At 38.1% G+C, this 72,089-nt stretch overlaps 1 protein-coding gene across 2 annotated transcripts; it reads right to left on the reverse strand.

The window, feature by feature from the left end:
- Positions 1-1,451: 1,451 nt before the first annotated feature.
- ADNP2 (ADNP homeobox 2) lies at positions 1,452-57,717 on the reverse strand. 2 transcript variants are annotated; one of them, XM_053714822.1, is made up of 4 exons: positions 57,286-57,717; positions 51,719-51,840; positions 35,489-35,578; positions 1,452-6,857 (listed from the first exon to the last, which is right to left on the reverse strand). In XM_053714822.1, the coding sequence occupies exons 2-4, from the start codon at positions 51,824-51,826 to the stop codon at positions 4,122-4,124; spliced, it is 2,934 nt and encodes a 977-aa protein (XP_053570797.1). In that variant the 5' UTR covers positions 51,827-51,840; positions 57,286-57,717; the 3' UTR covers positions 1,452-4,121. The 2 variants fall into 2 exon arrangements, with proteins under 2 accessions (XP_053570797.1, XP_053570798.1); XM_053714823.1 differs by lacking the exon at positions 35,489-35,578.
- Between the last annotated feature and the right edge of the window lie 14,372 nt (positions 57,718-72,089).

The raw sequence follows: 72,089 nt of genomic DNA on the forward strand, positions 1-72,089 counted from the left end.
GCTAAGTCTTGTAATGTAAAAGGGTTAGACGCACTAGAGGTACTAGGCGTCGCTTGCGCGGGCGTAACTGGTTGTGACACTTGGGGAGAGGCAGACGGGCTACCCTCATTACCTTCAGTCTGAGAATCATCTTGGGCCACATTCTTAAGTGCAACAATATGATCTTTAAAGTGTATAGACATATCAGTACAAGTGGGACACATTCTGAGAGGGGGTTCCACCATGGCTTCTAAACACATTGAACAAGGATTTTCCTTAGTGTCAGACATGTTTAACAGACTAGTAGAGTACACAAACAGGCTTGGAATCACTTTAATCAAATAAAAAACACAATTTGAAAAAAACGTTACTGTGCCTTTAAGAGATAAAAAGAGCACACAATTTTACAAAACGGTGAAAAATGTTCTTTTCACAGTATGTAGCTAAAGCCTTAATAAGATTGCACCCCAAGTTTCAAAACGATTAACCTCTTAATGCCCAAACCGGAGCAGTCTAAAGCCAACACCTGGTTAAATCACTACAGCACCTTGCCACAGCCTTGCTGTGGCCCTAAATTCCCTTAGGGATCAGATTTGGAGGAATATAGCTTCTTTTAGGCCCTCAAACATCAGCAGGACCCTCCATGTGAAACCGCATGAACTTCTCTGCAATTCTAACTGTGCATCTGAGGCAATTAGGCCCCTCCCATTCTACTCCGGAGCTGTGAGGCCTAGTAAATCACTCCTAAGTGACTAAAAAACAGCCATGTGGTAATAACCCCAGAAAACAAAACCCAAAAGGGCTTTCAAAGTGTCTTGCAAAACTATTTTTCCTTAGCCAAACAATCGATTGCCCTGAATAAGTGTCAACCAGTATATTAGCCCTATTATGTAAGCATTCAATTCCTTACTAAGTCTGAACATAGCTTACCCTCCCCTCATGGGGATATTGTCAGTCCTAGCATTATTTCAGTCTTGTCTAGAAATAAATGACTGAACATACCTTATTGAAGATAACCCTGCAAACTGTTCCCCCCCAACTGAAGTTTTCTGGTACTCCTCAATCCTGTGTGAGAACAGCAGTGGATTTTAGTTACAACATGCTAAAATCATTTTCCTCTCAGCAGAAATCTTCATCACTTTTCTGCTAGAGAGTAAATAGTACAAACCAGTACCATTTAAAATAAACTTTTGATTGAAGATAATAAAACTACAATTCTAACACCACATTCACTTTACACTCCAGAGAGAGACTCTAGTGCTTAGAGCCAGCAAAGAGAATGACTGGGGGTGGAGCTAGAGGGGGAGCTATATGGACAGCTTTGCTGTGTGCTCTCTTTGCTACTTCCTGTAGGGAATGAGAATATCCCACAAGTAAAGGATGAATCCGTGGACTGGATACACCTGGCAAGAGAAATATATATTGCAACATCTCTAATAAACCACAGTAGTATAAATAGAAAAAAAAAACAGTTCTTACACTGTTTAAACATTTATTTTAAAACAAATCCAAATAAGCAAAGATAACATACTTTTAACTAGACATTATACATTAAAGTAGAAATAAGGTAAGCCAAACTGGCACCATAAACAAGCCTTTCCTACAACTAGAAGTTCTTGATTTCCCAAATTTACTAATAAATTATATAATATTTACATGTATATAAAACTGTGTTCTGTACTGTTAAAAAAAAAAAAAAAAAAAAAAGCACAACTGCTTTAAAGTATGGAAACTGGAAATTAACATCCTTATTAAAACAATCATTTGTATCGTTCAATGTAACAGAACTTTAATTTTTATTTCACATAGAAAAAAAAATGTCTAGTGTGACTTCAGTTTAATTCCAATGCCACCAGAAATGTAAGAAATGGTCAAAGAAGATATTCATTATTAACAGTTGCTGCCATGAAAAACTGCACAACAGTGAAATATTCTGCACTGATCAAAGGACTGAAAAAATACTACATAAAAATACAGTAACAGGTTTAAATATACTGATTATTTAAATAGCAGTTGTGAAGCATAACTATAAATAGGAATTATAGTCCAATGTATAATCTGTGATTCGCTGTTCAATACCATTCCCCACCTTCATATATTAAAACAATGCCTACCCAATTTACTTAGGGTGTTATTTTGAAGCAGTTTATTTATATTTTTACCACATAAACACATTAACTCTATTTTAGTATTACATTTTCTCTTTATTAAACTGTTGGGCACAACTACAAAAGAATAGTAACTACTAACTATGCTATTTTAATTCATCCTGTTCCTGAAGCTCTTTTCAAATCAGTTTTAATAGCTTAAAGGTGCCAGATAATGAAGCTCCGCCTCTTCATAATGGGCCTCGACATCTTGAAACTCAAGTATTCTCACAGCCTGTGACAGATGCAGTGTGCATTTACATATCAATGATGTTGGCAACTTTGACAACTGTGCATGCTACAAAGCAGCTGCTGTGTTGCTATATATTGTTTAGTGCTTTATAAAATATTTTTTGTGTAACTGTAAAAAATGCAAACCTGTTAAGCTCACATGATGTATCATGCACGCTAACTCCAAGCACATTATACAGCTGTAAAAAGATTACTGATCTGTGAGTGTGCAAAGCTTCTGTCACAGGCTGTGAGAAAACCTGAGCTCCTAGCTGGCGGCGCCCAGTATGATGAGGCGGTGCTTCAATATCTGGCATATTCAAGCTATTAAAACAGGAAAACTGATTTGAAAAGAGCTGCAGAAACAAAATAAAATGCAATAACACAGTTAGTAGTTACTATTCTTTTGCAGTTATGCAGTTTATTGTCCCTTTAAGTCTTGTATCAACCAAATCTTTTTTTTATCCTTGCAGCATATATTAAAAATAAAATCAAGTTTTAGTTTTTGCAGCAGTGCTACTAAAAAGGACAATTAGCAAATCCAAAATACGTGCAGCAAATGCACAGATAAAATTACCTGCAACTGCCACTAAAATTTACAAGCCAACAACCTGTAGAGTAAATTTAAAAATATAGGTCAGGAAGCAAAGTGTGATAATTGAAAAAAAACTTAAATAGCATTTTTTCCATAGATATGTATTAAAAATTTTACAACTAAAGTTGACTGAAGTTAAGTTTTCGTTTCCTGTTATAAGCTATGTAATATTACCTTATTATTCCTTCCTGCACAGCTTATTTTTATGCTCAATACTGACCTATTGAACACGTGTAGAGCCAGCTACTTAGTAGCCAGACATCACTGGCGGTAGTATTAGTTATGCACAAATATATTGTGTACAGCACAGAAGGAAGAAATTGTGTGTTACATGTGTAGAAATATAGTGTAGGGTCATATAAATATAGCAGCAGCTGCCTTCCTGGCCCTGATAGCCCGACTCTAGTGGATTATTCCTGCACTGGGTACCTCGGCAACAAACAAGAGATTCTTCATAAGTCAGTAGCTCCTTGCAATGCTTTCTGACAAGTTAGTTTAGGTAGTTAACGCAAATCCTCAGGGAATAAATGTGAGGAGCCTATGAGCTGCCAACTCACTAAAGAAACATGTTTGTTGTGCAAAGTGATACTGTGTGGCAATAATAATCACTTAGACCAGGGGTATCAGGGGGGCGGCTGATGCTCTGTTTCTTGTGTCTATACTCTTTATTTCAGCTATTGCAAGAAAGAAAACTGCTGCCTTCTATGCTGTGTGCAATAAGCATAGCTAGTACGGTTACAGCCAGTAATGTCTAGTTTACACAACACAATATACTGTGCACAGCTAGTATTAATGGCTAGAGACAGTAGGAAAATATTGGGCTATGTGGGGAAGCATTATTACACAGCTCATAACAGGAAAAACACAGGCAAGTTCATTCTCAATTTAACAATGTTTGTAGCAAAAATGTTAATACATAGTTTGCCAAACGCTATTTAAGGCACACTTTACGTCTCCCTGTAAGTACCAATGGAAAATGTGAATGAATAATTTCCAAGAATATAAAAACATAAATTAAACCAAAGAAAGTTACATTTTCAACTTGTTTCACTTGAGAAAATAAGATAATTTATCCAGTTCTTCTTAGTTATATATTTTAACGAGAGTGCTGTATGCTGTAAATAAGTTTAGGATTTAAATACTAGATTAGTGAAACTAGTTCAATGAAATTAGTAATCTTCTTGCAAGTCCAAGTTGTGCTTTAGTTCTTTAAGTGCAGACATTTGGAAACCAAGCATTACACGAAATTTGTGGCTTTTAATAAACCTTAGGCACAAGTATCGTTTCATTCCAAAATGTGATGCAACATCACTTTTCCACATATCCAGCAACTTAGAGAGCAACTCTATTTCCTTCTTGCTTGGATATGGCTTTTTGTGGAAATATTCTGTTAAGAAAGCTTTTTTAGATTCGTAAGAAGCATCCAAATTCTTTGGAATCAAGGCAAGGATATGCAGTGAGTCTTCCTCAATAGGAACTTCTGAAGTGTCTGATTTAATCTCAACCTTCCTTCTTTTACAAGGTATAGATTCATTATTGTGTATACTTGTGTTTTGTAAGTTTGTATGCTGGGCTTTAGCTACTTCATCATTGGGACTCTGTGATTCTGAGGCAGAACATGTGAGCTTTGATTTTGAATTATCATGCATTGTCACATTACTTAACTGTCCTTTTACCCCATTTGCTTCTGGAAGAACCTCAACTCCAAGACTGCTATCTTTTGGTGCATTTCGGCAACGTTGTAGATGCACAGCAATAGCAGAAAGTGTCATACTACCTGTGTAAACACCACAGCAATGGATGCATTTAAAAGCTGGAGTCTTTAATATAGTATGCACAGTGGGCATGATATGGTGCCTCTCTTTTAAATGTGTTTCATACACTTCTGTCTTGGACAGAGCACAGTTGCAGAAAGGGCATTTGGATGTTTGTTTTCCACCTAAAACAATTGAATCTAGAGATTTCTGTTGTATTTTAATGTAAATGGGAGCAAATGTGTAAGGCTTTGATCCAGCCACTATAGCAAGGTTTATATCTTTGTCTCCCAATTCTTCTTTTGCAACTTTTAAGTAGTAGTCAAAGTGGGGAAACCGCACATTATCATTAGCATCATGTGCAATATCAATACCTTTCTTGATAAAATCAACATGCAACTTCTTTTTGTCTAGGTGCATAACTGACATGTGATAGACAAAGTGTCTTAGTTCATGAAAAACTGCTTTGCAGTACAAGCAGACCATACCATGCATCAGCAGGTGTTTCAACAACTCCTCTTCTGTTGCTAAACACCTACAAGACAAACATCTAATGCTTTTTTCTTTCATCACTTTCAGGAACGATGCCTGGGCAGCAAGAATAACTCTCTCTTTCATTTCACCACCAGTAGTGGGATTTGCAGATTCATTGCGATTTGAGTCTGCCTTTGTATGAGCAACTTCCATATGCACCTGATAGACATTTGAAGGGAACAACTCATTGCACACAGGGCATGTCTTCCATTGCTTGGCCTCTTTGCTGAGCGCATTCTGAGGAGATGCAGGAGTGTTGGCTATTTGCAAGCTTTTATCTGCCAAGGGCACAACAGTTGAAGATGGTAAAATCGCTTTAGTATTTAAAACCTGTACAGTATTTTCAGGCTTTGATGTCTGCACAGGCATTTTAGGTGAATTAGCAACAGGAACAGGGCACGGAGCCACAGGCAATGTTATAAGGGTGTATGTGGGTATCCCATTTACTTGCTTACCAGTTGGAATGAGCTGTCTTATTATTGGAGTTGAGAGAATAGTATTTTGATTTGCATTAAGATTATCAGGACTCAGTGGCTGGTTCATAGGAAAAATAGGTTGTACTGTTTGATTCATATTGATTATGTTGGGTTGAAGATGCAATGGCTGATTAAGAGTGCCTTGAGGTATAGAAATAAATTGTCCGTTAACATTGCAATTTTGAGGAAGCATAGCAGAATTAACAGACTGATTTACAGGAAATTTAGAGGACACAAAAACAGGCTGTTGAAGATTTTGTTGAAGGGCTATGTTCTGGTTTTGTGAGAGGGAAGCAGTTAAAAATCTGACTTGATTTGCTGGAACTAATATGGGAGGATTTTTTTTATTTAAACTTGTAGGAGAATTTGAAACCGCAGATACTTTTGGCAAAACTTTTTGGACAAAGTTAGTGGGCGTTCCAACAAAAGGGTTCAGAAGAGCACCATTTTTTGAATTATATGAATGCTCTTTATAATCTGGTGGCGGGTGAACTGTGGCAGTTACCGTGGGTGTAACAGGTGGTGTCCTTGAAGGCTCCTTAGGAGACTGACTAGGAACAGGCAATAACATTTTCCGTGGGCGTGTCCTTTTACCTTGGGTTTTGTTGAATTCTGAAATGTCCATTCTCAGCTTATGTTCCAGGTCTCTGTGTTTTTCCGATGTCAAAATATGGTACATTAATGTATCATGGCTATTAGCAATGTAGCTGCATTTTTTGCAAAAGTATTTATTCAATGGCTGAGATTTGAAAACAGGAGAATAAATTATTTCTTCTTCAGGTTTTTCTCCAAAGTAAGAATCAATCAATTCTACACAATGAGTGATCAAAACATGCTTTTTCATGCTGTAGTATAGAGTGTCTGTAAAGTTACATTTTAAGCATGAAAATGTAATATTTTTCAGGACAACTGGATTCTCTTTCACAGGTGGTTTCTGAGTATTGCGAACACTCGTGTGAAATATACGCATGTGTTTAAGCACAGTTTTTGACCGGGATGTAAAAGGGCAACTTGGACAGGCTGCCAGTAGCTCCAGATCCTTCTCATCTTCGTGGTAACGCTGCAGGTGATTTTTGAATGAAGAAAGCAGCTTGGTTGAGAATTTGCAGAGACTGCAACAAAATGGCTTTGTTCTATAATCCTATAAGAAAGGGGAAAAGAAAAAAAAAACATCTTGGTAAACAAATCCTTTCTAAACAAGTAAACAAAAAGCTAGCAACTATATTTTAATACAGATCTACCAAATAGACTAACCAAAACCCATTTTAATTGAATTAACTGAATGTAAGAACATATGATGCAACAATGGCATGTCTGTATATACTGACAATATTTAGAATTTGTGTGTAAGTTAGAACACTATAGCTGGATATTGTGTAGTTTGGTCTAATTAAAGGGGCAACTACAGTAGCATTTGCTCCTGTACACACAGCTCTCTTCAAAACCACTCTTATTTTAACCTATTACACAAGCTAACTTGTAAAACTACATCTTTATACTCTGTGCAGCCATATTGGTATGCAGGTATTGTTGCATTATGTGCCAGACTCAGTGATGTTGTTGCCTTTTTGACAGCTGTGCCTTACACAATAGAAAACAAAAGAGTTAAATAACTTTTAAAAACTTCAAGGGACAGTCAAGTCCAAAAAAAACTTTAAAATTACATGCCCTATTTAAAGTTTAAACAACTTTCCAATTTACTTTTATCACCAATTTTGCTTTGGTATCTTGGTATTCTTAGTTGAAAGCTAAATCTAGGAAGGCTCATATGATAATCTCTAAGCCCTTGAAGGCCACCTCTGATCCCATGCTTTTGTATTTGCTTTTCACAACAGGGGAGAGCTAGTTAAGGTAAACCATATAGATAACATTGTGATCACGCCCGTGGATTGAAATTCAATAGATAATAAATAAAATGTCATGTGATCAGGGGGCTGTCAGAAGATGCTTAGATACAAGTTAATCACAGAGGTAAAAAGTCTATTAATATAACTGTTGGCTGTGCAAAACTGGGGAATGAGTAATACATTTTTTTTTTTTTTTAAAGGGACAGTCAACACCAGAATTTTTGTTTTAAAACATAGATAATCCCTTTAACAAATAAAAAAAAAAACAAAAAACAAAAAAAAAAAAAACACACAAAACACTAAGAACATGAATATAGAGAAATAAAACTACTGCAAAAATGTAGACCCCCTTTGTATTATGCACACTGAGCTGAAGGGCATTATACAGCTTTTAAAAAACAAAATTTATGCTTACCTGATAAATTTCTCTTGTGGTGTATCCAGTCCACGGATTCATCCATTACTTGTGGGATATTCTCCTTCCCAACAGGAAGCTGCAAGAGGATCACCCACAGCAGAGCTGTCTATATAGCTCCTCCCCCAACTGCCATTCCCAGTCATTCGACCGAAGACAAGCAAGAGAAAGGAGAAACTATAGGGTGCAGTGGTGACTGTAGTTTAAAAATAAAAAACACCTGCCTTAAAATGACAGGGCGGGCCGTGGACTGGATACACCACAAGAGAAATAAATTTTTCAGGTAAGCATACATTTTGTTTTCTCTTGTAAGGTGTATGCAGTCCACGGACTCATCCATTACTTGTGGGATACCAATACCAAAGCTATAGGACACGGATGAAGGGAGGGAAAAGGCAGACGCTTAAACGGAAGGCACCACTGCCTGTAAGACCTTTCTCCCAAAAATAGCCTCAGAAGAAGCAAAAGTATCAAATTTATAGAATTTAGAAAAAGTATGAAGCGAAGACCAAGTCGCCGCCTTACAAATCTGTTCAACAGAAGCCTCATTTTTAAAAGCCCATGTGGAAGCCACCGCTCCAGTGGAATGAGCTGTAATTCTTTCAGGAGGCTGCTGGACAGCAGTCTCATAAGCTAAGCGGATTATACTTCTTAACCAAAAAGAAAGAAGTTGCTGAAGCCTTTTGGCCTCTCCTCTGTCCAGAGTAGACAACAAACAATGCAGATGTTTGACGAAAATCTTTATTAGCTTGTAAATAAAACTTTAAAGCACGAACCACTTCAAAATTGTGTAATAGACGTTCCTTCTTTGAAGAAGGATTAGGACACAGTGACGGAACAACAATCTCCTGATTGATATTCTTATTAGATACCACCTTAGGAAGAAACCCAGGTTTAGTACGCAAAACTACTTTATCTGCATGGAAGATCAGATAAGGGGAATCACACTTTAAGGCAGATAACTGAAACTCTTCAAGCCGAAGAGATAGCTACCAAAAACAGAACTTTCCAAGATAAAAGCTTGATATCTATGGAATGCAGAGGTTCAAACGGAACCCCTTGAAGAACTTTAAGAACCAAATTTAAACTCCATGGCGGAGCAACAGGTTAAAACACAGGCTTGACTCTAACTAAAGCCTGACAAAACGCCTGAACGTCTGGAACATCCGCCAGACGCATGTGCAAAAGAATAGACACAGCAGAAATCTGTCCCTTTAAGGAACTAGCTGACAATCCCTTCTCCAATCCTTCTTGGAGAAAAGATAATATCCTAGGAATCCTGACTTTACTCCATGAGTAACCCTTGGATTCACACCAATGAAGATATTTACACCTTATCTTAAGATAGATTTTCCTGGTGACAGGCTTTTGAGCCTGAATTAAGGCATCAATGACCGACTCGGAGAAACCACGTTTTGATAAAATCAAGCGTTTAATTTCTCTGCGTCTGACTGCTTGGAGATTGGATTTGGATGGTTGAAAGGACCCTGAAGTAGAAGGTCCTGCCTCAGCGGCAGAGTCCATGGTGGAAGGGATGACATGTCCACCAGATCTGCATACCAAGTCCTGCCTGGCCACGCAGGTGCTATCAAAATCACCGAAGCTCTCCGACTTGATCTTGGCAATCAGACGAGGGAGCAGAGGAAATGGTGGAAACACATAAGCCAGGTTGAAGGACCAAGGCGCTGTTAGAGCATCTATCAGCGTGCCTTGGGATCCCTGGACCTGGATCCGTAACAAGGAAGCTTGGCGTTCTGACGAGACGCCATGAGATCCAGTTCTGGTTTGCCCCAAAGTTGAATCAACTGTGCAAACACCTCCGGATGGAGTTCCCACTCCCCCGGATGAAAAGTCTGCCGATTTAGAAAATCCGCCTCCCAGTTCTCTACTCCTGGGATATGGATAGCTGATAGATGGCAAGAGTGAACCTCTGCCCATAGAATTATTTTTGAAACCTCCAACATTGCTAGGGAACTCCTTTTTACCCCTTGATGGTTGATGTAGGCTACAATCGTGATATTGTCCGACTGAAATCTGATGAACCTGACCGCAGCAAGCTGAGGCCAAGCCTGAAGAGCATTGAATATCGCTCTTAGTTGCAGAATGTTCATCGGAAGGAGTGCCTCCTCCTAAGCCTTCAGGGAGTTCCAGACTGCACCCAGCCCAGAAGGCTGGCATCTGTTGTTACTATTGTCCAATCTGGCCTGTGGAAGGTCATACCCTTGGACAGATGGACCTGAGATAGCCACCAGAGAAGAGAATCCCTGGTCTCTTGATCCAGATTTAGTAGAGGGGACAAATCTGTGTAATCCCCATTCCACTGACTGAGCGTGCAGAGTTGCAGCGGTCTGAGATGTAGGCGGGCAAACGGCACTATGTCCATTGCCGCTACCATTAAGGCGATTACTTCCATACACTGAGCCACTGAAGGGCGAGAAGTGGAATAAAGAACACGGCAGGAATTTAGAAGTTTTGACAACCTGGCCTCTGTCAGGTAAATCTTTATTTCTACAGAATCTATCAGAGTTCCTAGAAGGAAACTCTTGTGAGAGGGGATAGAGAACTCTTCTTCGTTCACTCTCCACCCATGAGACCTCAGGAATGCCAGAACAATGTCCGTATGGGACCTGGCGATTTGAAAATTCGACGCCTGTATCAGAATGTCGTCTAGGTAAGGGGCTACTGCTATACCCCGCGGTCTCAGTACCGCTAGGAGTGACCCTAGAACCTTCGTAAAGATTCTTGGTGCCGTAGCTAACCAAAAGGGAAGAGCCACAAACTGGTAATGCCTGTCTAGGAAGGCGAACCTGAGAAACCGATGATGATCTCTGTATCGGAATGTGAAGATAAGCATCCTTTAAGTCCACGGTAGTCATATATTGACCCTCCTGGATCATAGGAAGGATGGTTCGAATAGTCTCCATCTTGAAGGATGGGACCCTGAGAAATTTGTTTAGGATCTTGAGAGCTAAGATTGGTCTGAAAGTTCCCTCTTTCTTGGGAACTACTAACAGATTTGAATAGAAGCCTTGCCCCTGTTCCTCCTTTGGAACTGGGTGGATCACTCCCATAACTAGGAGGTCTTGAACACAATGTAAGAATGCCTCTCTCTTTATCTGGTTTGCAGATAATTGTGAGATGAAATCTCCCTTTTGGGGAAGAAGCTTTGAACTCCAGAAGATATCCCTGGGACACAATTTCCAACGCCCAGGGATCCTGGACATCTCTTGCCCAAGCCTGGGCGAAGAGAGAAAGTCTGCCCCCTACTAGATCCGTTTCCGCATCGGGGGCTGATCCGTCATGCTGTTTTAGAGGCAGCAGGTTTTTTGGCCTGCTTTCCTTTGTTCCAAGCCTGGTTAGGTCTCCAGACCGACTTGGACTGGGCAAAATTTCCCTCTTGTTTTGTATTAGAGGAAGTTGAAGCTGCGCCACTCTTGAAGTTTCGAAAGGAACGAAAATTAGTATGTTTGGTCCTTAATTTGTTGGACCTATCCTGAGGAAGGGCGTGACCTTTTCCTCCAGTAATATCAGAAATGATCTCCTTCAGTCCAGGCCCGAATAGGGTCTGCCCCTTGAAGGGAATGTTGAGAAGCTTAGACTTTGAAGTAACGTCAGCTGACCAGGATTTGAGCCATAGCGCCCTACGCGCCTGAATAGCAAAACCTGAGTTTTTAGCCGTTAGCTTGGTAAAATGAACAACGCGTCAGAAACAAATGAATTGGCTAGCTTAAGAGCTTTAAGCTTGTCAAGGATATCATCCAATGGGGTCTCTACCTGTAGAGCCTCTTCTAGAGACTCAAACCAGAAGGCCGCAGCAGCAGTGACAGGGGCAATGCATGCAAGGGGCTGGAGAATAAAACCTTGTTGAATACAAATTTTCTTAAGGTAACCCTCTAATTTTTTGTCCATTGGATCTAGAAAAGCACAACTGTCTGCTCCCTCCACCTTAGGGACCATTTGCCACAAGTCCCGTGTAGCTGTATCTATAGGAAACATCTTTTTAAAAACAGGAGGGGGAGAGAACGGTACACCTGGTCTTTCCCATTCCTTAGTAATAATTTCTGAAAACCTCTTCTTGGGTATTGGGAAAATATCAGTGTAAACAGGCACTGCATAGTATTTATCCAATTTACACAATTTCTCTGGGACTACAATGGCGTCACAGTCATCCAGAGTTGCTAAAACCTCCCTGAGCAACACGCGGAGGTGTTCAAGCTTAAATTTAAATGTAGACATATCAGAATCAGGTTGAAGTGTCTTCCCTGAGTCAGAAAACTCACCCACAGATAGAAGCTCTCCTGCTTCGGCTTCTGTACATTGTGAGGGTATATCAGAAATAGCTACTAAAGCGTCAGAGAGCTCTGTATTTGTTCTAGCCCCAGAGCTGTCTCGCTTTCCTTGTAACCCTGGCAGTTTGGACAATACCTCTGTAAGGGTATGATTCATAACTGCCGCCATGTCTTGTAAAGTATATGCAATGGGCGCGCTAGATGTACTTGGCGTCCCTTGTGCGGGAGTTATAGGCTCTGACACGTGGGGAGAGTTAGTCGGCATAACTTCCCCCTTGTCAATTTCCTCTGGTGATAAATCTTTTAAAGCTAGAATATGGTCTTTAAAATTTATAGTAAGTTCAGTGCATTTGGTACACATTCTAAGAGGGGGTTCCACAATGGCTTCTAAACATAATGAACAAGGAGTTTCCTCTATGTCAGACATGTTTAACAGACTAGTAATGAGACCAGCAAGCTTTGAAAACACTTTAATTAATGTCAAAAAGCAGAATATAAAAAACGGTACTGTGCCTTTAAGGGAAAAAAAACCAACACAAACTGCAAAACAGTGAAAAAACATAATTTATGTAAGAACTTACCTGATAAATTCAATTCTTTCATATTAGCAAGAGTCCATGAGCTAGTGACGTATGGGATATACATTCCTACCAGGAGGGGCAAAGTTTCCCAAACCTCAAAATGCCTATAAACACACCCCTCACCACACCCACAAATCAGTTTAACGCATAGCCAAGAAGTGGGGTGATAAGACAAAAGTGCGAAAGCATTAAAAAATAAGGAATTGGAATAATTGTGCTTTATACAAAAAAAATCATAACCACCACAAAAAAGGGTGGGCCTCATGGACTCTTGCCAATATGAAAGAAATGAATTTATCAGGTAAGTTCTTACATAAATTATGTTTTCTTTCATGTAATTAGCAAGAGTCCATGAGCTAGTGACGTATGGGATAATGAATACCCAAGATGTGGATCTTCCACGCAAGAGTCACTAGAGAGGGAGGGAAAAAATAAAGACAGCCAATTCGGCTGAAAATAATCCACACCCAAAATAAAGTTTAAATCTTATAATGAAAAAACTGAAAATATAAGCAGAAGAATCAAACTGAAACAGATGCCTGAAGTACTTTTCTACCAAAAACTGCTTCAGAAGAAAACACATCAAAATGGTAGAATTTAGTAAAAGTATGCAAAGAAGACCAAGTTGCTGCTTTGCAAATCTGATCAACCGAAGCTTCATTCTTAAACGCCCAGGAAGTAGAAACTGACCTAGAAGAATGAGCTGTAATCCTTTGAGGCGGAGTTTTACCCGACTCGACATAAGCATGATGAATCAAAGACTTTAACCAAGACGCCAAAGAAATGGCAGAGGCCTTCTGACCTTTCCTAGAACCGGAAAAGATAACAAATAGACAAGAAGTCTTTCAGAAATTTTTAGTAGCTTCAACATAATATTTCAAAGCTCTAACTACATCCAAAGAATGCAACGATCTTTCCTTAGAATTCTTAGGACACAATGAAGGAACCACAATTTCTCTACTAATGTTGTTAGAATTCACAACCTTAGGTAAAAATTTAAATGAAGTTCGCAACACCGCCTTATCCTGATGAAAAATCAGAAAAGGAGACTCACAAGAAAGAGCAGATAATTCAGAAAATCTTCTAGCAGAAGAGATGGCCAAAAGAAACAAACTTTCCAAGAAAGTAATTTAATGTCCAGCGAATGCATAGGTTCAAACGGAGGAGCTTGAAGAGCCCCCAGAACCAAATTCAAATTCCAAGGAGGAGAAATTGACTTAACAGGTTTAATACGAACCAAAGCTTGTACAAAACAATGAACATCAGGAAGACTAGCAATCTTTCTGTGAAAAAGAACAGAAAGAGCAGAGATTTGTCCTTTCAAGGAACTTGCAGACAAACCTTTATCCAAACCATCCTGAAGAAACTGAAAAATTCTAGGAATTCTAAAAGAATGCCAAGAAAAATGATGAGAAAGACACCAAGAAATGTAAATCTTCCAGACTCGATAATATATCTTCCTAGATACAGATTTACGAGCATGTAACATAGTATTAATCAGAGTCAGAGAAACCTCTATGACTGAGAATCAAGCGTTCAATCTCCATACCTTCAAATTTAAGGATTTGAGATCCTGATGGAAAAAAAGGACCTTGCGATAGAAGGTCTGGTCTTAACGGAAGAGTCCACGGTTAGCAAGTGGCCATCCGGACAAGATCCACATACCAAAACCTGTGAGGCCATGCTGGAGCCACCAGCAGAACAAACTAGCACTCCTTTAGAATCTTGGAATTACTCTTGGAAGAAGAACTAGAGGCGGAAAGATATAAGCAGGATGATACTTCCAAGGAAGTGACAATGCATCCACTGCCGCCGTCTGAGGATCCCTGGATCTGGACAGATACCTGGGAAGCTTCTTGTTTAGATGAGAAGCCATCAGATCTATTTCTGGAAGTCCCCACATTTGAACAATCTGAAGAAATACCTCTGGGTGAAGAGACCATTCGCCCGGATGTAACGTTTGGCGACTGAGATAATCCGCTACCCAATTGTCTATACCTGGGATATGAACCGCATAAATTAGACAGGAGCTGGATTCCGCCCATACCAGAATTCGAGATACTTCTTTCATAGCCAGAGGACTGAGTCCCTCCTTGATGATTGACATATGCCACAATTGTGACACTGTCCGTCTGAAAACAAATGAACGGCTCTCTCTTTAGAAGAGGCCATGACTGAAGAGCTCTGAAAATTGCACAGAGTTCCAAAATATTGATTGGTAATCTCACCTCCTGAGATTCCCAAACCTCTTGTGCTGTCAGAGACCCCCAAACAGCTCCCCAACCTGTCAGACTTGCATTTGTTGAAAACACAGTCCAGGTTGGAAGAACAAAAGCCCCCTGAACTAAACGATGGTGGTCTGTCCACCACGTCAGAGAGTGTCGTACAATCGGTTTTAAAGATATTAATTGAGATATCTTTGTATAATCCCTGCACCACTGGTTCAGCATACAGAGCTGAAGAGGTCGCATGTGAAAACGAGCAAAGGGGGCCGCGTCCAATGCAGCCGTCATAAGACCTAGAATTTCCATGCATAAGGCTACCGAAGGGAAAGATTGAGACTGAAGGTTTCGACAAGCTGAAACCAATTTCTGGACGTCTCTTGTCCGTCAGAGACAGGGTCAAGGACACTGAATCTATCAGGAAACCTAAAAAGGTTACCCTTGACTGAGGAATCAACAAACTTTTTGGTAAATTGATCCTCCAACCATGTTCTAGAAGAAACACTCATAAAAGACTGGAAAGGTTCTTTCTAGTGAAAATGAGCAAAGGGAATTGAATCCAATGCTGTGGCCATAAGACCTAAAACTTCTATGCATATATAGCAACTGAAGGAAATAGAGACTAAAAGGTACCGACAGACGGAACCCAATAGAATTATCCCTTGTCTGATAGAGACAAAGACAGTGACACAAACTATCTGGAAACCTAAAAAAAGGTGACCCTTGTGTGAGGAATCAAGAGCTTTCGAAAAAAAGATCCTCTAACTATGTCCTGAAGAGCAAGTGAATCATATGAGATTCCGCATCCTCAGAAAATAATCTGAATGAAAACAGAAAAATGAAAATATGCATTTATTGTATCTAATGAAAACAAATAATGCTATCAATGACCATAAAAAGGCAAAATAGTTTGAATAAAACTCCAAACCCGGTTCCTAAAAAAAGGAACTGGAAGAAATACCCCAGAAGATTCCAGGTCTGAGCAGCGCTTGAACCCCATGGGTGCCCAGCCATGCTTCAACAGTACCCAAAATATATAGGGCAGAAACACACTAAAAGAAAGTGTTAGCCTTACTGGAATAAAATCAAAGAAATTTGGACAAAATAGAACCAAATAAATTTCAAAGAAGTCTTAACCTGCCCCTTACCAGCCAAGCTGGAATACGGCACGTACATCGCAATATTAGGGAGCTGATTTCGAACCCCAATTATGAACATGTTACTTGGGAAAGAACTCAGGAATTAGTTCCTTAATAAGAACAACCAAACTAGTATAAGCTTAAAGTTTTAGTCTTAGAACTCAATCTTGAAGCCCAGAGTAACAGTTAAGAATTGAATCCAATTATAAAACAAATAATTGATTATCTTAGAACAAAAGAAATATGGATTTTTTTTTAATTTTTTTTTTTTAAAAAAATCACAAAATTCTTCTAGCTAAAATAGCTAAAGACATAGATTAACCCTCATTTGCGAAAATATTCATAAAATGAAGACACAAATGAAATTATTAGCATGTTAGTCCAGTTTAAAGGACCAGTCAATACAGTGGACTTGCATAATCAATAAATGCAAAACAAGACAAATGCAACAGCACCTAGTCTAGTAAATGTTGTCCCTTAATGCTAAAATAAATCATAATCTGATACTTGATCTTAAAGTAAACAGAAAAAAATGAAGCAATTGCAATATCCAAATAAATCACAGGACCAAGAAAAGTACCTGAAACTAAATAATTTTCCATAAATAAGATACAACTATCTAAAGGAAAATAAATACTATTTTGCTATAGAAACAATAGCATAATTAGTAGAAGTAGAGATAGCCCCAATAAATTGGAGAACCCTCCAAATTGAATTTAACTGCTGGCAAAGAATATAGTTTAAAACCTTTGAAGAAGGAATAAAAGAAAATTCTCAGCCTATTCCATTCCCTAGAATGGGGAATTGGAAAGAAAAAACATCTGAAAACACAGAAGAAATAAATAGGCAGAAATAGTGTCAGCTAGTCTTAAAGAACTAGTTACCTTAATATCCAAAATAATCAACACCTTTTCAACAAAGAACAAATGTACTTTAATAATAGAAAAATAATAAAAAAGTAGATTTGTTAGTGTCAATATCTGATGAAGAAAATTTCTGAAAGGGAAAAAAACATCATCAGAGAAGGATAAATCAGTATGTTGTTGGTCATTTGAAACTTCAATAATTAAAAAAGAAGTGAAAAAGACCTAAGAATTTTATTAGAAGGCACGAAGTCAGACAAAGCCTTTAAAATAGAATCAGAAAAATATTTCTTATAAATCTTCTAAATGTTTCTTGTACATAAGATGTAAAAATGGAAATATATAAAGCATAAATACTAATGGATTCTGCATGTAAAAGTATATCATAATAACTTATTACAAACCATAGCTAAAGATAAACATTTATAACATTTAAAATAAATGAACTTAGCTCTGGTAGAACTGAAACTCAGTTAAGCGTTTTTCCAGAAGTGGCTTCTGATTCAGGATCAATCTGAGACGTCTTGCAATATGTAATAGAAAAAACAACATATAAAGCAAAATTGATCAAATTCCTTAAATGACAGTTTCAGGAATGGGAAAAAAAATGCCAATGAACAAGCTTCTAGCAACCAGAAGCAATAAATAATGAGACTTAAATATTGTGGAGACAACAATGACGCTCGAATTTTTTAGCGCCAAAAAAGCCGCCCACATTATTTGGCGCCACATCCGGTAACTACGACATTTTTTGGCGCAAAAAAGTAAAAAAAAATGACGCAACTTCCGGCGACACGTATGACGCCGGAAATTACAAGAAAATTTTTGCGCCAAGAAAGTCCGCGCCAAGAATGACGCAATAAAATGAAGCATTTTCAGCCCCCGCGAGCCTAACAGCCCACAGGAAAAAGTCAAATTTTAAGGTAAGAAAAAATGATTTATTCATATGCATTATCCCAAATATGAAACTGACTGCCTGAAATAAGGAACGTTGAACATCCTGAATCAAGGCAAATAAATGTTTAAACACATATATTTAGAACTTTATATAAAAGTGCCCAACCATAGCTTAGAGTGTCACAGAAAATAAGACTAACTTACCCCAGGACACTCATCTACATGTAGTAGAAAGCCAAACGAGTACTGAAACGAGAATCAGTAGAGGTAATGGTATATAAGAGTATATCGTCGATCTGAAAAGGGAGGTAAGAGATGAATCTCTACGACCGATAACAGAGAACCTATGAAATAGACCCCGTAGAAGGAGATCATTGAATTCAAATAGGCAATACTCTCTTCACATCCCTCTGACATTCACTGCACGCTGAGAGGAAAACCGGGCTCCAACCTGTTGCAGAGCGCATATCAACGTAGAATCTAGCACAAAAACTTACTTCACCACCTCCACAGGAGGCAAAGTTTGTAAAACTGATTTGTGGGTGTGGTGAAAGGTGTATTTATAGGCATTTTGAGGTTTGGGAAACTTTGCCCCTCCTGGTAGGAATGTATATCCCATACGTCACTAGCTCATGGACTCTTGCTAATTACATGAAAGAAAAAAGCAGTTAACTCTACGAAATTTTTACAGTGTGTATAATAGACTAAAATAGCATTGCACCCACTTGCAAATGGATGATTAACCCCTCAGGCTCAAAAACGAAGCAGAAAAACTGTAAAACCGTTATAACAGTCACAAGCAAACTGCCACAGCTCTACTGTGGCTCCTACCTGCCCATAAAACGACTTTTGTAGGCACAAAAACCCTTTACAGAGGTCCAATATGTCAGGGGACTCCTTCAGGGAAGCTGGATGTCTCAGAATGTAAAAACTACTGCGCAATTAGAGTACGAAAATAGGCCCCTCCCACCATGCACTCAAAGTGAAAGGGCCATAAATAACTACTCCTAGGAGAAATCTAGTCAGCCATGTGGAAAACTAGGCTCCAAATAAAGATTTATCACCCTCAGTAAAAAACGTTTATATATCATGCAAACGTTTTACATACTAAGTAATAAGAGCAAGTAACATGAATATTACCCTTTATTGCAAGCATGATGCCAGTCGTTTGTTAAATCACTGTAATCAGGCTTACCTTAAATATATCAGGCACCGTCAGCATTTTCTAGACCTTATCTCTCTAGAAAAAAAATATACTGAACATACCTCAGAGTAGTTAATTCTGCAGGCCGTTCCCCCAGCTGAAGTTTTCCCATACTCTTCAGTTATGTGTGAGAACAGCAGTGGACCTTAGTTACAACCTGCTAAGATCATCAAAAACCTCAGGCAAAACTCTTCTTCTAATTTCTGTCTGAGGTAAAAACAGTACAACGCCGGTATCGTTTAAAAATAACAAACTTTTGATTGAAGGTAAACTACACTAATTCACCACATCTCTCTTGATACTTCCTTTCTTGTTGAGAGCTGCAAGATAATGACTGGGAGTGGCAGTTAGGGGAGGAGCTATATAGACAGCTCTGCTGTGGGTGATCCTCTTGCAGCTTCCTGTTGGGAAGGAGAATATCCCACAAGTAATAGATGAATCTGTGGACTGGATACACCTTACAAGAGAAAACACAATCTGTTTACACAACTTCTGTCACAGGGTAAGAGTACTTAAAGGGTCTAGTCAAAATTAAACTTTCATAATTTAAATAGGGCATGCAATTTTAAACAACTTTCCAATTCACTTTTATCATCAAATTTGGTTTGTTCTCTTGGTATTCTTAGTTAAAAGCTAAACCTAGGTAGGCTCATATGCTAATGTCTAAGCCCTTGAAGGACTCCTCTTATTTCAGTGGTTTTTACAGTTTTTCACAGCTAGAGGGTGTTAGTTTACGTGTGCCATATAGATAACATTGTGCTCACGACCATGCAGCTACTTATGAGAGGGTACTGATTGGCTAAAATGCAAGTGTCAAAAGAACTGAAATAAGGGGGCTGTCAGAAGAGGCTTAGATACAAAGTAATCACATAGGTAAAAAGATTAATATGTCTCTTTTTAAACAAAAAATTTCTGGTGTAGACTGTCCCTTTAAAATTCCAAGATTGCAGTGCGTGAAAATGCAGAACTTCACAAACCAACACCCCCAAGGCAATGTCATCGCAGAAAGTGCAGGACTCTTCAAACAGATCTTCACTGTGTTAAGTTATTTAACACAGTGCAGTTAGAGAGGAGAAAGTTAATTTTTTTTTAAAATCTTAAATACATCCGTCCGGTCTGTTAGATTTTGAGCTAGATTTATCAAAGTTGAGGCGGACAGGGGCGGGGCAAAATTACCCGCAGGTAATGAGCATTGCAGACGATTCCCACCCCCTGCCCATGCACAGCCACCCCCAATCCCACCCCCTGTACATGCACAGCCAATCACGCGCAGACAGGAGCTGTCAATCTCTGCGGTCGGACTCGACCGCGGAGATTGAATTTCGCCACCTTAGAGGTGGCGAAGAGGTTAGGGAAGCGGTGGTCTGGTGACTGCTGCTTGTTAAATTAGTGCGAGCAAGTTCTTGTAAGAACTTGCAGCCATAGGGCTTTGATAAAATGAGCTCTTAGTCTGCTTGGAGACCGGATGTTAACCTCTGCTCTGTATTTTGTTTACTTTAAATTGCCGACGTCTGCCTGTCAGAGCACATGGAGATCCTAGGAAGCTGCTCTCTAGCAGTGAGCACCAGCAGAATCTCAGGTCTTTCCTCCCCCTCTTCTGTCTGCTGCTTATCTTCAGCTCGGCAAGCTCAGTCCACTGCACGTAAAAAACTTTTTAACAGTGAGAGAGGGCTGAAATGGTATAACCCTTTCTGGCAATCATAAGGTTAAGTTGTCTCCAAATGTTAACTATGAGGGCAGTAGGTTATGTAGGAGGGAGTGTAGCTCCCTGTTTTACTGCATAATGGTCCTGTAATCACTGAAGTGTAACTTGCAGGAGTAAGTCTGTTCTTATTTGTATTCCTTATTTAAATGATCTGCTCTTTAAAACTAATCTTTTATCATTCATGTACATAATATTGCATTTAAATACAAAAATATATTTTTCAGTTTAATTAACAATGGTCTAGTTACTAGACCATTGTTAAAATGAAAAATATGTATTTAAATGCAATATTATGTACATGAATGAGATTATACATACATACATACTAGAGAGAAATGCACTCACAGGAACGAACAACCAACTCAATATCATTGTTAGCCTGTTCTATGGCGATTCACCACCTGGGTGCAACTTCTTTTAGCCCAGTAATGCTTTTCAGAGTAGAATTCTCCTGTAGTTTGATCAGTCTGACCCCGCCCATTACGGCCAGTCCAGCACCGAAATACCAGGCAACTTCTCTCTGAATAAGGAACACCGCAACCCCAGACGATCATTTCGGCCTTCATTGGGCCTCGTCAGTGAGGTGTAGCAGTATTCCTCTAAGCACACTGAGCAAGGGGTCCACGTCTGGGTTACCCTTTTTACATACATACTGTCCTCTGCAGTCTCTACTGCGCATGACATATATATATATATATATATATATATATATATATATATATATATATATATATATATATATATATATATATATATATATATATATATATATATATATATATATATATATATATATATATATACATATATATATATATATATACACACACACACACACATATATATATACACACACACACATACATATAGGTGGCCCTCGTTTTACAACGGTTCAATTTACACCGTTTCAGAATAACAACCTTTTTTTTACAGTCATGTGACTGCTATTGAAAAGCATTGAGAAGCAGTGCATTTATTAAAATAGCAGATAGATTCTCAGGTAGATTCTTCTTCAAATTCTGCCTGAGAAGGAAACACACTCCGGTGTCGTTTAAAATAACAAACTTTTGATTGAAGATATAAAAAAACTAAGTTTAATCACCACAGTCCTCTCACACATCCTATCTATTAGTTGGGTGCAAGAGAATGACTGGGTGTGACGTAGAGGGGAGGAGCTATATAGCAGCTCTGCTTGGGTGATCCTCTTGCACTTCCTGTTGGGGAGGAGTTAATATCCCATAAGTAATAATGACCCGTGGACTGACTACACTTAACAGGAGAAATTACTTTCTCCAACGGTGTGTCCGGTCCACGGCGTCATCCTTACTTGTGGGAATATCTCTTCCCCAACAGGAAATGGCAAAGAGTCCCAGCAAAGCTGGCCATATAGTCCCTCCTAGGCTCCGCCCACCCAAGTCATTCGACCGACGGACAGGAGGAAAAAATAGGAGAAACAATAGGGTGCCGTGGTGACTGTAGTTAGAGAAAATAATTAATCAGACCTGATTAAAAAACCAGGGCGGGCCGTGGACCGGACACACCGTTGGAGAAAGTAATTTATCAGGTAAGCATAAATTCTGTTTTCTCCAACATTGGTGTGTCCGGTCCACGGCGTCATCCTTACTTGTGGGAACCAATACCAAAGCTTTAGGACACGGATGAAGGGAGGGAGCAAATCAGGTTACCTAAACGGAAGGCACCACTGCTTGCAAAACCTCTCTCCCAAAAATAGCCCCCGAAGAAGCAAAAGTATCAAATTTGTAAAATTTGGCAAAAGTGTGCAGTGAAGACCAAGTCGCTGCCTTACATATCTGATCAACAGAAGCCTCGTTCTTGAAGGCCCATGTGGAAGCTACAGCCCTAGTGGAGTGAGCTGTGATTCTTTCAGGAGGCTGCCGTCCGGCAGTCTCATAAGCCAATCGGATGATGCTTTTAAGCCAAAAGGAAAGAGGTAGAAGTTGCTTTTTGACTTCTCCTTTTATCAGAATAGACGACAAACAGAGAAGAAGTTTGTCTGAACTCTTTTGTAGCTTCTAAGTAGAATTTTAGAGCACGGACTACATCTAAATTGTGTAACAAACGTTCCTTCTTTGAAACTGGATTCGGACACAAAGGAGGAACAACTATTTCCTGGTTAATTATCTTGTTAGAAACAACCTTTGGTAGAAAACCAGGCTTAGTACGCAAAACAACCTTATCTGAATGGTACACCAGATAGGGCGGAGTACACTGTAGAGCAGATAACTCAGAAACTCTTCTAGCAGAAGAAATAGCAACCAAAAACAAAACTTTCCAAGATAACAACTTAATATCTATGGAATGTAAAGGTTCAAACGGAACCCCTTGAAGAACTGTAAGAACTAGATTTAAACTCCAGGGAGGAGTCAAAGGTCTGTAAACAGGCTTGATCCTAACCAAAGCCTGAACAAATGCTTGAACATCTGGCACAACTGCCAGTCGTTTGTGTAGTAAGACAGATAAAGCAGAAATCTGTCCCTTTAGAGAACTCGCAGATAATCCTTTATCCAAACCTTCTTGTAGAAAGGAAAGAATCTTAGGAATTTATCCTATTCCATGGGAATCCCTTGGATTCACACCAGCAGATATATCTTTTCCATATTTTATGGTAAATCTTTCTAGTTACCGGTTTTCTGGCTTGAACCAGAGTATCTATCACAGAATCTGAAAACCCACGCTTTTATAAAATCAAGCGTTCAATCTCCAAGCCGTCAGCTGGAGGGAGACCAGATTTGAATGTTAGAATGGACCCTGAACAAGAAGGTCCTGTCTCAAAGGTAGCTTCCATGGTGGAACCGATGACATATTCACCAGGTCTGCATACCAAGTCCTGCGTGGCCACGCAGGAGCTATCAAGATCACCGAGGCCCTCTCCCTGTTTGATCCTGGCTACCAGCCTGGGAATGAGAGGAAACGGTGGAAACACATAAGCTAGGTTGAAGGTCCAAGGCGCTACTAGTGCATCCACTAGAGTCGCCTTGGGATCCCTGGATCTGGACCCGTAGCAAGGAACCTTGAAGTTCTGACGAGACGCCATCAGATCCATATATGGAATGCCCCATAGTTGCGTCAACTGGGCAAAGATCTCCGGGTGGAGTTCCCACTCCCCCAGATGGAATGTCTGACGACTCAAATAATCCGCTTCCCAGTTTTCCACAGCTGGAATGTGGATCGCAGATAGGTGGCAGGAGTGATCCTCCGCCCATTGTATTATTTTGGTCACTTCTTTCATCGCCAGGGAACTCCTTGTTCCCCCCTGATGATTGATATACGCAACAGTCATGTTGTCTGATTGGAATCTTATGAATCTGGCCTTTACTAGCTGAGGCCAAGTCCTGAGAGCATTGAATATCGCTCTTAATTCCAGAATGTTTATCGGGAGAAGAGACTCTTCCCGAGACCATAGTCCCTGAGCTTTCAGGGATTCTCAGACCGCGCCCCAGCCCACTAGACTGGCATCTGTCGTGACGATGACCCACTCTGGTCTGCGGAAGCTCATTACCTGGGATAGGTGGTCCAGGGTTAGCCACCAACGGAGTGAATCTCTGGTCTTCTGATCTACTTGAATCACTGGAGACAAGTCTGTATAGTCCCCATTCCACTGTTTCAGCATGAACAGTTGTAATGGTCTTAGATGAATTTGCGCAAAAACATAATTTATGCTTACCTGATAAATTCCTTTCTTCTGTTGTGTGATCAGTCCACGGGTCATCATTACTTCTGGGATATAACTCCTCCCCAACAGGAAATGCAAGAGGATTCACCCAGCAGAGCTGCATATAGCTCCTCCCCTCTACGTCACTCCCAGTCATTCGACCAAGAATCAACGAGAAAGGAGAAACCAAGGGTGAAGTGGTGACTGGAGTATAATTTAAAAGATATATACCTGCCTTAAAAAACAGGGCGGGCCGTGGACTGATCACACAACAGAAGAAAGGAATTTATCAGGTAAGCATAAATTATGTTTTCTTCTGTTATGTGTGATCAGTCCACGGGTCATCATTACTTCTGGGATACCAATACCAAAGCAAAAGTACACGGATGACGGGAGGGATAGGCAGGCTCATTATACAGAAGGAACCACTGCCTGAAGAACCTTTCTCCCAAAAATAGCCTCCGAAGAAGCAAAAGTGTCAAATTTGTAAAATTTGGAAAAAGTATGAAGCGAAGACCAAGTTGCAGCCTTGCAAATCTGTTCAACAGAGGCCTCATTCTTAAAGGCCCAAGTGGAAGCCACAGCTCTAGTAGAATGAGCTGTAATTCTTTCAGGAGGCTGCTGTCCAGCAGTCTCATAGGCTAAACGAATTATGCTACGAAGCCAGAAGGAGAGAGAGGTAGCCGAAGCCTTATGACCTCTCCTCTGACCAGAATACACGACAAACAGGGAAGACGTTTGTCGAAAATCCTTAGTTGCCTGCAAGTAGAACTTGAGGGCACGAACTACATCCAGATTGTGTAGAAGACGTTCCTTCTTTGAAGAAGGATTTGGACACAAGGATGGAACAACAATCTCTTGATTGATATTCCTGTTAGTGACTACCTTGGGTAAGAATCCAGGTTTAGTACGCAGAACTACCTTGTCTGAGTGAAAAATCAGATAAGGAGAATCACAATGTAAGGCTGATAACTCAGAGACTCTTCGAGCCGAGGAAATAGCCATTAAAAACAGAACTTTCCAAGATAACAATTTTATATCAATGGAATGAAGGGGTTCAAACGGAACACCCTGTAAAACGTTAAGAACTAAGTTTAAACTCCATGGCGGAGCAACAGTTTTAAACACAGGCTTGATCCTAGCTAAAGCCTGACAAAAAGCCTGGACGTCTGGATTTTCTGACAGACGCCTGTGTAACAAGATGGACAGAGCTGAGATCTGTCCCTTTAATGAGCTAGCCGATAAACCCTTTTCTAAACCTTCTTGTAGAAAGGACAATATCCTAGGAATCCTAACCTTACTCCAGGAGTAACCTTTGGATTCGCACCAGTATAGGTATTTACGCCATATCTTATGGTAAATCCTTCTGGTAACAGGCTTCCTAGCCTGTATCAGGGTATCAACAACCGACTCAGAAAAACCACGTTTTGATAAAATCAAGCGTTCAATTTCCAAGCAGTCAGCTTCAGAGAAGTTAGATTTTGATGTTTGAATGGACCCTGTATCAGAAGGTCCTGTCTTAGAGGTAGAGACCAAGGCGGACAGGATGACATGTCCACTAGATCTGCATACCAAGTCCTGCGTGGCCATGCAGGCGCTATTAGAATCACTGATGCTCTCTCCTGTTTGATTTTGGCAATCAATCGAGGAAGCAGCGGGAAGGGTGGAAACACATAAGCCATCCCGAAGTTCCAAGGTGCTGTCAAGGCATCTATCAGAACCGCTCCCGGATCCCTGGATCTGGACCCGTAGCGAGGAAGTTTGGCGTTCTGGCGAGACGCCATGAGATCTATCTCTGGTTTGCCCCAACGTCGAAGTATTTGGGCAAAGACCTCCGGATGAAGCTCCCACTCCCCCGGATGAAAAGTCTGGCGACTCAAGAAATCCGCCTCCCAGTTCTCCACTCCCGGGATGTGGATTGCTGACAGGTGGCAAGAGTGAGACTCTGCCCAGCGAATTATCTTTGATACTTCCATCATTGCTAGGGAGCTTCTTGTCCCTCCTTGATGGTTGATGTAAGCTACAGTCGTGATGTTGTCCGACTGAAACCTGATGAACCCCCGAGTTTTTAACTGGGGCCAAGCCCGAAGGGCATGGAGAACTGCTCTTAATTCCAGAATGTTTATTGGCAGGAGACTTTCCTCCTGATTCCATTGTCCCTGAGCCTTCAGAGAATTCCAGACAGCGCCCCAACCTAGTAGGCTGGCGTCTGTTGTTACAATTGTCCAGTCCGGCCTGCTGAATGGCATCCCCCTGGACAGATGTGGCCGAGAAAGCCACCATAGAAGAGAGTTTCTGGTCTCTTGATCCAGATTCAGAGTAGGGGACAAGTCTGAGTAATCCCCATTCCACTGACTCAGCATGCACAATTGCAGCGGTCTGAGATGTAGACGTGCAAAGGGTACTATGTCCATTGCTGCTACCATTAAGCCGATCACCTCCATGCATTGAGCTACTGACGGGAGTTGAATGGAATGAAGGACACAGCATGCATTTAGAAGCTTTGTTAATCTGTCTTCTGTCAGATAAATCTTCATTTCTACAGAATCTATAAGAGTCCCCAGGAATGGAACTCTTGTGAGAGGAAAAAGAGAACTCTTCTTTTCGTTCACTTTCCATCCATGCGACCTTAGAAATGCCAGAACTAACTCTGTATGAGACTTGGCAGTTTGAAAGCTTGAAGCTTGTATCAGAATGTCGTCTAGGTACGGAGCTACCGAAATTCCTCGCGGTCTTAGTACCGCCAGAAGGGCACCCAGAACCTTTGTGAAGATTCTTGGAGCCGTAGCCAATCCGAATGGAAGAGCTACAAACTGGTAATGCCTGTCTAAGAAGGCAAACCTTAGATACCGGTAATGATCTTTGTGAATCGGTATGTGAAGGTAGGCATCCTTTAAATCCACTGTGGTCATGTACTGACCCTTTTGGATCATGGGTAAGATTGTCCGAATAGTTTCCATTTTGAACGATGGAACTCTTAGGAATTTGTTTAGGATCTTTAAATCCAAGATTGGCCTGAAAGTTCCCTCTTTTTTGGGAACCACAAACAGGTTTGAGTAAAACCCTTGTCCTTGTTCCGACCGCGGAACCGGATGGATCACTCCCATTAATAACAGATCTTGTACACAGCGTAGAAACGCTTCTTTCTTTATCTGGTTTGTTGACAACCTTGACAGATGAAATCTCCCTCTTGGGGGAGAGAATTTGAAGTCTAGAAGGTATCCCTGAGATATGATCTCTAGCGCCCAGGGATCCTGAACATCTCTTGCCCAGGCCTGGGCGAAGAGAGAGAGTCTGCCCCCCACTAGATCCGGTCCCGGATCGGGGGCCCTCGATTCATGCTGTCTTTGGGGCAGCAGCAGGTTTCCTGGCCTGCTTGCCCTTATTCCAGGACTGGTTAGGTTTCCAGCCTTGTCTGTAACGAGCAACAGCTCCTTCCTGTTTTGGTGCAGTGGAAGTTGATGCTGCTCCTGCTTTGAAATTCCGAAAGGGACGAAAATTAGACTGTCTAGCCTTAGCTTTGGCTTTGTCTTGAGGTAGGGCGTGGCCCTTACCTCCTGTAATGTCAGCGATAATTTCTTTCAAACCGGGCCCAAATAAAGTTTGCCCCTTGAAAGGTATATTAAGTAATTTGGACTTAGAAGTTACATCAGCTGACCAGGATTTTAGCCACAGCGCCCTACGTGCCTGAATGGCGAATCCTGAGTTCTTAGCCGTAAGTTTGGTTAAATGTACTACGGCCTCCGAAATGAATGAATTAGCTAGTTTAAGGACTCTAAGCCTGTCCGTAATGTCGTCCAGCGTAGCTGAACTAAGGTTCTCTTCCAGAGACTCCATCCAAAATGCTGCCGCAGCCGTAATCGGCGCGATGCATGCAAGGGGTTGCAATATAAAACCTTGTTGAACAAACATTTTCTTAAGGTAACCCTCTAATTTTTTATCCATTGGATCTGAAAAAGCACAGCTATCCTCCACCGGGATAGTGGTACGCTTAGCAAGAGTAGAAACTGCTCCCTCCACCTTAGGGACCGTTTGCCATAAGTCCCGTGTGGTGGCGTCTATTGGAAACATCTTTCTAAATATTGGAGGGGGTGAGAACGGCACACCGGGTCTATCCCACTCCTTAGTAACAATTTCAGTTAGTCTCTTAGGTATAGGAAAAACGTCAGTACTCGCCGGTACCGCAAAGTATTTATCCAACCTACACAATTTTTCTGGTATTGCAACAGTGTTACAATCATTAAGAGCCGCTAAAACCTCCCCTAGTAATACACGGAGGTTCTCCAATTTAAATTTAAAATTTGAAATATCTGAATCCAATCTGTTTGGATCAGAACCATCACCCACAGAATGAAGCTCTCCGTCCTCATGTTCTGCAAGCTGTGACGCAGTATCAGACATGGCCCTAGTATTATCAGCGCACTCTGTTCTCACCCCAGAGTGATCACGCTTGCCTCTTAGTTCTGGTAATTTAGCCAAAACTTCAGTCATAACCGTAGCCATATCTTGTAATGTTATCTGTAATGGCCGCCCAGATGTACTAGGCGCCATAATATCACGCACCTCCCGGGCGGGAGATGCAGGTACTGACACGTGAGGCGAGTTAGTCGGCATAACTCTCCCCTCGCTGTTTGGTGAAATTTGTTCAATTTGTACAGATTGGCTTTTATTTAAAGTAGCATCAATACAGTTAGTACATAAATTTCTATTGGGCTCCACCTTGGCATTGGAACAAATGACACAGATATCTTCCTCTGAATCAGACATGTTTAACACACTAGCAATAAACTTGCAACTTGGTTACAATCTTATTTAACAAAAACGTACTGTGCCTCAAAGAGCACTAAACGATTAAATGACAGTTGAAATAATGAACTGAAAAACAGTTATAGCATCAATCCTTAAAAGCAACACAACTTTTAGCAAAGGTTTGTTCCCATTAGTAAAGTAACAATAATTAAATTACAGAGCAACGTTTTTAATCACAGTCAATATATAAGTCTCACAGCTCTGCTGAGAGAATCTACCTCCCTCCAAAGAAGTTTGAAGACCCCTGAGATCTGTTAGAGATGAACCGGATCATGCAGGAAATACAAGAGAAACTGACTGGAATTTTTTGATGCGTAGCAAAGAGCGCCAAAAACGGCCCCTCCCCCTCACACACAGCAGTGAGAGAGAAAAGAAACTGTCACAATTAAAACAAGCAACTGCCAAGTGGAAAAATAATGCCCAAATTTATTCACTCAGTACCTCAGAAAATGCAAACGATTCTACATTCCAGCAAAAACGTTTAACATAATAAATACCTATTAAAAGGTTTAATGTACTTTTTAACAGAGTAATTCCGGTGAAATACCATCCCCAGAATACTGAGTGTAGAGTATACATACATGTCATTATAACGGTATGGCAGGATTTTCTCATCAATTCCATTCAGAAAATAAAAACTGCTACATACCTCAATGCAGATTCATCTGCCCGCTGTCCCCTGATCTGAAGCTTTTACCTCCCTCAGATGGCCGAGAAACAGCAATATGATCTTAACTACTCCGGTTAAAATCATAGAAAAAAACTCTGGTAGATTCTTCTTCAAACTCTGCCAGAGAGGCAATAACACGCTCCGGTGCTATTGTAAAATAACAAACTTTTGATTGAAGTTATAAAAAACTAAGTATAATCACCATAGTCCTCTCACACATCCTATCTAGTTGCTGGGTGCAAGAGAATGACTGGGAGTGACGTAGAGGGGAGGAGCTATATGCAGCTCTGCTGGGTGAATCCTCTTGCATTTCCTGTTGGGGAGGAGTTATATCCCAGAAGTAATGATGACCCGTGGACTGATCACACATAACAGAAGAAAGGAACTATGTCCATTGCTGCAACCATCAACCCCACTACTTCCATGCACTGAGCTATGGAAGGACGTGGAACAGAATGAAGAACTTGACAAGTGCTTAGAAGTTTTGATTTTCTGACATCTGTCAGAAAAATCCTCATTTCTAAGGAATCTATTATTGTTCCCAAGAAGGGAACTCTTGTCGACGGAGACAGAACTTTTTTCTATGTTCACCTTCCATCCGTGAGATCTGAGAAAGGCCAGAACGATGTCTGTATGAGCCTTTGCTCTTGAAAGGGAAGACACTTGTATTAGAATGTCGTCCAAGTATGGTACTACTGCAATGCCCCTCGGTCTTAGAACCGCTAGAAGGGACCCGAGTACCTTTGTGAAAATCCTTGGGAGCAGTGGCTAACCCGAATGGGAGGGCCACAAACTGGTAATGTTTGTCCAGAAAGGCGAACCTTAGGAACTGATGATGTTCTTTGTGGATAGGAATATGTAGGTACGTATCCTTTAGATCCACAGTAGTCATAAATTGACCTTCCTGGATAGTAGGTAGAATCGTTCGAATGGTTTCCATTTTCAACGATGGCACCCTGAGAAATTAGTTTAGGATCTTTAAATCCAGAATTGGTCTGAAGGTTCCCTCTTTTTTGGGAACTACGAACAGATTTGAGTAAAATCCCATTCCTTGTTCCGTCATTGGAACTGGGTGTATCACTCCCATCTGTAACAGGTCTTCTACACAATGTAAGAACGCCTGTCTCTTTATTTGGTTTGAGGATAAGTGAGACATGTGGAACCTTCCCCTTGGGGGTAGTTCCTTGAATTCCAGAAGATAACCCTGAGAAACTATTTCTAGCGTCCAGGGATCCTGAACATCTCTTGCCCAAGCCTGAGCAAAGAGAGAGAGTCTGCCCCCCACTAGATCCGGTCCCAGATCGGGGGCTACTCCTTCATGCTGTTTTGTTAGCAGCGGCAGGCTTCTTGGCCTGCTTACCCTTGTTCCAGCCTTGCATCGGTTTCCAGGCTGGTTTGGTCTGTGAGGCATTACCCTCTTGCTTAGAGGATGCAGAATTAGAGGCCGGTCCGTTCCTGAAATTACGAAAGGAACGAAAATTAGACTTATTCTTGGCTTTGAAAGGCCTATCTTGTGGGAGGGCGTGGCCCTTTCCCCCAGTGATGTCTGAGATAATCTCTTTCAATTCTGGCCCAAAGAGAGTTTTACCCTTGAAGGGGATATTAAGCAATTTTGTCTTGGATGATACATCCGCTGACCAAGACTTTAGCCAAAGCGCTCTGCGCGCCACAATTGCAAACCCTGAATTTTTCGCCGCTAATCTAGCTAATTGCAAAGCGGCATCTAAAATAAAAAAGAGTTAGCCAACTTAAGTGCGTGAACTCTGTCCATAACCTCCTCATATGGAGTCTCTCTACTGAGCGACTTTTCTAGTTCCTCGAACCAGAACCACGCTGCTGTAGTGACAGGAACAATGCACGAAATGGGTTGTAGAAGGTAACCTTGCTGTACAAAAATCTTTTTAAGCAAACCCTCCAATTTTTTATCCATAGGATCTTTGAAAGCACAATTATCCTCGATAGGAATAGTAGTGCGCTTGTTTAGAGTAGAAACTGCCCCCTCGACCTTAGGGACTGTCTGCCATAAGTCCTTTCTGTGGTCGACCATAGGAAATAATTTCTTAAATATAGGAGGGGGAACAAAAAGGTATGCCGGGCTTCTCCCACTCCTTATTCACTATGTCCGCCACCCGCTTGGGTATAGGAAAAGCGTCGGGGTGCACCGGAACCTCTAGGAACTTGTCCATCTTGCATAATTTTTCTGGAATGACCAGGTTGTCACAATCATCCAGAGTAGATAACACCTCCTTAAGCAGTGCGCGGAGATGTTCTAATTTAAATTTAAATGTCACAACATCAGGTTCAGCTTGTTGAGAAATTTTTCCTGAATCTGAAATTTCCCCATCTGACAAAACCTCCATCATGGCCCCTTCAGATTGGTGTGAGGGTATGACAGAACAATTATCATCAGCGCCCTCCTGCTCTTCAGTGTTTAAAACAGAGCAATCGCGCTTTCTCTGATATGCAGGTATTTTGGATAAAATATTTGCTATGGAGTTATCCATTACAGCCGTCAATTGTTGCATGGTAATAAGCATTGGCGCGCTAGAAGTACTAGGGGCCTCCTGCGTGGGCAAAACTGGTATAGACACAGAAGGAGATGATGTAGAACCATGTCTACTCCCTTCATCTGATGAATCATCTTGGGCAACTTCATTATCTGTGACAGTACTGTCCTTACTTTGTTTGGACGCTATGGCACAATTATCACATAATTTTGAAGGGGGAGACACATTGACTTTCATACATATAGAACATAGCTTATCTGAAGGCACAGACATGTTAAACAGGCTTAAACTTGTCAGTAAAGCACAAAAACCGTTTTAAAACAAAACCGTTACTGTCTCTTTAAATTTTAAACAGAGCACACTTTATTACTGAATATGTGAAAAAATATGATGGAATTGTTCAAAATTTACCAAAATTTCACCAGTGTCTTAAAGCATTAAAGGTATTGCACACCAATTTTCAGAGCTTTAACCCTTAAAATAACGAAACCGGAGCCGGTTACAGTTTTAACCCCTCTACAGTCCCAGCTACAGCCTTTGCTGCGACTTTACCAAGCCCAGAGGGGAATACGATACCAAATGACGCCTTCTAGGAACTTTTCCAACTGCGCAGTAATGGCGCGAAAATGAGGCTCAGCCTACAACTGGGAAGGCCCTTCCTGTCTGGAAAAGGTGTCCAACATAGTGCCTGACGTTAAAAAACGTTCCCCAAGTTTATAAGTGTGAAATACCAGCATAAACATGCATAAAATGCCCAAAAAAAGCAATCGATTTTGCCCATAAAAGTGTCTACCAGTTTTATAGCCCATATTAAGCCCTTTATTCTGCTTGAGACTAAGAAAATGGCTTACCGGTCCCCATGAGGGGAAATGACAGCCTTCCAGCATTACAGTCTTGTTAGAAATATGGCTAGTCATACCTTAAGTAGAAAAGTCTGCTGTTTCCCCCAACTGAAGTTACTTCATCTCAACAGTCCTATGTGGAAACAGCAAGGGATTTTAGTTACTGTCTGCTAAAATCATCTTCCTCTCAAACAGAATTCTTCATCTTTTTCTGTTTCAGAGTAAATAGTACATACCAGCACTATTTTAAAATAACAAACTCTTGATAGTAGAATAAAAAACTACAACTAAACACCACATACTCTTAACCATCTCCGTGGAGATGTTGCCTGTGCAATGGCAAAGAGAATGACTGGGGTGGGCGGAGCCTAGGAGGGACTATATGGCCAGCTTTGTTGCGACTCTTTGCCATTTCCTGTTGGGGAAGAGATATTCCCACAAGTAAGGATGACGCCGTGGACCGGACACACCAATGTTAGAGAAATTTACATTTCACGCCTGTTGTGAAAAAAACAAAAAACGTACCTTTTAATCTTCACAGCAGCCCCAGCTTCCTACGGTCGTCGCAAGCCATTTCTGATGTCAGAAATGATGGATAGGTCATCCTCCAATCCCCCCGGGGGAATCAGTGACCGATTCAAAGCCGTGATTGGAGGAAGCCCGATTCCTCATTTTAGACCCAGGAAGAGACTTTGCAACGGGTGGAGGAAGCTGGAGCTGATGTCAAGATTAAAAAAAAGGTAAGTTTTTTTTTTTTCACAACAGGAGTGAAATGTAAATTTTGATTAATTAAAGCACCCCGGTTTTTAATCAAATTTTTAAAAAACAGGCACTTTATCATCAAAATTTACATTCACTTTACTTTAACTCCTGTTTCCATCCATTGGGGCCAATTCGGGCAATGGTAAATCAGCCTCCATAAGTCAATGCTAATAGAGGTTTCTAAAACTTTGTAGTCCGCTAAAATTATAAAGAAGTATAAACCAAAAATCTAGAATTCTTGTAGCTGTGGCTCTCTCACCTCTAGGTTTTAATTTAAAATAGTTTTATTATATTATCTATATAATTTGCAATAGTTATGCACCCAATGTGGGGCGGGTCAATGGTGGCCATGACTTAAATTCTGTAATGTTTTTTCATTTATTATGTTAATTTTTGCACCCAATAAAAATCATTTCAACTAAAATAGTTTTATTATTAATTTTGCCACTTTTCATGTAATTTAACGTTGAGAAGTGTGAATTGTATAATTCTTAGAACTGGAAATGCACACGGCAGACTTATCAAGGATAACCCTTGTACGTATCTTTCCCTATATGGTCTCAACCAACAACTACAAAACAATGACATTTGTACTAACATTTTGACTGTAACCAGCTTAGTCTTCTGTAGAAAGAACCCCCGATTGGAGGTAGTTGTAGTTTAGCTATTGAACAGATGTTGCAAGCAAGAAATCTTTGTATTCAGATTCCATTCCAGCTCTGTAAACATCCCCAATCTATTCTACAAAATATTTACAAACAGCTGTACTCCATAAGACCTTCCTTGTAGACAAGGATAGGTACAATCAAATTAGCAAGCCTAGACATTCTACAAAATTAATTATGGCAGTGACATCAAGGGAGGGTCTTTGTCTATAACAACTTTTACCCATAAGTTTCATACTGGAAACAGAAACCTTACATAAAAAAAAAATAAAAAAAAAAATCCATTACCACCAATTTAAACTTGCAGGTCTGATGCTTAAATAGCATTCCTAATATTCAGTAATAACGCCTATGGTTCAAAACTAAGTAAAATGAAAACCAGTAGAATTCGCTTTCACAAAGCAACAACATCAACAAAATATACAATAAAGTCTAAGTTTGTAACAAAAACTAAAACTTTCTAATTCATTTTGAATTTACACATTTCACTGAAATAAGGTTAAAGCAAATGCACAGTTAACAAAAAAAAGAAGATCACAATAAATACTTATTTTGTTTATATACGTGTTGGCTCACTGAATCTTTGCCAAAACAATTTCACTCCTCATATGCCTCTACCAAAAATTTACTGATCCAAAATACTTGATGCTACTCTACTACCTATCACTAATGTTAAACATACATTTCTGCGTCCAACAGATTCCCAAAGCGAGACCTCCTCCCATGATGTACTGGAAAAAAGATTGTCTCCTGGATAATAACTGTTGGTTTCCTAAAAAACAAAAACAAAAAAAATGTTTTTTGATCCTTTGTATTAAAAAAAGAAATGCAAGCTTCACTATGCCTTCAAAATATAAATCAACACACTTCATGCAAAGCAGAAAACCCTGCATCCCAAAATGTCCCTCACAGTCAATCAACTCAAACACAAGCTTGTCATTGGGGAAAGCAAGGTTCTACCTGAGTTAACAAAAATAATCAAGTACAAATGAATGTTTTTTATAACTAAGGAGATCACCAGGTAAGACTTATGTATATTTACCAGGCTTACAAAAATAAATATTATACACATACGTACATACATACATATACACACACACTTTGTATGTCCGAGGACGGGTTTTGTGGCCCAAAAACATTCACATTAAAGTGATCATCTGGAAATTAATCCCCATTGGAGTGCGCTTCTTTTGCATGAGATATCTATATCCTAAGTTTGCTGCCTGCGAACCATGGACTGGGGTAAATTTATTAATGGTACAGCGTATAATATTGTACAAGCATTTCTGTTGAAATGCTCGTGCAATGCCACCCCTGCTCACCGGCAGCCAATTGGCCACTAGCAGGGGCCATCTATCATCCTGATTGTATCAGTTTCGGATAATTTACTATACATTTTTTTTATAAAGTAGGATTAAAAAATAGAAAGAAAAAAAAAAAAAAAAAAAAACACCTTTTCTAACTTTGACCCCCAAAATCTGTTACACAACTACAACCACCAAAAAAACTTCCATGCTAAATAGTTTCTAAATTTTGTCTTGAGTTTAGAAATGCCCAATGTTTACACGTTCTTTGCAAGTTATAGGGCAATAAGTACAAGTAGCATTTTGCTATTTCCAAACCATTTTTTCCTCAAAATAAGCAATAGTTACATTGCAACACTGATATCTGTCAGGAATCCCTGAATAACCCTTCACATGTATATATTTGTTTTTAGTAGACAACCTAAAGTATTGATCTAGGCCTATTTTGGTATATTTCATGTCACCATTTCACTGCCAAATGCGATCAAATAAAAAAAAAAAAATAGTTAACGTTTTCACAAATTATAGGTTTCTCACTGAAATTATTTACAGATTGTGCAATTATGGCACAAATGGTTGTAAATACTTCTCTGGGATCCCCTTTGTTCAGAAATAGCAGACATATGACTTTGGCATTGCTTTTTGGTATTTAGAAGGCCGCTAAATGCCGCTGCGCACCACACTTATTATGCCCAGCAGTAAAGAGGTTAATTGCGTAGCTTGTAGGGTTAATTTTTAGCTTTGATGTAGAGTTCAGCCTCCCACCCCTGATCCCTCTCAAACAGCTCTCTTCCCTCCCCCACACCTCAAAAGGTCACTCCCATTTTAAAGAGACATAAAACAAGTTGGGATAGAGACAAAATATAATATGTACTTTAAATTACTTCACCTGCAAATTTATACTGCAGTGCCTCGCCATTAACCCTTTTCTAGTTTCTGAATTATAAAGCTCTTACTCCCCCCCCCCCCCACAACTCCTTTTACGACTATCTATATCTATGGTTGCTTTTGGTAGAATACAAAAGTGAATAGGGATTATCTGCTGGAGCATGCATAGAAGCTATGAACTCATTGAAATACAATGCCTGTGTCTAAACACTGATAAGGGGAGGTGGAGTTGCCTGTCCCAGGCAGCTTAGCTATGTAATTCATTTTGTTTGTTTATTTTTGAAAATTTTAAAATACTTGCCATCAATTTTGAAACAATTTTTTATGCAAACTATTTTTAATTAAAGGGATAGTAAACCCAATGTTTTTTCTTTCAGGATTCAGATAGAGCATGCAATTTTAAGAAACTTTATAATGTACTCCTATTATCAATTTTCTTTGTTCTCTTGCTATCTTTATTTGAAAAAGAAGGCATCTAAGCTAAGGAGCTAGCCAATTTTTAATTCAGTACCTTGGACAACACTTGTTACCTACCAATCAGCAAGAACCCAGTGTGAACCAAACATAAGCGGGCATCTAAATTTACATTCTTGCTTTTCAAATAAAGATAGAAAGAGAATGATGAAAAAAATGATAATAGGAATAAATTAGAAAGTTGCTTAAAATTGCATGCTCAATCTGAATCATGAAAGAAAAAAAATTGGATTCAGTGTCCCTTTAATTAGCCCTTTTATGATATGCACAGATCTCAAACTGTTTATGTCCCTTTAAGTACTGGCAGAAAGTCTGCCAGTATAAAAATAAAAGTTTTTGGGTTTTTTAATTTATTACATATTTTCTGCAGTGTAGGTTCCCCCCCCTTACCCCCCAACCTCCCTGAGCCCCCAAACAGCTCTCTAACCCTTCCCCCTCTATTTGCGGCCATCTTATGTACTGTCAGCTGTCTCTAAATTATTTTTTAAAAGAAAAACAATTTTCCCCCCATAGTGTAGCTGCCCCCCCCCTCCTCGATCCCTTTACAGACATGGATCCCACATATGATCCCTCTCCTCCTTCCTCCCCATTCACTGCCGTGATGTAGCGAGGCAGTCCCACCCGCCTCTTCACACCCTCCCGCGATAAGCCAACCACCCGTCACCAACGATCAGCACTATCACTGGGCGATGCAGAGAGGGCCACTCTGTATCGGTTGCTTAGTTAAGGGTATGGCACGATGCCTCAATATTGAGGCATTGCTGCAATACCCTGAAAGCGTCTGGAAGCGATCACGATCAGCACTTGAAACTCCTGACGTACCAGGCACTTCCGTGGTCGTTAAGGGGTTAAAAGGGATACTGAACAAATGTTTTCAGATAGTTGCTTAAAATTGCATGCTCTCATTTAATCCTATTATCAATTTTCTTTGTTCTTTTGGTATCTTTATTTGAAAAAGCAGGAATGTAAGCTTAAGAGTTGGCCCATCTTTGGTTTAGCACCTGGGTAGTGCTTGCTAATTGGTGGCTAAATACAGCTACCAAACAACAAGTGCAATCCGGGGTACTGAACCAAAAATGTGCCAGCTCCTAAGTTTACATTCAAATAAAGATACGAGAACGAAAAAAAATAGGAGTAAATTAGAAAGTTGCATGCTCTGAGTCATGAAAGAATAAAAAATGTGGGTTCAGTATCCCTTTAATAGTATGTTGAAACACAATCGCTAAAAGAAACAGCAGTGTAGGAGGAATACAACTGTATGAGGAACAGCCAAACTCCGCTAACAAAGTGAGGTTGCTGAAGACAGTGATGGAATGGCCCTGATCAACATAATCAAGTCTGTTTGGGATTACATAAAAAGAAAGAAGCAACTGAGGCTTAGTTCTCAAAGATGGTTTGAAAAAACTACATTCCAAATTACTTTAAAACTGCATCAATTATTCTAGGTACATTTACAAACTTTTTTTTTTTTTCGCACTTCAGTCCAAAAACAGTCTCACTACTGCAAATCTGCTTCTCATCTCACTCTTGCTCATACTAGCTGCTGGTGATATATCCCCTAATCCTGGTCCCTCACAACCTCCTAGCCTTTCACATCCCTGTGTGCCTTTCAATATACTTCATAAACAAAACTCTGGTAACCTTAACCGCATTCCTCTTACATCTAAAACCACCTCCCCCTTCACTTGTGCACTCTGGAACGCTCGCTCTGTTTGCAACAAGCTCACTTCTATCTATGATCTCTTTATCTCTCACTCTCTTAACCTTCTGGCTCTTACAGAAACCTGGCTCACTGCTGTACTGTCACATGGGGGTCTCCATTTCAGCCACACTCCTAGGTCTGGCAATAGACAAGGAGGTGGTGTTGGTATTTTACTTTCCTCTCATTGCAACTTTCAACAAATACAGCCCTTCTCTTCACTCACATTTTCTTCATTTGAAGCACACCTGATTCGGTTATTCTCTCCCCTCTCTATACGTGCTGCAGTCATATACCGCCCCCTGGCTCCCCAACTCAATTTCTAGATCACTTCGCTGCCTGGCTTCCTTATTTCCTTTTTTCAGACACCCCTGCCCTCATTCTTGGCGACTTTAACATCCCTCTTCACAATCCCACTGCCTCCTCTGCAAAACAACTTCAACTCACTTCCTCTTTCAGCCTGTCACAATGGACTGACTATCCCACTCACAAAGATGGTCATTCCCTTGATCTAATTTTCACCTATCGATGCACTCTCAAATTTAACAAACTCCGCTTTCCCTCTCTGACCATCTCCTAAACTTGCAACATCACTTCCCTACCTACAACTCCCTCCCTCTACCCCTCACACAAAACTTCACAGAAGCACTAAGTCATTAGATCTGCAACAGCTTGCTAGCTCTTTCAAACCTCTCCTCTCATCCATCACCTCCTTTTCCTGCCCTGACCAATCTGCCAGTATAACTTTACCCTTACATCGGTTATTGACACTCTGGCCCCTCCAACCAAAGCTCAGAAACCACACTCATCCTCAGCCCTGACATACTCCTGACACGGTACCTACGCAGATGTTCCTGTACTGCTGAGCGACACTGGAGGAAATCTCGGAGTTCAGCTGACTTTCTTCACTACAAGTTCATCCTGAACTCCTACGATTCTGCCTTTAATCTCTATAAGCAACAATACTTCTCTAATCTCATCTCTACTCTTTCCTCTAACCCAAAACGTCTGTTCTCCACGTTCAATACTCTTCTCCGCCCACCCCCACCTCCTAATACAACCTCTCTCTCAGCTCAAGATTTTGTCAGCCACTTCAATAACAAAATTGACGCCATCAGAAGTGAAATCAGCTCTCAACATACTACCAATCTCCCACCCCCAAAAAGCTCACAATCATCCAAACCCCAAATATCCAAAAATGCAGATCTTTGGCCCCTGTTAACGAGGATGAAGTTTCTGCCCTTATACGGTCCTCCCACCTCACTACCTGTCCCCTCGACCCCATCCGCTCACAGCTACTCCCCTCCCTCTCTTCTACCCTCACCCCCATACTCACATTTTCTACCTCTCCCTAAGCACTGGTATATTTCCCTCATCTCTAAAACATGCACTGGTCACACTTATCCTCAAAAAACCTTCCCTCGATCCAACTACCGCCCTATCTCCTTACTCCCTCTTGCCTCAAAGCTCCACGAAAAGCTAGTACACACACGTCTATCCCATTTCCTTACACTAAACTCTCTTCTTGACCCACTGCAATCTGGATTTTGTCCCCATCACTCTACAGAGACGGCAATTGTCAAGGTTACCAACGACCTACTTACAGCAAAATCCAAAGACCACTTCTCTCTGCTTATCCTCCTTGACCCGTCTGCAGCCTTTGACACTGTTGACCACCCTCTTCTGCTCCAAACCCTGCAATCCTTTGGCATCTGCGACACAGCTTCCTATCTGACTAACCGTACATTTAGTGTAGCCTTCTCCAGAGCATCCTCTGCCCCATTACCACTTTCTGTTGGGGTACCTCAAGGCTCTGTCCTCGGTCCCCATCTCTTTTAAATCTACACGTCATCATTAGGTTCCTTAATAAAGTCCCATGGGTTTCAATATCATTTGTATGCCGATAACACCCAAATCTACCTCTCTCCTAACTCCTTCCTTCCTTACTAACCCGTGTCACTAACTGTCTCTCATATCTCATCTTGGATGTCCTCACTACCTTAAGCTAAATCTCTACAAAACTGAACTCCTTATTTTTCCCCCTTTCTTCCAAAGTCTCCACCCCCATAATTTCTATAACTGTTGATAATTCCATCATTACTCCTACCCCACATGCCCGATGTCTTGGGGTCACACGACTCAGATCTTTCCTTCACTCCTCACATTCAGTCCTTGACTAAAGCCTGCCGCTTCTACCTTAAAAACCATCTCAAAAATTAGACATTTCCTTACACAAGATACAACTAAAATTTTAATCCACTCTCTCATCCTTTCCCACCTTGACTACTGCAACTCCATCCTCTCTGGTCTACCTAGCTGCAGCATAGCTCCTTTACAATCCATTATTAATGCCTCTGCCAGGCTCATCTTCCTTACTTGTCGCTCTTCATCTGCTGCGCCTCTCTGCCAATACCTTCACTGGCTTCCTCTTGCTTCTAGGATTAAACACAAAATCCTCACTCTGACATACAAAGCTCTCAACTGCACTGCTCCCCCCTACATTTCAGAACTTGCCTCCAGATACTCTCCCTCCCTCCCATCCCCTTCGATCAGCTCAGGATCTCCTCTCTGGTTACCTCCTCACATTCCCGTCTACAGGACTTCTCCAGACTGGCCCCCATCTTGTGGAACTCCCTGCCTCGCTCCACAAGACTCTCCCCTAGTTTTAACAGCTTCAAGCGCTCCATAAAAAAAAAACACACAACTCTACTATTCAGGGATGCTTACAACCAACACTAACCTTTCCTAACTCCATTGCTTTGCCCTTGAACCCCTTAGAATGTAAGCCTATGAGCCCAGCTGTTTGCAGATCGCCTTCATAAGAGCCGACTACAACAGTGAAACTCTCGGCAGGGCCCTCTACCCATTTGATCCCTACAAAAGCTATCCTGTATACCGACTAGGTTTAAAGTGCTGCGGAATATGTTGGCGCTCTACAAATACCTTATAATAATAAATGTTGCTGATATACAATCTGTAATTGATTGTGACACATTCTGATGATGGTATATGTATAGACTTGAAAAGAAATAAAGTAGTACAAGGCATGTACTAACAACATTTTTATTTTACCATCTTTGGAGCTGTCCTTTGATTCCTGAACCCACCACCATTCCCCCTGGGAGACCAAAGACATACAGTCAAATGGTGACTGATATTCAGCCTGCAAATTTTCGTTTCAGTGCTCATCAAAATTAACTGACTTGCCACTGACAGCCAGTCAGCTGGAGACTGAGAGGCCCAGCTTGCGATACCAGCACTTTCATATAGTGCTCTTCCTTTGCGAGTACCCTTCTACATAGATCTGGAAATTCCTTTAAAATAGATTAGAGATAGATAGATACACACACAAATGTAAAACTTTTTCACTTTTGGAAATTAGGGTAATTTTTAAATAAAAAGCACCAATCAATTGTAATTATGTTGCTTAACTGGGGAATAAAGCAAAAATTCATTGCAAATTAGCTGCAGACAAAAAAAAATAAAAAAATCTTGGTCTAACATAGAAATGTAGTAATAAAAAGGCGCATTGATTTCTGAATGTAAGACGTTCTTATGAGTAGAGTTTTGCAGACTGGGGTTGTAAAAACAGAGCTAGTCAACAATCAGTGCACTGCTGCTTTGTAGCACTACTCCATAGTTGACTGTTCACTTTAAACAGCACTTTGCTCTGGATGCACTGTGTCAAGGAAACTTTACACAGTGCAGTCAGAGCAGATCTATTTGAATAGAACAGTCTAATATGGAACAGTGCAGCAAAGTTAAAGTGCTAACAATTCCTGCATGTGTCCCATTCTTTTTGCAGACATGCTGTATTTTCTGTAATGACATCTCACATCACAGCATTTTCTGCCTTGGGGCTCCTAGATTTTGAGAACATTTATCAAGCACAGCTCTAGACAACATCTCAGCATGATATCCTCAAAAAACAAACCATACAAATTTCATTTGTTGCTAGTATTTCATATCCCATATCTTAAGAACATCACTTTTTAGGAAATATGAGAAATATTAAGTACCACCATAACATTTTGCATTAAGCTCTAAGTCCAAAGTAGCTTTAGATGAGATCTCTCTCTAAGATGTCTGGCCAATATTCTTTAGCTTGAATTGCATAATCAAGTGGATGATAAAAAGGCAATGCAATAGCACTTACTCTAATTTTTCAGATTTTTTTACCAATAAATTTCAAAATTTGCCAGCCCCATGTATGCTGACAGCCATCAGCCAACCAGACGTATACACTGAACTTTCTGCACATGCTTAGTAGACTCTAGTGCTTCGGAAATATAAAATGACTGCAGTTTGATAATGGATGTAAATTGGAGAGTCTCCTAAAACTGCAATCTCCCTCATTGGTTTTAAAAACTTGTCCTCAGGCCTCCCTAAGAGGCCAGATTTTGAGGATATCTGAACTAGAGCACAGGTTAAATAATCAGCCGATTAGTAAACACTTTACCTGCTCTCATCCAAAGTAATACTTAAAAAAAAAAAAAAAAAAAAAAACTGGCCTGTTAGGGAGGTCAGATCTATCTGAATCATGAAAATTTAAATTTTGACTTTAGAGTCCTTTTAATTATAGAAGGCCGAGCCAGTAGGGAGTAATGTATTGCCCCTTGAAACAGTTATCTTTAGAGTATAAAAAAGGCTGTGAAACCCATGGCTGGAAATAATAATAATAATAATAATAATAATAATAATAATAATAATAATAATAATAATAATAATAATAATAATATACACAGTCACACAGAATAGTGATTTCTTCCACATGGTAGCGCAGAACATCTAGAGTAATTAAAAGGACATAGCTGTTCCAAACACACAGGTAATTTAACCCTTTTGATGCCCAACACACCAGCAATCAAAGGGTTAAATCGCTTCAGTGTGACACTAGCAGCAGTGATTGAATCATTTTACTAAACAGAATATATAACTTTTTGTGACAACCAACAGGCAATCAAGGGGTTAAAATAACTGCTGTTTACGCTCAGAGAAGAAATGTTATCTCCTGCCTGAAATGCATAGTTGTGATTTAACCCCTTTTCCACATTAACCCTTTCGTGACTGGGTTAAAGTGTCTACATGGGAAAAACTGTTCAGATGTAGACAAATTGAAACCACACGATCGCGAGATTTCAATTATTGGATCGCGTCTGGAGGGCATCCCTACAACCCTAGGAACGCCCTTCAGACCGCGATCAAATCCTGTAAGCACAGAAGGCTTCAGGACAGCCGTTGGCTATGACGTTCTATTCCGTCATAACGGCTCTAAAGCCCAGTGTAATTATAAAGGAATAGAACGGCATTAAAAAGGTTAAACAACGCAAGTGTTTCCCGACTGGCTACCATGTGTGTAAGCAGAAGAGAAGGAAAAGGAGGAGATAGCTATAGTGACTATTCTGCCACTCATTTCACCCAAAATAAAGGCATTAACCACGAGCATTTTTAAAAAGCAATGGCACCCAGTATATGTGGAACTCTGTGGTAAGAAATTAAAAGGTTGCAGAATAAACTGATTTAACTTGTTTTTCTGTTAATATAGTTCCCCTGTTTCTGACAGGTGTGCATTTGGGGGAACATTTCTACTGCAACTGAATAAAACAATTTAGTTTGTAGAAGGAAATTGTGAACTTAAAAGCATAGTTAACCCTATCACAAGGTAGCAGAGTCGGGACTAGGCTTAGAAGTATGCATAGCCCTTTATTACAAAACTTAGCTCGCTTAGTGAAGTGCTGTGAGTTGACTCGAATGTCTCACAGCACACTAAAAAAGAATAACCCAGGCACAATCAGATTTGGGTTGAGAAACAAGTTTCCAATACTGAACAAGCAGGAAGCAGTGCATAAAAATAATTACATTAATTCACATTTTAAAATAGATTACTCAGCCATTGTGCTACAATTCACAAAACAAAGAAATATTTACGTTTTTTACAAAGTTTATATTTACATTTTCAAACTTGCATAACTATGAAACAAAAAATGTAATTAATAAATTTCAATTAAATTAGTCAAACTGTATTAAAGTGATTTAATGTAGAAAAAAAGTATCGTTTTTCTGAAAAATTTAATTGACTTATAATTGGAATCTTTGATCAGTTCTACAGCTGACATGGATGAATGTATTTTCATGAAACAGCCTTGCTGATTGATCTGATGCCATTTGGTAGTTTATAACATTATTTTTAAGCTATTTCCTACAAATTAGCTTGTCATTTATGTTGCATGATCAGTAGAATGCGTCTTCATTACATTATCAATGTATGGGGAAGTGCAGAAATCTGTCAGCAGGGAGCCTACAATCAGCTTTATCACTTTCATCCCAAGTGATATTGTGGGATTTTACTGAAATCTCATGAGATTTCATAGCAAACTTCCTTAAACTGAGGAGGTAAATAAAGTAACTGTTTTACACATGCCAAATACACGCTCCCCTTGCAATTCCTGGGGCATGTATCCCGATTGGATGCTTAAAGGGACACTGAACTGAAATGTTTTCTTTCGTGATTCAGATAGAGCATGCAATTTTAAGCAACTTTCTAATTTACTCCTATTATCAATTTTTCTTTGTTCTCTTGTTATCTTTATTTGAAAAAGAAGGCATCTAAGCTAAGGAGCCAGATCATTTTTGGTTCAGACCATGGGCAGCACTTGTTTATTAGTGGGTGAATTTATCCACCAATCAGCAAGAACAACCCAGGTTGTTTTCATTAAAAATTGGGCCGGCATCTAAATTTACATTCTTGCTTTTCAAATAAAGATACAAAGAGAATGAAGAAAATTTGATAATAGGAGTAAATTAGAAAGTTGCTTAAAATTGTGTGCTCTGATTCACGAAAGAAAAAATTTGAGTTCAGTGTCCCTTTACAATGGGATGTGGCTGTTGATGAAATTTTGAGGCAAAACATTTTTATTTTTTACATAGAGATGTTCATTTTCATTGCTTGTATTAGTATAAAAGCATACAAGTATTGACAGTAAAAACACATGGTGTAGTTAAAATATATCTGTATTGACTATAACAGATTTAATAAATGTAATGTCACAGGGTAGGGGCTTCTCACACTTTATAGGGATGTATATTGTGCCATAAAACAGGTTGAGATCTGTGCATATCCTAAAAGGGCTAATTTATTTAAAATTGTTTGCATAAAAAAAAATTTGCTTAAAAATTGCTGGTGGAAAGTATTTTTTTTTTTTTTGTTCAAAAATAAGCAAACTTAAAGGGACACTGTACCCAAAAAAATTATTTCGTGATTCAGATTGAGCATGAAATTTTAAGCAACTTTCTAATTTACTCCTATTATCAAATTTTCTTCATTCTCTTGGTATTTTTATTTGAAATGCAATAATGTAAGTTTAGATGCCGGCCCATTTTTGTGAACAACCTGGGTTGTCCTTGCTGATTGGTGGATAAATTCATCCACCAATAAAAAAGTGCTGTCCAGAGTACTGAAACAAAAAAAAAGCTTAGATGCCTTCTTTTTCAAATAATGATAGCAAGAGAACGAAGAAAAATTGATAATAGGAGTAAATTAGACAGTTGCTTAAAATGGCATGCTCTTTCTGAATTACAAAAGAATTTTTTTGGGTACAGTGTCCCTTTAATTACATGGCTAAATTGCCTGGAGCAGCTAACTCCACCCCTCTTATCACTGTTTAGACACAGGCATTGTATTTCAACTGAGTTCACAGCTTCTAGACATGCTCCAGCAGATAATCCCTATGCACGTTTGCATTCTACCAAAAAAAATAGATATAGATACAGCCATAGAAGGAAATGTGGGGGGAGTTAGAGCTTTACAACCAGAAACTAAAAAGAAAGGGTTAATGGTGAGGCACTGCAGTATACATTTGCAGGTAAAGTAATTGAAGTACATGTTATATTTTGTCGTTATCCAAACTTGTTTTTATGTTCCTTTAACTACGTTTTCATCTTAAGACCATGCTGCTGATGCTCTGTGGCCACAGCCTTATTATGCAATAAAATAAGCATAAAAAAAATATATTTTAGTGTATTATCCTGTCATTGTAAGAATTTGACAGTGTTCAAGGGATTAAGTGCTACCTCAAACTGTTTTTAAACCTATTTACATTCAGAACAATTAAAGGGACACTGAACCCAAATGTTTTCTCATTATTCAGATAGGGCATGCAATTTTAAGAAACCTTCTAATTTACTCCCATTATCTATTTTTCTTCATTCTCTTGCTATCTTTATTTGAAAAAGACTACATCTAATCTATTTTTGTGGTTCAGGACCCTGGACAGCACTTGTTTATTGGTGGGTGAATGTATCCACCAATCAGAATTACATAATAGGAGTAAATTAGAAAGTTGATTTAAATTGCATGCTCAATCTGAGTCATGAAAGAAAAAAATTGGGTTCTTAAGCAAAGCTGCTACAGTGCCAGAAAGTAAGGCAGCATATATCTGTCTTAACAGTACAAGTCATCAAAACCAGGGGTTCACAAAAGTAATCAAGTATCAATCATTTTAAATTGGGTTGGAATGAAAGTAGGTTACATTTAAACAAAAAAAAAAAGAAGAAGAGGAGAGTAGTTTAGTAGACTGCACCAGTGAGCACCAAATATGTAATTTATTATTTTACCACGGCTTAATATATACAGAAATAAAAGGTATTTCTCAAGCCCTGGCTGACAAAGTCATTCTGTCTTTAGCAGAGCTTGATTTATCTAGGTGCCAAAAATGAAGGCTGGCGCTGACATTTTATGCCTCAGACCCCTGCACATTCCAAGCTCTTAAAAAAAAAAAAAAAAAAAGGTACATGAACCCCAAAAATGTTCTTTCATGATTCAGATAGAGAATACAATATTAAACAACTTTCTAATTTACTTCTATCTAATCTGTTTCATTCTCTTGGTTTAATTTGTTGAAGGAGCAGCAATGCACTACTAGTTTTTAACAGAACACATGGGTGAGCCAATCACAATCAATATATATATGCAGCCACCAATCAACAGCTAGAACCTAGGTTCTCTGCTGCTCCTGAGCTTGCCTATATAAACCTTTCAGCAAAGGATAACAAGAGAAGGAAGCAAATTGGAAAGTTGTTAAAAATTGTATGCATTATCTGAATCATGAAAGAAAAATTTGGGGTTTCATGTCCCTTTAAGTATTTTCCTCTCTGTGCCTCTGCTCATAGCACTTTTTAATATTTTATTGCACAGAGGGAAATGCTTGAGAGAGCTTGCAAGCACATTACTGCAGTGCTGGTAGTAGAAGCACGCTGATGAATGCCAGACAGACTTCTACAGGGGCAGGCATGGTGTTGTGTGTGTCTGGGGGTGGGAGTTGTACAATTGTTGCTTGGGCCAATGTTAGATGCAGAGCTGGTTCTTGCTCTGACCATTGTGTATTCTTCCTCATTTCTTTTAGAAAACCTTTTTTAGCGTACAGGATCAGGTGGTGCAGCAGCAGTGCCAATGTAATCTGTAATGACCAGCTCCACTGCGGCACCACCTGGCCTTGTAAGCTCTATTTATTTATATTTATTATCTGGCTTCTAGATTTTTGCCAGATTCTAAATTTTCAACATATTTAGATATTGACGGCAGATAAGAGCCATAGGCCCAGCAAGTCTGCCCGACCTTACCTAACAGTATAAACTTATCTAGTTCGTAGGATAGCCCTATGCTTGTCCCATGCATTTTTAAAGTCCCCCACAGTGTTTGTTGCTACTACCTCTTGAGGAAGTTTATTCCATAAATCAATCACTCTTTCTGTAAAGAAGTGCTTCCTCAAATTACTCCTGAATCTACTACCCTTTAGCTTGAGCTCATGACCCCTTGTTCTTGAATTTTCCATTTTATGTAAAATACCCACAGCCTCAGTTTTACTAAGCCCTTTAACGTACTTGAAAGTTGCTATCATATCACCTCTTTCCCTTCTCTCCTCTAAGCTATACATATTTAGGTCATTGAGCCTATCCTGGTAAGTTTTATTTTTTAGACCATGTACCATTTTGGTAGCCCTCCTTTGCACAGATTCAAGTTTGTTAATATCCTTCTGAAGATATGGTCTCCAGAACTGCACACAATACTCAAGATGAGGCCTAACTAATGATCTATAAAGTGGCATAAGAACCTTACTATTTCTGCTGCAAATACCTCTACCAATACATCCAAGCATTCTGCTAGCCTTACTCGCTGCATTACTACATTGTTTACTAAGTTTTAAATCATCTGAAATAATAATTCCCAAGTCCTGTTCCTCGTCTGTAACAGTCAGTAAAGTGTCATTGAGTCTGTAATTAACATTTGGATTTTTCTTCCCTAAATGCATTATTTTACACTTTGCTGTGTTAAACTTTAGATCCCAGTCGTTTGTCCAATCCTCCAATTGTTGTATATCACTTCTCATTTTGTCTACCCCCCCTGGAACATCCACTCTGTTGCAAATTTTTGTATCATCTTCAAAGAGACATACTTTCCCCTGTAGCCCTTTGCTGATATCGCAGATAAATATGTTAAACAAAACAGGCCCCAGAACTGACCCCTGAGGAACACCACTAGTAACAGCCCCCTCTGCAGAATGAACTCCATTTACTAAGACACTTTGTTTTCTGTCCTTAAGCCAGCATTCCACCCAGTTCACAATTTTTGAATCTAGACCAAGGAGATATAGTTTGTGAATAAGTTTATTGTGTGGGACGGTGTCAAATGCTTTGCTGAAATCTAGATATGCTACATCAACTGCTCCTCCCTTGTCTAATACTTTTGTTACATAATCAAAGAAGTCAATTAGATTAGTCTGACATGATCTCCCTGAAGTAAAACCATGCTGATTTTGGTCCTCTAAATTGTTTGTCTTCATGTAAGTCATAATTCTTTCTTTTAAGAGGCTTTCCATTAATTTCCCTACTACTGAAGTTAAACTAACTGGCCTGTAGTTGCCAGATTCTTCTCTACTGCCCTTTTTATGAAGAGGTACTACATTTGCTATTCTCCAATCATCTGGGACAGCTCCTGTTAATAGTGACTGATTAAACAGATCAGTTAATGGGACAGTTAGCACTGATCGAAGTTCTTTTAAAACCCTTGGATGAATATTATCAGGACCCACTGCCTTTGTAACATTTATTTTTGATAATGCTAACAAAACCTCATCCTCTGTAAAAAGATTACTGTTAAGCTTGTTTCTATTTTGCGTAGCATCCCTTAGGGCTCCATGTACTAAGCAGTCAGCGAGCTACCCGCAACAAATCTCGCGTCAAAACTCACAAACTGATATGTACAAAGTCGTCAACTATGTTCAAACTCGCATCTTTAAAATTGCGAGCGTACTTATCCGCCAAACCTCGCTACCTCTCCATTTTTCACTGTAATTAGACACATTTGACCACCAACTCGCCAAAAACGAATGTACTAAAAAATCTATTTGTCCGCTCGCTACAATTTCCGCTCCCACCTCGTTATTTTTGCCTTGCCACCTTTTAGGTGGCGGGCAAGGTACAAAATAGGAAAGTCAATCTAGACGCCAGTCTAGACATATATAAAAGGCAGTAATATCAGCATTGTACAGCATAACTGGCGTCTAATTTGTCTCTCATTTCCATGTACATAAATTGCGCCAAATTTGTCGACTGTAATTAAAGAGTAATCTATATTTTAAATTTGTATTGTATAGTTGTCAATCTTTATAATTATTTTTATATTAATATTTATATATTATCAGATCCAGATGAAGCCATATCCAAATTGTAAATAAATATTACAAAAATAACGCTCTGTTATCACTCTTCAAAAAATTTTGAACAATAATAAAGTTGTTTAGATAAGTTGAACTTTTATAGGAGCAAAATTCTATTCCCGCGACTACTATGATGTTCGTGACACCTTGCATGTCACGTGTTAATAATTGGCCAGACAATTCAACTGAAAGTTAAGTACATCAGCTTAGTCACGGCGAGCGAGGCGTCAAATTTATCAATAATCCGCCACTGCTCGCGGCGGGCTAGACTTGTCTATTTATTGGAGGATTATTAGTACATAGTGACAGTGGACACCATTTCGCCGGCGGCGAGTAATGGCGAGTTTATCCGCGTCTAAAATGACGGATGAATTGACGGCTTAGTACATGGAGCCCTTAATGTAGACATTGTATCTTCACAATCTTTAGTGAAAACAGAACAGAAGTAATCATTGAGACAGTCTGCAATCTGCTTATCTCCTATTATTCTACCATCAACTGATTTCAATTTTACTATTCCTACCTTATTTTTTCTTCTTTCACTGATATATCTAAAGAATGTTTTGTCCCCATGTTTTACTGACTGTGCTATCTGCTCTTCTGCATGAGCTTTAACCTTCCTAATTAACTGCTTAGTCTTTTTTTGTTGGAGTCTCCATATTTTCATATCATCATCTGCTTGTGTGTGTCTGTAATTTTTTGTTTGACCACTGTTCTATAGATTTGTCTACAAAATCTTGCATTATACAGTTTTAGTATGCCAGTATAGTGAGGGCAGAATACCACAATATATTTACATCTGTATGGGACTTTAACACAAATAAAACCCTTACCTCTAATACATTTCTGCAGGTTTCTAAACCGATTTCCAGAAGGATTTGCTTAACTTTCTTCCGTGCTTTTCTGATTTTTTCAAGGTTATTAACCGGTGGTTGAAACATTTTAGATAGTTGTGCTGAAAGGAATTAAAATGAGTAAGATATATAAAAAAAAAAAAAAGCCATACTGTAATAAGTAAACATTTATTCTTATAGTTGAATTAGTTTATCAACTTGTTTATACCCTAATGGTTCCATTAAACACATATGACATTAGTTTAAAGGGACACTGTACCCAAAAATTTTCTTTCGTGATTCAGATTGAAATTCAGATTGAGCATGAAATTTTAAGCAATTTTCTCTTGGTATCTTTATTTGAAATGCAAGAATGTAAGTTTAGATGCCGGCCCAAAACACTGTACCCAAAAATTTTCTTTCGTGATTCAGATTGAGCATGAAATTTTAAGCAACTTTCTAATTTACTCCTATTATCAAATTTTCTTCATTCTCTTGGTATTTTTATTTGAAATGCAAGAATGTAAGTTTAGATGCCGGCCCATTTTTGTGAACAACCTGGGTTGTCCTTGCTGATTGGTGGATAAATTCATCCACCAATAAAAAAGTGCTGTCCAGAGTACTGAATCCAAAAACAAGTTTAAATGCCTTCTTTTTCAAATAATGATAGCAAGAGAACGAAATAGGAGTAAATTAGAAAGTTGCTTAAAATTGCATGCTCTTTCTGAATTACAAAAGAAATTTTTTGGGTACAGTGTCCCTTTAACAGTAAGGGAAAAGTCAACTCAAATTTAAATAAAAGAAAGTAATTTCTTACTTGTCCACATTGAATATGTATCAAATACAAATACATAGGTAAAGGTGCTGCAGTCAACTTCAAACTGCTACGGTTTTATGTGGTACACTCTGGTATAAACAAGATTTTTTTTTTTTAATTAATCTGTTTTATTTTTTCACTCAAACCTGAAAAGGCTGGTAATTATTTTGGCTGCATTTCTTTCTATGGAAACCCAAGACTTGAAATGGTTTTTATTGTAACTTTTAGACATTTCTGTTGTGTTGCTATAGAATAACATACTGTATGAACCAACTCTAAATGTTCTTAAAACCAGCATCCTTTTCACTGCAATTGTTTTTCAAAATAGTCAAACTATTTGCTTTATTTGGAGGAGCCAATCTGGGTTTTAATCATCAAATAACAAAAAGGCTATTCATCTCGGTCATGCTTGTATAAAGTGCATTGTTTTGTAGCTATCAATTAAAGACAATTAGGGAAAGATATGTAGCAGGGCTAGCATTGAGAAGTCAACAGGGTGCATTTCAAGTTTCGAAAATTAGAAGAAGAAAAACTCAAATTGTTTAAGGATAAATTACATAACTTTGTAATATAACTTGTTATTTATTGTGCCCCCTTTTTAGGTCATTATATATATGTAAATATATTACACAAAATTCTCAAGGTGTTTACTGTCCTGATGAAGGGATAGAAATGTCAAGATTTAAATAAGCATGTGTTCATTTCAGTTGTAATTAGAAGCATTTTTACAATATGCTTCCAATAGCAAAAATGCTTTCACTAAAAGTTATGGTTTGCAGTGGCACAAACATATGCTGTAAGTGTCCTGTGCATCAGCATTCAAACATACCTGCTCTGAGTCAGCAGTGGCTTGTATGACACAAATTAAAGGGACACTGAACCAAATTTTTTTCTTTTGCAATTCAGATAGAGCATGACATTTTAAGCAACTTTCTAATTTACTACTATTATCAAATGTTCTTCATTCTCTCAGTATCCTTATTTGAAATGCAAGAATGTAAGTTTAGATGCTGGCCCATTTTTGTTGAACAACCTGGGTTGTTCTTGCCGATTGGTGGATAAATTCATCCACCAATAAAAAGTGCTGTCCGAGAGCTCTGAACCAAAAAAGAAAAAAAGCTTAGATGCCTTCTTTTTCAAATAAAGATAGCAAGAAAACAAAGAAAAAATTGATGACGAGTAAATTAGAAAGTTGCTTAAAATAGAAATGCTCTAACTGAATCACGAAAGAAAAAAATTGGGTTCAGTGTCCCTTTAAAGTGAAGGTAAACGTTGATGAATGAAAGCCCCTTTTTAAAAAAAAAAATACTATTAAAAACAGGGGCACTTTAATCAAAGTTTAGAAGGCAGCCAATTTGATTAAAAACTTACCTTTGTTTTTTACAGTCAGAGCAGCTTCTCCCACCCGGAGATCCTCTCTTCACACATCAATGACTAATCCAGCTTCCTCCAATCACGGCATGGCCTCAGGCAATGACTACCCTGGGGGGAAAGCAATGATTGAAGGAAGCTGGATTAGTCATTGATGACGTGTGAAGAGAGGATCTCCGAGTGGGAGAAGCTGCTCTGACTGTGAAAAAAACAAAAGGTAAGTTTTTAATCAAAACGGCTGCCTAATAAACTTTGATGAATGAAAGTGCCTCTGTTTTTAATAGTATTTTTAAAAAACGGGCTTTCATTAATCAAAGTTTACCTTCACTTTAAGTGTTCAGTGGCGCAATACACACCATTGCCAGTCCTCTGAGAACTAGTCACATGTAGAATATGTGCATATGTCACTGAAACTGTAATAAAATTTGACTAGAATAGTTTTTGCTATGGGAAGCATATTGCAAAAATCCTTTTATTTAAAATTGAAATACATTCATACACATTTAAATTTTGACCTATTTATTTATACTTTGCAATCAACCCCTCCCACTGACTGCATTAGAAAAAAAAAGTGACAGAACCGCGCATAACGTGAAGCCCTGTTGATGCCTGTCACTATGCAGGCCTGATAGCCGGGGTAGGAGTGGATGGGAGCCCCCAGATCTCCCTCAAGGTGGGAGAGTGCTAGTGATGGCTCTGAGCCGTCATTAGCACCAGAGTGGGAAACTGTGATTGTTTAGAGCCGTCGTTAGCACTCAAGGGGATAAGGGAGAAAGCAGGTGATCGGTGGCTGCACTCATATGCAGGTCTCCCCAGGACCTTTTTAATGTGTGCACCACCTGACTGATTTTACTGCCACCCAGCTAAAAATTAAGTCAGATTAAAATGTTTCAATGTCTATTACACAAAATAAATTTGTTAAAATTATACAATTATTTTGTGTTTTAGATAGAAGAAAATGTTATATTACAAAGTATTACTCTGCCCTCCCCGCACCCAGCTACTTCAGAATGCTGCCAGGCTGGCAACCCTTTCTATGAAGAAATTTACACACAGTCTACTCCAAAAAGATAGATAATCCCTTTATCACCCATTCACCAGTTTTGCACAACCAACATGGTTGGTTATATTAATATACTTTTTACCTTTGCAATTGCCTTGTATCTAAGCCTCAGCAGACTGCCTCCTTATCTCATTGCTATTTACAGACATGCATTTTAGCTAATTAGTGCTGGTTCATGAATAACTCCATGGGAGTAAACACAATGTTATCTATATGGCACACAAACTAATACAGTCTTCCTGTGAAATTCTATAAAATGCTCTGTGATAAAGGCCGGCTGCAGGGGCTTAAAAATAGGTCGAAATTTAGATGTTTAAAGGTTATAAAGTATATTAATATAACAATAATGGATGTACAAAGCTAGGGAATTTGTAGTAAAGGAGTTATCTATTCAAACAAACAAATTTTAGTAGACTGTCCCTTTAATAGATATTGCACAGAGGTGTACTCACTTCTGTTGTAAACTCCTGTGATCACTGAAACAAAAATTAGAAAACCTGTGATCATTTAAACAAAATTGAATCCACCTGTGATTTTCAATTAGCCTACTTGCATGAACATGGTTATAAAATGACCCGTGAACACCAGAACTTTCTCAATTTTTGACCTATGGGCTGTATCTATTTGCAAGTCTGCATTATGGCTCCACGTGGAAAAGAATTGCCAGAGGAATTGAAAAATCTGATTGTGAGAACTCAGATGGAAAATGATAAAGGAAGATCAATCTATCTATGTCTGTTCAAGTAATATCCCTGAAAGAAACAGAAAAGGTGACTTTTTCCAGAGGGACAATAGATTTTTTTTTTTTAAATTGAAAAAGCTCTAAGGAAATCTTGGAAAAACAAATTGAATAAGATGTGTTTTCAGAAGTTACTTTCTGCATAGCACAGTGGTGATTAGCGTGCATTTGAACATTTTATGAAAATAAATATTGCTATTTTATGTAATGTACTGAAAAGGTTAAATGTATATTGGAACACACTTATTTGTATGAACTTAAAAAAGGGTGTAACAACAATTTAACTATTTAACTATAATGCCCCAGAAACTTCTAGCAAGGGAGGGGTGTCCTCATTACAAAGCCAGACTAAAACTATTAGAAATAGAAGATACTGTAAATAAGTACCAAGATCTAACATGGTCTTTAAAAGGGACATTAAACACTTTGAGATGGTAATATAAAATGATAAATTGTATATATAAAAACTCTGCAATATACTTTCATTTATTTTGTCCTCTTTGCCTGTAATTCCATTCTGAAATTGTGAGCTTTTCAGTTCCTGTTAGAAATGGAAGTGCAGAACACTGTTAAATTCAGCACAACCATTGGCTGCACACTCTAGTGACCTATTTATAACTGTCTCTAATTGGCCACATCAGAGAAGGTAACAAGTTACAACATGGCAGCTCCCAGTGTTTTATAGACACTAAAACTTTACTTATTTTGTCACTATTTAAACAACTAATGAAACTTTAAAAAAATACATCTACATGTTATTCTCAGACTAATCTTTTCTTTGAATGCATCATTCTAACTAGCATGTATTTAGTGTTTAATGTCCCTTTAAATACTTTGACTGAACATTATGGCTGCTTGGAAATGAATGTGCAAAAATGCGGTTACAAAGCTGTACTAGTGTAAATGTATCTGAGCTCACTCTACATGCAGCTGTGTTAGGACCCATATACTCTATATAGCAGTGCTAATATATATGTACATACACGCCTCTTATAAACAGACCCTAGGGGGACGAGCATACAGAGCAGCCTATGGGCAAAGGGTAGTTCCTACAACCAACTGGCCTATCATATAGGCTAATACTTCTGACTTTACATCACAGATGTGTATACAGTATATATACACAAATAGTGTTTTGTGGGTCACAGAGAAGCTCAGGTGATTAGTTTAAGTCCATTCGATTTTTTTTTTTTAATTCCGTGACAGTGATATATATATATATATGAATTGAGAAAAAAGTTTAGGGCTTCATATTAAATTTCATGTCACAGTAACAAGTTAAAGCGCACATATCTGAGCACCCCATACGCACATTAGCTTCCCAGCGCACCCCTGAGCGTGAATACAATTACCTAAATGAACATACAGTATATAAGCATAATATAGCAAGGATGTGTGTGTGGGGGGGGGGGAGTGTATATCTGTGTGTCTAATACACTGACAGTCGAAGTATACAAATTCACCAAGAGTTTGCATGCCCGGCATTACACGCCCCTGGCAGTATCCCACCTTGAGCGCGATGGGCGTACAAAAAAAAAAAAAAGCCTGGCATGTGCCAGGGGACACACTGCGCTTACCATGCAGCGCTGGAGAGGGAGCTGCTCCGCTTCTTATCACCAATGGGCTCGGGTCCGCCTCCACCCGCAGCACCGTCCACTTCCTGTTGCCGGGTAAGGATGCGCGTGTATCCTCCCCACGCTGTCTGTATTAATTAATTATTGCTATACACCGAGTGGGTGGGCGTGTATGTGGAGTATACCCGCTCCGCTACAGCTTCGTCCCGCCACCAATGCCCACTCACCGCCAGAAAATGGCGGCCAGTATATAGCCGGGAAGTGACGTCGTGGACCCTATATAATTTGCATGCACTAAGTGTCCAATCATGCCACGCCTTGACCTCTTTGTTTTAACTGGGGGTCCCCTTTTCAGTTACTTCTGATTTAATGGAAATTAAAAGGGGCAAAGCCGTTGCAGGAATATCTATATATGGCAGCCCCCTAGAAAGGTGACCAGTGTACCCCTCTTTTGTTCCAATTATAAAGGTTCCCATCCACTAAGATCTCGCGAGGCTGCAAGTCATTGTGATGTCACGTTGTAGGCGGGGAGATGACGTTGAATTGACGATCCTTAATCACGTGGTATGCTCAAAGAACACACCCTTTTCTTATTTGCATTCAACTAATGTGGGTGTGACCAGAAGTTACCACACCTACATCCATACAGCCAATAGTAAAATACCATGGTTCATTTGTTTGTTTTTTTTTCTCTCACAATTGGAGGGAAGCATTTTGGTTCTGTGCCATCTCATAACTTAAAGTGTTAAAATGTTTGTCTAGGAGAAAAATATAATTAATAGTAATGCATTTTAAAATATAATAATAAATTCATAGGAGCATACATCAGGAAATTCATAGTAATCTTAATGCTTTTTATGATGATAACATTAGTCAATTCAATTGGCTATAGAATTAAAAAAATATTCCATATCCACTGGATCTTCTACATTAATTATTTTGCCATGTAAGAAGTATGCATCTTCCTATCTTCTATGAAGACTCACCATTAAGTTGACCATGAATGAATGATATGCATTTATTAAACATTATACATATTTACTGGTCTAAAGCCAGAATATAACCAGTTTTGGGTCATTAACATCTATCCTGTAACATTTGACCAAAGGTTACATTTCTTGGGCTAACACAATTAAATCAAATGTCTTCCTATCTTATCAAAGTGAATACATTACAATAAACAAAGTTAGACATTCACTGAAGCTCTCTGTCCTTCAAGAGTCTAAATTAATAAATAGTGTAGTATTAGAACACTTCATTTATATAACCTGTCCCTTACCTATAGATGTATGGCAAACCAATTTAACATTTCTGTTACACTTACCATTAAAAAGATGTTATCTAAATACAAAGTCTGTTTAATTAGCATACAGTACATAACCAGATACAGGTAGCTTATTACATTTTACTTAGTGGTCACCTGATCTCACTTAAGTATCCAGAGAAAAGTGATTTTGAACATGTTAGTTGATACTGCAGAATCTAAGATAACACATAGATAACATGTAGAACTCACATCAAACGGAAAATATCCACCAGAAGATCCATCATTATAATGATGAAGAAACACAAGTTGTCTCTTTATGTAGTCAAAGTTGATAATGTCCATTTTGTATGACTTACAGCAAATTGTTTTATTATATATACTGACATTGATGCTCCACCTAGAAATGTGTTTTGTGAAAAAGGTCCAACACATTCTGATTCTAGTCTGGAATTTCACATATTAAGAATAAGGTTGTTATTCCATTAATATATGTATAATTATTACTATACGATAACTACTGTCCAGAAACAATACAACATATTTTTAATGATCTCTTCATGTACAGTATTAGCTAATTTTTGATGTGACTAGCTGAGAGCTACACAGCACAGATATCCTATGCATTTAGTTACCCAATTTATGAGACTTTTGTTTGTAAACTTAGTTTATTTATAGTTTTATGAAATATATTCTACCTCAATAAAGGTGTAATAGGGATGCAAATACACAAACCAACATGATTGGTCAAATGAAGTGTCAGTCAAAACATTTTAAATAATTGTTATTGAATTAGTGTTTCTTTATTTTTCTACTGAACCATTGCCTTTTTAATCTTTTCTGTTCTGTGTTCCATTCCTTTTTGCAGTTACATTGTTTTGTCTGCTTTTTCCACATTATGTTGATTTTGTCTTATAAGGTGAGATTTTGAAGACACCTCAAATTAAATCTTAATTGTATTTACTACAGTTATTATGTTATCATAATGTGTTATTATGTTATCATTCATATTGTGTCAGTCATAAAGGAATATGATTTTTTTTTTTTATTCACTCTGGGTCTTTGTTAGTGATAACATGGAGCACATTTATCTAAAAAAAATCCCTATAAAATCTCAGGTGTAGGTTTTATTCCAGTTAAAAATGCTTGTTTTACCAGATGTATTATTAAAATAAAAAGTCTGTGACAATCTTTTCAATTTAAAAATAATTTAATGCTCAGATAAATGCCTAGTAATGATTTTTCTTCATTATCTAAGTTTCTCACAGAGCTACTTTCTAGGTATCGGTAAACATTTGATGTGCCAATAATTGTGTTTATTGCATTACTTCTATTATCAAATTCTCTGTTCTCTTTGTATCTTTTGTTGAAAAGCAGGGAGGTAAGCTCAAGTGCATGTGTCTGGAGCAGGGGTCACCAACCTTTCGGACCTCAGGGACCACTAAACTCACAATTTTGAATCCCGTGGACCACTAACATGAATTTTTTTAGAAAGGTGCAACCCTCTACAATGTGTGTGATAGATATATAATATTATATATATATATATATATATAAATACACACACATACTGTACATAACTAGTATAACCATAGCTAAGTTTACATTATGTATATTCACACATTTTTAAGAATTATTTTTTGGAATTAACTAATTGAATGACAGAACTGAGAGAATACTTCCAAATGACAGATGAAGGGTGAGCTGGAGAGAGGCAGAAAGTGGGGGGAAAAGAATTATGTTTAAAAGGACCACAAGACTTCCAAGTTACCTCCCCAGTTAGGAAATATTCAAAGCTACTTATGATCATGGACAGACATTGGAGTCATAAATTAAGTTTATAACAGAAAGCTCTCAATATGGATGTGAGTTAACCATGACTGATGTTACTGGCAATTATAATACTGGTGGGATATGGCTGATCTGCTGGATAGCAATTACTGGAATTAAGGTGGAATAAATTTATTCGAATGAAAAATAATTAATATTTAATAAAAAAAAAAAAAAAAAGAAGATGGAGGGGAGGAAGACAAACAGTAATGAAAGTTCATCTAAAGGAATTAGGAAAACTACTACAAAGAGACAGGTAAAGGGAAGAAAATAAATTAAATATAAGAGAGAAGTATTTTTTTTAAGATATTCTTTTTTATATATACTTTAATTTCACTATTTCAAGCCAAGACTATACCAACCTCTGCCAGCTTTAGAATGGAATCATCTTTCTCTGAGTAACATGCCGGACGGGAGGAGTTAAAAGTACAATATAGCTACGCAAGTTGCGCAGTACTACGCAAGGTGCGTAGGGAGATTGAAATTTAACTCTTCTGTTTTCTCTGATGTCCAGCCAGGCACTGTAGGGAGTTGCGGCACAACGGGGTGACACCATCAGAGGAGATTAATTCCTGCTTGATGGTGTCAAGGACCACCAGCATCTTCTCGTGGACCACTGGTTGATGACCACTGGTCTGGAGCACTGTATGGCAGCAGTTTTGCAGGAATGTTATCCATTTGCAAGAGCACTAGAAGGCTGCACAATTTCCTGCCATGTAGTGCTCCAGTCTCATACCTTGGTACCTCTTCAACCCAAGAATACAGTAGAAAGAAAGCAAATTTGAAAATAGAAATAAATTGGGGGGGGGGGAATTAAATTGTATGCTCAGTCTGATTATGCGCTGACTTGACTTGTTATCTTTATTATATTACGTAGTAAGCTCTTCTTAAGCTCTTAGGTGGACAGTACATAAAAAAACCTTGTGTCCTTGCAAGAAGTAATCATTCCAGGCTCATTAACATCATACAGCAGAGTAATACTTCTTACAAAATAGGTTATCCATTCTGGCTTTATGTCCCTAAACTCTTACGAATACAGGCTGGGTACAGACATCTATCTGGGAAGCGGTATGGTCTTTAAATTTATCATCTTCCCTTCTCCCACCCTGTGACCTACCTGGGAACTGTATACACTTTTATATGGACATAGACTTGAACAATCAATCCTCGCCAATGTATATCTATGTTGAAGAAAAAAGAGGCCTTTTTCCTTTATTATTGTGAGCTGAACTATGACGTATAAAATAAGCCTCGAATCTCTGGTGGCCTTTATACAAAATAACAAATATATATTTATGATAGGAGGAAAAAACTTTCTTCTGTCTTTATAAAAGGACTTTTGTTGTATGTATCTACGTTTAGGAGCAAACTTCATACTGGAATTAGTTTGTTTACCACCAATATGTTTGCCTTTATTATGCTATGTTTTATACTCGGATAAAAATTGCTAAGGGGTTGGAGGAATTGTGTATCTGAAGCAATTGGTTAAAGCCTCTACATTATAATTTCTTGGATACTCTAAGGCTGTATGAATGTTGTGACTCTAGAAGTCTTTTAACCTTGGTATATACTATCCTTGGTTGATCCCATACGCTTTAATAATTGGTTGTATTTCTTAAGTATCTTATCTTAAGTATCTTATCTTAAGTAATTCGTCTCCGGTACTTGCTGATATTATGGTAAATTATCTATATTAATCTAGAGGCGATAGCAGAATTGACCCATCTGTTTTATCTGTGCCACTATATAGACAAATGTTCTAGTTAGCAGAAAGCAAGACACCTTCAATTATGGTGTGTGGTGGATATACAAAATCGAAGGGCCTCCTATACCCTAATATAAGCTAAGGTAATTATGTATGCCTGGGGATCTGTTTAATATTTTTTAAACTCCCTTAGGTCCCCACCGATATAATAGGAATAATACAGTAAATACTGTAGCTATAGGAAGTGGCCGAAGAATTGGTCATATATCTATCTATAAATTTGCTTCTGTATAGTTAACTTTGGTATTTCGTAAAAATAACTTGTCCTGCTGGTTTCACAAAATTAAACATTCTTTTTGTTCTAATATAAATTCATTTAGTCATAGACCCTGAACGGCTTGTCTTCACACATATTATATGTTAGAATAATATAATAAATGAGCTGCACATTGGACACTAATTGGTAATATTGTTTTTCACATTAGGATTTAAATCACAATATACCTTGTAGGGTATAAACACAAATAATTCACACACATATATATATATTTTTTTTTTTTTTTTTCTCTAGCACAATTGTATCTGATACCGCGTTTTCTCTTTTTTTGTGTATTTTTCTTTCTTCCATTAGATACACATTTTAGTTAGTATTTATATATGGAAATATATCTATCACATAAATCACCAGTAATGCCAGTCAAAAACAAAAGAGAAAACAATTAGAAATAGTCTTAAAACCAGCTCTAAAGTTAAAATGGATGTAGGTAATGTTAACATAAGTAACACAGCCATCTCTGAAATCTATAAGCAAGTGGTTAATTTACTTCTTCCACAATTCGATAAAATAAGAAATGAACTGGTGTCAATATCCTCAGAGATTAAACACGTTACTTCCAGACTATCCAAAGTGGAGAATAGAATATTGGATATAAAGCATTCAGTGTTAAAACAGGATCAAGTCATACTGTCATAATAATAAACTGCTTGAATTGAGCAACACATTAGAGGATCTAGAGAAGATAGATCACAAAGGAACAACCTTAAGGTGATTGGTCTTCCAGAGAGTTCTGCTTTTCAAGACTTAATATATTTTGCTTCCATCCAACTACCAAAATTATTAGGCATTCATTTGCAGGAACAAGTAATAATTGTAGAAAGGGCACGTATAATTGGTTTGTCTAAAAACATTAATGAGAATTCCTGAATTTTCAGGATAAAATAAATATTTTAAGAGCTTATAGGAAAATTCAGAACCTTGAAATTGTCCATAACAAAATACTGCACAGACAGCGGCTAAGAGGAAAGAAATGGCCCCTTTTTTGCACTAAATTAATGCGGGATTCTCTGCCAGACTGATCTACCCAGCCAAAATAAAAGTAAATATAGGAAATTAAATTATTTATCTAGGAACACCACAAGAAGCTGTAGAATTCATAGAGAAAAGTCAGTAATAGGTAATGACCTATGCTCAATATTTATTTGGGGTAAATTATTTAAGTAATGTTTGAATTGCATTTTTTATATGTTAAAGGGTCTCTTTCTTCTTTCTCTTTTTTCTTTTTTTTTCTCTCTTTTTAGATATTATATCAAATACAGAACATCCCTATATCTATGACAAAAAATATATTAACTTTTTAAATAGCTCTTTTAGATCCTTTCTCTTGGGGTTCTGGTAGAAGATGGCTCGCTCTGCAAAAACTCAATTAAAACAATTTTGGGGCTAATCTTTTCCATGTATATAATAGCGTATGCTTAAAGGGACAGTCTACACCAGAATTTTTATTGTTTTAAAAGATAGATAATCCCTTTATTACCCATTCCCCAGTTTTGCATAACCAACACAGTTATAATAATATACTTTTAACCTCTGTGATTATCTTGTATCTAAGCCTCTGCAAACTGCCCCTTTTTTCAGTTCTTTTGACAGACTTGCAGTCTAGCCAATCAGTGCCTGCTCCCAGATAACTTCACGTGCACAAGCACAGTGTTATCTATATGAAATACGTGAACTAACACCCTCTAGTGGTGAAAAACTGTTAAAATGCAATCTGAAAAGAGGTGGGCTTCAAGGTCTAAGAAATTAGCATATGAACCTCCTAGGTTAAGCTTTCAACTAAGAATACCAAGAGAACAAAGCAAAATTGGTGATAAAAGTAAATTGGAAAATTGTTAAAAATTACATGCCCTATCTGAATCATGAAAGTTTATTTTGGCCTAGACTGTCCCTTTAAGTAAAGTGATAATGGACTGGCTGACATATAATTATATTGCCTATTTAGAGGCTGAAAAGAAGCTAGTATACCCATTCTCTCTTTCAGCCTTAATTTACTGTCCGAACAAATGTATCCCTACTGAAATGAAGAAGCTGACCACTATATATTATATTATTAAAGCATGGCAACATATACGCTGCCTATTGGACAAAAATCCTTATATATCTGATTCACTACCTCTAGCAGATAACCCGCGGTTTATAGAGGGACTTATCAATAAATTGTTTAATGGCTGGGCGATCAAAGGACTGAAATATCTAAGTAAATTTCTTGGAAAAACATAGGGATTCAGATGGGACTATCCCTATTTAAAGCTGGTAACCACTCTCTCAATTTTTGGTATAAACTAATATTTATCCATTTAAGGGATCAGAATATACAAAACCTCAGCGTAAATTGGCGTCAAGATCTAGAGGAAGTAGATGAGGTTATATTGAAGCAAAGTATTCAGAGAGTAGAGAATGCTACGCTCTCTGCAGCTTGGCGCGAAATACATCTCAAATTAATTAATCATGTTTGTATTACGCCAACCAACATAAATAAATGGTAAAACAGAATAATCTAGGAGAGCGCTCTATATATAGCTATAATGCGGATTGAGATATAAATCTAGTTGTGAAAGTGGATTTTCTCTAATAGTAGTGATGCGTGAAATATAAAATAACATTGGGAAACTGTTATAAATAAAAGTAATTTTACTCAAAGGCAATGTACTCACACTATAAAATATAAAAATGATGCATTAGCATTAGGGTAAAAACAATATTATAATACGTGAATTGATGATCCGTTGCAACCTTAAATAATTAATCTTACTGCAGATAAGATTGTGAAGTGTCTATGTGCAATGTTCGGATCAAAAAGCTCTTAAAATTACCTTCCGTTAGTGCACTTACGGGTATAATAAAAAATAATGAAGCGTAATCTTACGGGTTTTTTTTAGTCACGTGACTTACAGGTAGGTCTGGCTCTTTGATAGGCCAATGATCGGCTCGTTTTCTCCAATCGGGTAGTAAAGAATGAAGTTACTCAGAATCCAAGAGAATTAGTGTTTTCACTAATTTCCATTAGATTAGTGTCGCCCTCGATCTGTAGGGTTATTTGAAGAGGCAAGTAGTCCACAGGTGTTCCTGCCTGTATAGCGGCTAAAACTTGAATCAGCTCCACAGCTATTTGGGAGTAGCTTAGGTTAAGAACCATAGGATCGATATATCTCATACTATTATTTCCCTTTACGATAAATAAATGGTACACTGACGCTTAAAGTAGTTGTCCGCGTTGCAAGTCCCCAGAAGCCGATCTGATACACATGTTCTGGAACTGTGTAAAAATTTAAAAATGTTGGCACCATATTAAGTTCTAGTTAATCGAGGTTTTACAAAACAATATAAAACTTGAGAAAAGACATATCTTCTTTCTATATGATAAAAAATAATAAGACAATATTGGCTTAATTAATTTACGCCTAGATTTAGAGTTCTGCGTTAACCGTCAAAAGCAGCGTTAAGGGGTCCTAACGCTGCTTTTTACCGCCCGCTGGTATTTAGAGTCAGCCAGGAAAGGGTCTAACGCTCACTTTCCAGCCGCAACTTTTCCATACCGCAGATCCCCTTACGTCAATTGCGTATCCTATCTTCTCGATGGCATCTTCCTAACGCCGGTATTTAGAGTCTTGGCTGAAGTGAGCATTAGACTCTCTACTGACAAGACTCCAGCCGCAGAAAAAAGTCAGTAGAGTTTTCTGGGCTAACGCCGGTTTATAAAGCTCTTAACTACTGTGCTCTAAAGTACACTAACACCCATAAACTACCCCTAAACCGAGGTCCCCCCACATCGCCGCCACTATAATAATTTTTTTTAACCCCTGAACACTGCTTTTTTGCAGGTGTTAGGTTTTTTTTCAGCCCAAACTACCCCATTGTTTCCTATGGGGGAATCGTGCACGAGCACGTTTTTCCAGCTAGCCGCTACCGTAAGCAACGCTGGTATTGAGAGTTGAAGTGGCGGTAAATATGCCTGTACGCTCCCTTTTTGGAGCCTAACGCAGCCCTTCAGAGAACTCTCAATACCAGCGTTATTTAAAAGGTGCGGGGGGAAAAAAACAGGTGTAGCTAACGCACCCCTTTGGCCGCAAAACTCTAAATCTAGCCGATAGTTATCTTAGGAGGGAGATATTTAATACTCAAAAATTGGAAGTGCAGAAAGGAACCATATATTAATATTCTCACTAACTTATTACAAACACAAGCAATAATAGAACAGTTTGATGGATCCATCTGTTTGGAAAAATAGTATTAGGAAATATTGTATATAATGGATGAGTTTCATTAAACGCTATACGAACAGCACTCAACTGCAATTTTTAGCTCCACTTCAAAATCTCATTCTGCTTGAATTACCATTAACAAATAATTAACAGTAACGTTTCTTGGTATCTACAGTAGGTTCATTATCAGGATCTGTTTACTCTTACACCTCTCACTACCTGAAGTTGTGTCCAGAATCCGGTTGGAGTAGGGGGGAGAGAGATGCCCCCCCTTTTTTTTTCTCACACTCTCTCCTTTGTTGTATGTGTGGAGTTATAAAATATAGAATGTGGGAATGTGGAGTTACAAATGTAATTAATATAGATAGGATTAGTCAAAATTCAGTTAGCAATGGGTTAATCATTTACAAGGGCATCACATTTAGAACTGTGACAATTACATTCAGTTACTCTTGTCAATCACAACACTACATACTGATAGCTACAGACAAGTTATTATTGATTACTATGAAAGTGCGCATGAGTAAAGTTAAAAAATAATTATCTATTTGTCAGCCAAATGTATTATATACCTGTGTATGTGTGTATGTATGTGTGTGTGTGTGTGTGTGTGTGTATATATATATATATATATATATATATATATATATATATATATATATATGTGTGTGTGTATGTATGTATATATGTATGTATATATATGTGTGTGTGTATAGATGTGTGTGTGTGTGTATATATATGTATATATATATATATATATATATATATATATATATATATATATATATATATATATATATATATATATATATACACACATGTGTATATATGTATGTATATATGTGTGTGTGTGTGTATATATATATATATATATATATATATATATATGTGTATATATATATATATATATATATATGTGTATATATATAATACACACACATACTGTACATAACTAGTTTAACTGTACATAAGAAGTTTACATTATGTATATATTCACACATTTTTAAGAATTATTTTTTGGAATTAACTAATTGAATGACAGAACTGAGAGAATACTTCCAAATGACAGATGAATATATATATATATCTAAATATAATCTGTTCACTTGTGGTTTGACTAAGCCGATTAGTTTAAAATGTGTATAAATACAGTGAACAAGATTTAACTCTTGTTATCTGTTACTACTAGATCTCAAGGTATGTATTAATCTTCAATTGTTGTGATAATTAATAAATTGATTTGGGTCAACTAATATTTGATAAATATGAGTATTTAAATAACCCAGAATGAATAATTGTCTCTAATAAATTAATCTAATCAAGGCATATAATACTTATAAATGAAAAGAAAAAAGTTCTTACTGCATCTTTCTCTCGCTTCCTTTGTGAGATCATACATCTGTTACTAATCACTCAATAGTGACAGCCCCTAGGCTGAGGATACGCCAGAATGTAATCCTTTTCCAGAGGGATACTGGAGGTATGGTAGACCTCGTTTTGGTCAGATTAATTATAAAGTGTTACTGCCTGTTTTTTTTCTTTTTTTTTTTTTCTTCCAGATATAGAAATGATTCTCTTTTCTTTCTCTTGGGCCTGTATATAGATTTTTTTTTATATATTGATATGGCTTTCTTCTCCATTATAGGAACTAATAGATGGACTATAGTGTAATAAATAAATACCTTTGGTTACCTAAATTACAGACCTAAGCTCTGCTTTTTCCTTTTTTTTTCAGGAGAATTTATGTTGTATTTAGGAAATTGATGTTTATATCTGTTAATATTTTTTTTTGTCTTTATCAAGCTCCTGTAATTTGTTACTGTCTGTAAACAATAAGAAAAAAAGGATAATCGGAACAAAAGAAAACAAAAGATTTTGGGTTTCATATCCCTTTAAATAAACAATTCCCTTTATCAGACGATTTTCAACTACAGTGTTGCCTAAACATAGTTACATCATAATCTCACACAAATTACAATATTTTCATTTATCAATGTAATACTAAATTATAATTATATAAAACACAGAATACTTAACATGTAAATTGTTGCATTAGAAATGATATGGTATTTATTGTGCAATGTTGCATACAGAGAGAAGCTCTCTACCATGAACGAACAACAGCTCAGTAGCTTGTTCTATGGCGTTTTACCACCTAGGCTATAGCCCAATTTTGCTTTTCACAGGGGACAACTTTCCTGGTGTATATATCAGTCTGATCCTGCCTAGCAAGGTCAGTCCAGCGCCAAAATACCAGGCAATTCTCCTCTGAACAAGGAACATGACAACCCAAGATGCTCGTTTTGGCCTTCTGTGGGCCTCATCAGTGAGATGCAGCCATATTCCTCTAAAAAGCACATTGGGCAGGGAGTCCACGTCTGGTTTACCCCTTCAATGTTGTACATATATTTTTACTTCATTATTTTTTGCATTTAATTTCTCCTTGCATATAAATCTTTATCACCACATGTAGATTACAGATACACATTTACAACCAGTTATTTTATCTGGGGTTCTGGCTATCAAATGCTTGCTATTATGGATTTTATCAAGTTTGGAAATATTTACATTTATAAATGTAAGTTAATGTTTTTCAATCTCTGTTTTTACATAGCATTGCATGAGTTGTTTTTTTTTAATAGTATATTAAAATATTATATATTAGGTATTACATTAATTATACTATATTAATTATTTAATTATACTTTATTAATTATACTATATTAATTATATAATTATACTATATTAATTATATATTTTTTCATACATTTTATGAACCAATTTATCTTTTTCATTCAATGTATACAGACAGATATATACAGGGTGGGCTCAAGAAATTGTGCTGCCTGGGTCCAAGAATGCAATGATGCCCCCCCAGTAGTAACATTACTGATTACTATATCAAACTACTAGCCTGTCTGCTAATCTGATTGCAACCAATGCTTATGCACAATTGTGCAATAAGTGGGAAGGAAGTTAGGGAAGAGATGCACTTGTCCCACCTTGAATGTCAACCCTGACCATTAGTTTGGCTTTGTGCATGATGATGATATGCTGCTGGGAGCATGTGACTTTTCCCACAGAGACACAGGACAGGGATGGTCTTGATCAGACAATGACTGATTCAGTCACTGAAGTGCTGCCACGGTCCATTGGACCCACTTGGTCCCATGGTTGAGCCGGCCCTGGATATATACATATAGATACTGTAGATAAATAGAGATAGACAGAGATAGGAAGAGCTAGCTAGATCCAGACAAATAGAGATGGATAGAGAAAATAGATATAGAGATAAATAAATGGACAGATAAATACTACAGTATTATTAGACCCATTAGTAAAAAAAATAATAATTGATATTTATTTCATATTCTTAATAGTGTTGATTTTATTTTTTAGTTTTGTAACCATTTCTTAATTTGATGTAATTTGCTAAAATATTTAGTAAATTAACAAATGTATAACTTTTACAGTTGGGTAATTAAGGTGGCTTGTTAAAGAAAGTCGGTCAAATTGTCGGCCTGTTTAAGGAAAAAAACATGTTTCTGTACAAGATTGCCGAAATTGTAGGTGTATCACATAGTTCTGTAAAGAATATTAAGAAAAAATGGATTCTGGGGGATGATTTGAACCCAAAACGGAAGGGCTTTTGCAGTCGACATTGTGTTACTACACCAAGAACTGAAAGAAGAATTTGAGATATCTGCACACAAAATAGGAAACTGATCTAGAAGAAAAATAGAGAAGAGCTCCTTATGGTGCAGAAACTTCAATTTTCAAATGTATATGTGTGTAAAGTTCTGCCAAATGGCTACTCACAAGGAAATATACACTGTGATGTAGTGCAATTAACACAGGCTGGGCTTTGCAGTCTCCAGCTGACTGGTGTAAGTGTTGAGTACTCACATATAAGTTTGCACTATGAAGTTGTGCAAACAAAGCAAGCTGGATTTTGTAGACTCCAGCTATCTAGTTCAGTGGTTCTCCCAGGGATGGTGTTCCAATGTGGTTCCAATTAAAATAGGTGGTGCGCTCCAAATTTAAAAACAAATGGTTGATTCTTATAGACTATTTTTACAATTTATTAAGATATAAAGTCTAAAATAAATGCAACACGTTTCTCAGCCATCTAGCTGTTTCTTCAGCGATGTGGGATTAAAATGGGGTGCTTTTTATATGCATCATATAGGTGGTTGCTATGGTGATGGAGGTAAACATAACGTATCTATCTATTGTTATGCAAGTGTAATAACATCTTAAACTCATAGATCGCAAATGAAGTACAAACAAATCCAAGTACAAGTGTTGTAAACAACCATAATAAGTACATGTCATCACAAAATTACATATATATATATATATATATATATATATATATATTATTGATGAAAATACTTAATCCTGTTTTTCAGACACTGTGATTGATCACAAAGGAATTAGTTGTGATCAAGTGACAGGTTCTGTTTTTTTTTTGTGTTGTTGACACATTGAAGCGTATAAGTGCCTGTTTAAGCCTAGTCTGATTGGTCACAAAATTATTTCAATTTGGTCGAATATCCATTATGGGAAAAAAGGGTTAAGGAACAAACAATTGTCAAGACGGATTATTGACCAGTTGGTGCACTATAATCGATGTAAATAAACGGATGTCAATAAACATTTTTGTATACATATATATATTTCTCTTTTTTATCTTTCACCATTGGTATTAATATTAGGTTTAGCTGCAATAGTAATTTATTATAAATTGCATCTAGACCCCACTTTCTTTCAAGTATAGCGCCCTCTGCAGATCTTATTCATAAGGAATTTGCACATTATAATTTAAAATAGAAAACTGCCTTTCAGAGTCTTGCATAAACCCTTTCAGGATGCAGGGATCAAGGTATCCAAGAGAACTGTTCTGAGATGATTAGCTAAAGAGGGCCTGTTAACCAAAAACCTACAATTTCAGCAATCTTGTACTGCACCATGTTTCTTGCCGTCAACAGGCCGACAATTTGACCGACTTTCTTTAAAGACAAGTTACTTTGTTTATGCATCTGTAAAAGCATATACATTTGTTAATTTACCAAATATTTTAGTATTACATAAAATTTACACATAAATATGTATTGTACAACCCCAATTCTGAAAGAGTTGGGAAAGTATGGAAAATGCAAAAAACAAACAAAAAGAGTCAATTGAAAAGTCAATTCACCCTGTACACATTATAAACACATTTTGATGTTTTACTTTGTGAATTTAATGTATTTTTGAAAATATAGACTCATTTCAAATCTTATGACTGCAACACATTCCAAAAAAGTTGGGACAGGGGCAATTTAGGACTAATAACGATGTGAGAAGTTGAAATAAGAAGGTGATGGAAATAAGCGAGGCAATAGTGTAATTATAGTATATAAGAAGCCTCCTAAAAAGGCCTAGTCCTTCAAGAGCAAGGATGGGTCGAGGCTCACCAATCTGCCA

Source organism: Bombina bombina, chromosome 5 (assembly GCF_027579735.1).
Source record: "Bombina bombina isolate aBomBom1 chromosome 5, aBomBom1.pri, whole genome shotgun sequence".
In the NCBI taxonomy this organism is placed as follows: Eukaryota; Metazoa; Chordata; class Amphibia; order Anura; family Bombinatoridae; genus Bombina; species Bombina bombina.

Coding starts and splice junctions, on each gene's coding strand:
- ADNP2 (XM_053714822.1), bottom strand. CDS start 51,826: ATGTTTCAACCACCGGTTAATAACCTTGAAAAAATCAGAAAAGCACGG. Junction 35,579..51,718: donor CCTGCAGAAATGTATTAGAG/GTAAGGGTTTTA, acceptor TTTGTTTTTTAG/GAAACCAACAGTTATTATCC. Junction 6,858..35,488: donor AATCTGTTGGACGCAGAAAT/GTATGTTTAACA, acceptor CCTTTCTTATAG/GATTATAGAACAAAGCCATT.